This window comes from Muntiacus reevesi, chromosome 12 (assembly GCF_963930625.1).
Source record: "Muntiacus reevesi chromosome 12, mMunRee1.1, whole genome shotgun sequence".
Lineage (NCBI taxonomy): Eukaryota > Metazoa > Chordata > Mammalia > Artiodactyla > Cervidae > Muntiacus > Muntiacus reevesi.
The window spans coordinates 58,553,971-58,626,059 of NC_089260.1; the positions used below are offsets into that span (position 1 = coordinate 58,553,971).

At 49.3% G+C, this 72,089-nt stretch overlaps 1 protein-coding gene across 1 annotated transcript; it reads left to right on the forward strand.

The window, feature by feature from the left end:
- The first annotated feature begins 24,364 nt into the window (after window positions 1-24,364).
- CLXN (calaxin) lies at window positions 24,365-32,447 on the forward strand. Its single transcript, XM_065903436.1, has 6 exons — window positions 24,365-24,547; window positions 28,465-28,623; window positions 29,332-29,436; window positions 30,073-30,224; window positions 30,939-31,043; window positions 32,346-32,447. The coding sequence occupies exons 1-6, from the start codon at window positions 24,490-24,492 to the stop codon at window positions 32,403-32,405; spliced, it is 639 nt and encodes a 212-aa protein (XP_065759508.1). The 5' UTR covers window positions 24,365-24,489; the 3' UTR covers window positions 32,406-32,447.
- The last annotated feature ends 39,642 nt before the right edge of the window (window positions 32,448-72,089 follow it).

The window sequence follows — 72,089 nt, forward strand, 5'->3', positions numbered from 1 at the left end:
AGCTTCACTGAGGTACAATTGACACAACTGTAAGATATGGAAAGTGTACACTGCGGTGACCTGATACATGTGTGCACCGTGAAAGGATTTCCCGCACATGATTAACCAACATCCGTCTCCTTACATTTATGTTCATGTGTGAGGACATTTAAGTTCTTCTCTCTTAGCGAATTTCAGCAATACAAACAGTGATCGACAGTTGTCACCACATTTTACACTCAATCCTCAGAAATTATCCCGCCTGTAAGCTGGAAATTTATACCCTCTACCAGCCTCTCCCTGTTCCCCTGGTCCCTGGAAACCCCCACTCTAGCTCTGTTTCTAGGATAAACTCAAATCTAAGATGGAAAGAAAATAACCCACAAAATGTAAACAACTTAAATGCTCGTCTTAAGACAAAGTATCTACAAGAAGCAGTTATATTCAGAGACTTTGTTATTAATAAAATAGAAAATTCTGTCTACTAATAATAAACCACTCCAACTTTATGTGTTTTTTACATAACCAGCCTTTATTTGATACTCCAACCCCTGTAAATTTGGGATGGGCTGGTAAATGCAATCCATCAACTAAAGCTGAATTTTAACAGTGTAAACATCTCATTGTGTTTAAAAGTGGTAGAAGCAGAATTTGAACCTGGATCTCAACCCCCAGTCTTTCCTGATTCCGATAGAACCAGTTGTCTTTCTTAGATGACATGTTGAAACAAAGTGATATACTTGAGTTACAGCATTTAAACTGTGCATTTCAAAAATAATAATAATAATAAACTGTGCGTTTCCTTGGTGCACTGCCCTGAGATCCTGGTGGGTTGCCCTGGGAACCCTGGTAGGTTACCAGGGGACCCTGTTGGCCCCGGGTCCCTGCCCAGCTCAGCCCCACCGAGCACCTGCCCACCAGGCCCGGAGAGTCCATGTCCTCACCCTACTGCTCTCAGAGTGAAATTTTCTCCAGGCATGTTCCTACCTCCCAGTGGTCTGTGTAAAGACCTACTGGCACACAACCTTCTAAAGTAAAATCAAGATCAACTGAAAGGCACTTTTAATGCTTATTGTCAGCTTTATATTTTGCCAATATTGTATATGAAATATATTGTAAAAAATTAAAAATAGAACTACCATATGATCCAGCAATCCCACTCCTGGGCATATATCTGGAGAAAACCATTATTCAAGAATATACAGGCACCACAGTGCTCACTGCAGTGCTATTTACAATAGCCAAGACATGGAAACAACCTAAATTTCCACTGACAGATGAATGGATAAAGAAGATGTGGTACATATATACAAGAGAATATTACACAAGCATAAAAAGAAGGAAATAATTTCATTTGTAGCAACAGGGACGGCCCTAGAGATGATCATACTAAGTGAAGTAAGTCAGAGAGAAAGTCAAATATCATATGACATCACTTATATGTGGAATCTAAAGAAAGAAAAGAAAGTGAAGTTACTCAGTCATGTCCGACTCTGTGCAACCCCATGGACTGTAGCCTACCACGCTCCTCCATCCATGGAATTTTCCAGGCAAGAGTACTGGAGTGGGTTGCCATTTCCTTCTCCAGGGGATCTTCCTAACCCAGGGGTCAAACCCAGGTCTTCCACATTGCAGGCAGATGCTTTACCATCTGAGCCACCAGGGAAGTCAAAAAAGGTACAAATGACCTTATTTATAAAACAGAAATCTAATCATATTTATAGCAAACAAACTTATGGTTTCCAAAGGGGAAAGGCGGGAAGGGATAAGCCGGGAGACTGAGATTGACATGAACACACGACCATATAAAAAATAGATGACTAATAAGGGCCTACTGTATAGCACAGAGAACACTATTCAACACTCTGTGATAACTAATATGGGGAAGGAATCTAAAAGAGTGAACTCTGTACATGTATAACTGATTCACTTTGCCTTACAGTAGAAACTAACACAGCATTGAATATCAACTATACGCCAATAAATAAATAATACAAACATTCATAAATACTCATTTACCAGCAAGAAACAAAAGGAATATGTTGTAAATTTGGGGTGCAAATTAGTAATAAACCACTGTACAAATGGACATGAGGCTACTGATTGGCTTAATATGAAATTAGCTGTATTAAATTAACTAAATTAAAATGTTCACTGCTGTGGACACAGACAATATGTGAAATGACAGGATGGATGCTGACTTTCCAGCCAAGTCAATGGCAAGAAAATAGCCATGGCAAATACCCAATGGCAAAACATACCCAAAGGTGGGAGGAAAAACACTTCGTCCTCAAGGCAATTTGTACAAGTTTACAAAAACAGTTCCAGGGTATCTGCCTGGGCTGTACCTGAAATAGAAAATACCAGAAACTGTACAGTTTTCAAAACATTTTTATGTGCAAAGAATTCATGGCTTAACCTTATTGAAACCTCATCAAAATGAGTTTGTAGGATTGTTCAAATTGCTGCATAGCCCTAAAGAAAGAAATGAATCAGGTTATAAAGAGCTCCCTAAAGCTTCTACCAAGGTACTGCAATAAGCAGGATGATGGATCAGACCGCTGACACACACAGTCAGAGTTGCAAATAACCCAAAAGTCCTAACACCTGTAGTAAGTTTGAGGTTCACGGCCATGCAACATCTTTACAATTCAAAAGGGCACACAGACACACACACACACACACACACACACACACACACACACACACACGTCTCCTTCCTGGCATTTTTATACAAATTCACACACGATCCTGAGTATGCATTATTTTTCTAACCTTCTGACAGGTATAGAAGAGAAGAAACAATTTTAAGAATTTATGAAACGTTTTAAAAGATCATCTATAAGCTGATTAAAATGTTATAGCTGAAGAAGACACATCAGGAAAGAAACCATAGTTATGGGGCCTATTAAAACCTCTACTAAAATTGGCCTCTCTATGTAGAAAGATATTTTTAAACACTGACTGCTAAAGTGATGGCAGAATTATTGAATCATGACGCACAAATTGTCACTTTTATTAGCGATGGCCTTTCAGTTTCATACTTTCCACATTGTTTTTGTTTGGCAATAAAGAGAATCCTGACACCGATAAGTCTGAAAACGTTTAGAACTTGAATTGCATTATCTCTGGAATGGAATGTCACCTCCTGAGGGCATTTCTCTGCCAGGTGAGCAGACAGCCTCTGGGTGTGATGGGCTAAATGTGTCAGTCACGTGCTGGGCCCCGGGCCGGCGCTGGTCACTGCACCACCCCAGGCCCGCAGCCAGCCGAGGAAGCTTCCGCCGCGGCCCGCCTCCCCGAGACAGGAGATGCGTCACAGCCCCGAGCGCCTCTGCAGAGGAGCGGACCAAACACAAACGGCGGGAACCGCTGGCCGCGCAGGCCCTCGCGCGCTGGATGGACGAGGCCGCCGCGGGCCGAGGCCGGAACCCAGGCTGAGGGGGAGTCTGCAGTCCAGACTACTCTCTGAGTGAATGTGGGTCTTTTCAATACACGCCCCAAGGGTAGAGCTGACAACTATTAGAGCAAAATCAAGGAGTCAGCATTCTACACAGCAGGTAGCGACCTGAGGGAGTCAGGATCGGGCAGGTGAGGTGTGCACAGTCCAGGAGGCCGCCCAGCAGGCTTCACCATAGCACGCCCCTCACACCGCTGTTTGTAAAATGGATACACTGCCATTTTCTAGAGTTATTAAAAATTATTTTTAAATCTTAAACTATCCATATGTCTTTGAAAACATATATACATATTTTTCTATCCTTTGAGTAGAAACGTTTGTGTAAAATTAGTTTTAGGCCTTGATTCTGATGTATTTGTCTTTCCTTGGTTTGCCTCAAGAATTAGCCCTTTCTAATAACACTGCTGGTTCTCATCTAAATAACTAGTTTAAATAAAAATAATGATAAATAACTAGTTCTCATTTAAATAACTAAGAAGTGACCAAGCCAAAGGCCAGCACACATGATGGAGAGAGACGAGGGACTCCTCCATCACATCTCCTGACCCATGGCCTCAAAATGAGAAACAAGTTTTGAAGTAAGAATCTTCCCAGAAGGGTGCAAATACTATTCAACACCCATCAACAGCATACACACTTCACAGAATCCCCCATTTATTGAGAACTTTCTCCCACCCTGAACTAAACCTCAGAGAAACACACTGGGCCTTCTCAGGAATAAGCCCAAAGCCTGAGGTCCCAGGAGCTATGAAATTAAAAGCAAATAAATAAAATTGAATAAATACATAATATGTTGAACAACCTGGCTGAGCCTTAAACAACTTTTCCTTGTATGAAAACTTTCAGGAAGAAACTGAAGTTGATGTGAGCATATGCCCTACAGGTTGTGCTGTGATATTTTAACCAAGATACAGGGAATGGTGACTGAAGCCACTGACAAGGTCTCCAGGCTGTCCCTTCTACTCGGGCACACACGCACACACACACACACACGAACGCACACACATACATGCTTACTCGGGCACACACACACACGAACGCACACACATACATGCATGCTCATGCAACCACCCACACATAAATGCATACACATAATGCAGGCACACACATGCACACTCATTATATTTATTTTAAAAAACAGAAATGTATTTAGACATTGATGAGAATTTAGAAGCATCTCTCCTGTTCCTCTTGTTTTTGAAACTCTGATGCATGTTTTAAATCTACAATAGGCACTATTTAGCCTCAGCAGGCAGAGACCCACAGGGACTGGGGGCCCTGCCTGCAGACCTAAGACAGGGAGGAATGACAGATAAAATATAACTTCATCCAAACCCTTCCCCAGAACAGATGCTGAAAGCCAAACCAGAACTGCTTTGAAGAGCATAGGAAGAAAAAACTGGATTAACTCTGGGTTTTGCTGCTTTTAAATGAGGGTTAGTCTGCAGAGTCTGCACTTCTGAGCCCCTATAATAACTAGATGCTGCAAGAGAAATGCCAAACCCACCCCCAAGCTGCCCAGCACACATTAATTGAGTGCCTACTGCATACCAGGGACAAGTCAACCAACCAGCACTTCCTCGGGGATCACTAAGATGGGCAATGCTCACAATACAGGTGGGATAAAATGCAGCATTCTGCTTAGAATGCCGAGTCAGGAAATCGTCTTCTCCACGTTTCCCACGCTTTCCAGTTTTCTCTCTGCCAGAAAGGCATCCTACAGTTTGGCATTCTTCTCAGAGAAATCTGTGACCACATTTATAAACAAGTAGCTATTTGTCATGAAGGAGCTTCTGTGTGGGGATCCATGGACAGTCAGTGCACTGTCCACAAACCTTGAAGACCATGAGGAAAATGGAGATCCTGCCAGATCCTACACCCATGTCCACGCTACCTGGCTGTTAGCGGGCCAGAGGACAAGCCTATATTTGGAATAGCTGAGTGTCCCAGGACCTGGCCAGGCATCTGAAGGCCATTCCAATATAGGGAGCAAGTTGTCCCACTGGCAAAAAGCCTTCCCTTCTGTCAAATAATAATTAACCAACAAATTAAATAGTGTAACAAAAAAAAAACCTACCTGGACAGTGCCGATCCACAAAAGCCCATGTCTACAGTGGGACTTCTGAAAGTAAAGATAGTTCTGTTTTTAAAAGCTCTTCAGACTCCAGGCCTGCACTCACTGGCCCCATGAGGCTGTTGAATTAATGACTGTGACACACTATCTTGCCTAAACTGAGTTGTCAACCTGTTCACCCAAGATGCTGCTACAGGACCAAACATAAGGCATGACCTTGACTGGAAACAGTCCCTTTGACATCAAACCCCTCCTGGTCCTCCTCGTCTCAGGTGATATTCCAGACCACCATCCTTCACATGGCCACCACTTAGTCCAGCAACAGCTCACCCCTGCCCCCACACTGGCCACTGAGTGCAGGTCACGGTAGCTCCTAGAAACAGGAGTTTGGTTCCTAGGAGAAAGACACATCACCCCTCGACTCCCTCTGGATCTGCCAACTCAGCACAAATGTTGTCACATGGATGCTGAGAAAGATCAGAGAGAAAGAGGCAGCCTGATGTTGATACACCTGCAGTATTGGAGGAACTGACCTCTGAAATTCTCATTGTATGACAGTCAAATCAAGGGTTCTCTTGCAGGCAAGAGCTCCCTAGTGACAGAAAACATAGTGTTGCTTCTGCCATAGTCCCTACAGATGAGTCTGAGAGTCCTCCAAAAAGCAGGGATTGAAAGATTGGCAACAGTCAGAGTACCATATTTTAGCTAAATGCAAATACTTGTATTGAAATAAGTGTCGATTCACATGACTCAGAAAGTAAAGAATCTGCCTGAAATGCAGGAGGCCTGGGTTCAATCCCTGGGTCAGGAAGATCCCCTGGAGAAGGAAATGGCAACCCACTCCAGTGTTCTTGCCTGGGAAACCCCATGGACAGAGGAGCCAGGTGGGGTGACAAAAAGCCATGGGGTGACAAAAAGTTGGACATGACTGAGTGATTAACACTTTCACTTTTTCATAGGTCATTTAAACTTAACTTTAGAATTCCAATGGGAATATACTCCTTGGTATACCCCTTCAGAGGTGGGTACATAGAGACCCCCGCAGTCTCCAGAGCTGATGTGACGTGTAGAAAACCTGTTATCACTTTATACCCCCTTTTCTTCCATCACTCAAAAAAAAAGTATTGGCTTAAACATTTCTTCTCACATTTAATGCTATATCCAGAAGTTTCATAAGTTTTGCTTAGACTGTCAGACACCGTTTGGAGAGCTCAACAAGAAAAGGAAAACACACTGTATTCTCACATTTTCTCTCTTTCCGCTCATCCTGCCCTACTCCCCAGTCTCCTGGGACTTGGATGACTCAACACTGGCCCCTCCAGCTGGGGTCCCTCTGGGTCATTTGCTGGTGTGAGTGGGTTTGGACAAGATCAGGTTATCATCTAAAAGCTCTCTGTCCTGCAAGGTTCCCTTCCCTGGTCCTCAACCACGTCTTAGCTTCTGAATTATTCCAGCCCAGGTCTGGGGCATGAGGCAGAGAGAAACCAGGGACCCCTGTCCCAGTCTGTGTTCTTCTCAGGGGCCTCTCCTGTCCACCTGCCTGCCTCCACTGTCAGACTCTCACTTCATGTATTAGACTTTTGATGCCCACTGATTTCAGTTGTGCTTCATGGAGGAACAGGAAAAGTGCATCTAATTCATCCTCCTGAAAGAGGAAACGCCTCCGTCTCTGTCCACCCTTCCCCTCCGGTCACTGCGGGGGGGAAGGGGGGTTGCTTTTGCTTTTTGATTGTTTGGTTTAGTTGTTTTGCAAGCAAGAATCATGGCATTTTTGAGACATAAAGACAATGTTTTCTCAGTTTCAGAATGAATTTCCAGTTTTCTGATTGAAGCAGAGAGGCATCATAATAACAAGCTCTCAGAATTCAACCCAACGATCAGAACCAGGCCGAGGTCCCGGGAGCCCCGTGCAGAACCCGGGTGAACCAGGCCACACAGGCCTCCAGGCCCCCCGGGGAGGAAGAGGACTGTGGACAGTCCTCCCCGCCACCACACTCGTTCTGGGTTCTGCTTCCACAGGCCTCTGGCTCAGGAGAACGGCCAGTAGCCAGGCCGGCTGCTCTGTGCCTGCTGCCCGGAGAGCCGTCGGGGACGCACAGGTCCAGAGGCCAGGCTGTGAGTCCACTCAGGGAAGGAGCGACAGCGCCTGTCTTCCCTGCCCTGGGCTCATCCCGCTCTGGGCTCCCAAGCCAGCAGCTGAGCTTCCAGCCGAGCAGGAGGAGCCTGGCGGCCGGCCGCGGCAGCAGGAACTCCCCTTGCAGACAGCCAGTCTGCGGCCGGTGGCCCACAGAAGGCCATTCTGTTCCCGGCCACCGGCAGCATCCCCACTGCACAGGCCACGAAGGGGGAGGCTCTGAAAGAAGTGTTTTTTTTCCCTAGAATACACAGCACTCTTATTTCCTTGGGGGTGCAGCAAAAAAAATGAGCCAGGACCAGATCAGCAAATGCTGGGGAGTCAGCAAGGACATTTATCTCCAGTGCTGGGGCGCGGGACGAGTCGCCGGGAGGCACTTGGAATGCTTCAATAAATCATCATGAAACATGAAAATAAGAAAGCATTTGCTAAACACGTCTGGGAGGAGGCTTCCATGCCTCTGATTTTTTCTACCAACTGCTGCTCCTCGGAGAGTCGACGGAGCTGCTGGAATCCAACAGAAATTGGTTATTTGTTTGAGGTGGGAGGGGGAAGAAAGCAGTCCATGCCTAGAGTCTTGATTTACATGGGTTTCTGAGGTCAAAGAAAATTCAACTGGAAAATCCATGTGCATATGTTCTAGGAAGTGTAAAAAAAAAAATAACAATAAAAAAACCAAGTAGGAATATATCTCCCGGATGTGTGCATTCTTAACAAAAGGTCCATTGAAAGGTACCATATCATTTGCTTTCCCTTTTATTAAAATATAAGAATTGGTTTCCTTAAAAATCTGTGAAAAGAAGCCACATTCTTTTATGAAGCAGGTTCATGAGCAATGTTGCACCAGCGTGGACCCCGGAAGCCCAAGGCCATCAGGAGACACACACTGGGGCTCAGCTCCCTTCTTGGCAAGCAAGGTGTCCTGGTTTGTTCTGAGCAGGAGGTGGAACCACATGAAAACAGGGACTCCTTCCAGCCTAGAAGCCATCCCTTCATGATGCTGGCCCACCCTTCCTCAAGCCCCTGATCCAGCCTGACGGCCACTTTCTCCAGGAGCCTGTCTGCAGCGCAGGCCATGGGCTGCCCCGTGATGTCTGTGCCCCCGGTTTCCATCAGAGGCTGAATCGAGTCCCCCGCACACTTGGGGCTGAAGTCCTGACCCCAGGACCTCAGTGGGGGATACACTTGGAGAGAGGCCTTTAAATAAGTGGTTGAGGTACAAGAAGGTCCCATCTGAATGGTGTCCTAGTAAGAAGAAGAGATTCAGACCCAGACACATAGAGGGAGATGGTGTGATGACAGGGGATGGCCACAGGAGAAACCTGCCCTCCAACCCTTTATCTCCAACTCCCAACTTCAGGACCCTGAGAAGATGTACATCTGTGACACTTGTTACAGTCATCCTGGCAAAGAAACAGCCTCTCACACTCCATGACACCCAGCTCCCAGACTCTGCAAAGGAAGACACAAAGCTGGCTTGTTGGTGATCCAGTTTGCTGTTAAATAATACATAATAACGTAAATATATGTAATGACATATGTAGTATATACAATACATATCGATTAGATAAATTAATACAGTGATGTCTCATATAACATAATTGATGTATAATTTTATGTAATGTATATAATACGTTATATTTATGTAATACAGAATAATACATTATGTAATATAACACTATGCATCACATAGCATAATATACACAAAGGAAATAGAGTGGGTGAAAAAGAGAGTTGCAATTTTATGAAAACTAAAAAAAGTACTGAATTCTGAAAACATTCTGTAAGTAAGATGCTTATAAAATATTTAAAATAAAAACTAAAAGTCTAGCAGCCTTCCATTGGACTTTTGCTCCCAGGAAGATGTCATAGACAAGTTTTTCCCTTTCCTCCTGCTAAGTACAAATAAAAGCAATAAACAGTAGGCCTAACACAAGCACAGAGGCAAGAAGTAGAAGACAGGTAGCTAGAGAACAAAGTCACAGGGCCTGTAGGTGGATTTAAAAAAGAAAAGTCCCTGAAAGAAAGGAGGAAGAAAGTGTATGGAAAACTATTCAATGAAATAATGACTCAAAAATCTTCAAATTTGGCAAAGGACATAATCCTACAGATTTAAGAAGCTGAGAAAATCCCAAACAGGATAAACCTTAAAGCAGCCTTTCTAAGAAGCATCCTAGTCACATTACTAACATGTGAGGGCAAAGAAAAAAATCTGGAAAATAGGAGGAGAAAAGAACATGCTTTCTCTAGGGGAAAAACAATTTGAATGATAGTGAAGTTCTCTCCAGAAATTAGAGTCCACAATGTTTTTTTAAGATGTAATAGAAAAGAACTATCAATCCAGAATCCTATACTGATAAAACACCCTTCAAGAATGAAGGGAATTCAAGACTTTCTCAGATGAAGAAAAAAAGAAAACATCGTTGCTTGCAGAACTAACTCAACAGAGGGCTAAGTGAAGTTCTCTAGACAGAAAGGCATGTCTGACAGGAGACTTGGAGCAGCAGGAAATGAGAACAATGGAAAGAGCAAAAATATGTATCTAGACAATGCATGCCCTTCTCCTACGGAGTTTTCCAAGTTACTCTTGATGATTAAAACAAAAATTATAACACTTTCTGGTGTGACTCTAAAAATACATTTAAAAAAATACATAAGACAATTGTATTTTAAACAAGGTTATAAATGGGATGTAAAACAAGGTAGTCTCCAAACTTTATTCAAACTGGAAAATACTGACATCAGTAGTCTGTGACTAAACCAACAATAATAACAACTAGAAAGAGAGAAAGAGTTACATTTAAAGACACTAAAATAAATCAAAATGAAACTCAAAAGATGTGTTCAACTAACCCAGAAAAAGCCAGGGAGAATAAAAACACAAAGAAAAGAAAATAATAAATAAATAAATAGAAAAGAAAAATGAAGGGTAGGTTTAAGCCATAGCAATTAATAATTATATTAAGTGAAAGGTCATCACTTAAAAAACAAAGTTTAGCCCAGGGGATTGAAAATTATGACACAATTATAAATTATGACATACTATATAGTAAAGATGCATCATGCAAACATCAATCCAAAGAAAGGAGCTATCAACATCCACATTCCTATCAGCTAATGGAGACTTCAGAGCAAAGAGTAGCACAGTGGCAGAGAGAAACTGTGCATCATGGTGAAAGACCAGGCCGCCAAGAAGACGTAGCCGTCACAGATGTGCATGCGCCCAGCCATAGTGTTGCGTAAGCTGTAAAACAAACCATGATAGAGCCGGAAGGGGAAACGGCAAGCCCACACCTCTATTTGGAGATGTCACGACCCCTCTCTCTGCACTTGATGGACAGTTATTCAGAAAACCACCAACGACGTGGAAGGACTCAGTGGCACCATCAGCCAACAGGGTCTAGTCAACACGTCAAGAGACAGCATACCTGGTCAGAAAACAAAACCAACAAGTTTAGCAGAATTATAATCATACAGAATGCTTCCTGCCCACAACGGAGTCAAAATGGAAACCAAAAATGGGAAGATACTTCCAACTAATAAAAAAAAAATAAAAATAAAAAGCAGACATATTAAAAAAAAAAAAAGAAAGAAAGAAAGAAAGAAACTAACGGGTATCCTTTTAAATAGTCCATGGGTCAAAGAGGAAGTCTTGGGAGAAAGAAAGTGTCCATTGAACTGAATGAAAATGAAAATGGTCCATATTGAAATGTGTGGTATGTGGCTAAAGCAGTGCTGGGAGGGTCATTCATAGCACTAGATGTTTATATCAGAAAAGAGGGAAATCCCCACATCAGGGATCTAGGCTTCCCACTCAAACACCTAGAAAAGTAAACACGAAACAAACAGAAGCAGGGAAAAGTCCAGAAACCATTGAAATTGGAAGCACAAAAACAGTACAGAAAATCCATGAAAGAAGAAGCTTTTTCTTTGAAAAGATCAACAACACTGACAAACCTCTAAAAAGACTTACAGGAAAAAAAGAAAGAGAGTATGAGTTTCCACTATCAGGCATGAAGTGGAGATGTTACTACAGATCCTGCAGTCATTAAAATGGTAATAAGAAAGTGACATGGGCAAGTCTACACACATGAATGTGACAGCTTAGATGAGTGGACCAATTCCTTGAAAAGTACAGACTACCACAACTTACCCATTATGACACATGGAATTTGAATAGTCTTTTAACTATTTGGGAAATCCAATTTGTTACTAAAAACATCCCCCAAAGGTAATCTCTAGGCACAGAGAGTTTCCTTGAAGAATGCTATCAAATCTTGTAGAAAAATTAACATTAACTGTTTAAACTCTATTCTGGAAAATAGAAGAACCAAGTTACACCCCAGGCAGAATGAATAGCCGTGTCTGAGCTCCTGCCAGGAGCCAAGAAGACATAGGCTTTCTGAGCCACAGCTTCTGGCAGGGCTATGCTAGGCTTTTCAAGTAGCTGACAGAATCACAGGGTTTATGAGAAAGCAGATGCAGAAGAAAATAGTTAATATAAAATCTGCTAAGCATTCCAAAGTGAGTATATGAAGGATGCCAATGGGAACAGGGGCCGGGGTGGGGGGGGGGGTAAGATGTAAAATAGAAACATTTTGGATTATAATAAACTTTAAAGTGCTTTGTTGTCAGATCTTTTGAGGCATTGCACATGTATTTAATAATAATCTAAACCATTAGAAGGTTGGAGGATATTAATGAAAGACCAAGTCTGTGTTGTAATTAGCACACTGATTTGCATGTAAAGCGTAGCTGAGCACAGAAACGTATCTATGTAGCCACAAGCCCTGGGTGTGTTAGCAATTTATCAATTTTAAGCAAATAATTCACCATGTGTTTAGAAATTTAAATTGTAGCTGCATAGGATGTGTGACATGGGACAGCCTGAGTCCATGAGGTTTTGCTATAAACACTAGTGAGTTTTTGATCTGTTTGAAAAAAGAAGATTCCTTCCAACAAAGTGAGGTCAAGTGTAAAACATCAGATACAATGTGATAAAGAGCACAGAGTAATCAAGTTGCTCATGTACCCTCACAAATAGATGTTTACTTTTCAGATTCTGGTCTTCGCCTTGAACTTCTCTGGCAGGAAGAAGTCTGCTTGACAAGGTGTACAATAACATAAACTGAATCTGCACTCAGCTAAGGCATCGAGGCCTGTGCAGAGCAGCCTTGCCATTCCCAGGCTCCCCTCGCAGCATCCATGTCCGCTGGGAACTCTCGACCGAGGGGCCTGCGGGGGCCGCATTCTCTGCCCAGAGAGAACTGTCCACATCCATCTTCCAGGGGAAATAGCTGTCCAGGGGCCGCGGGCCGATAAGAAGTGGCAAGTGACAGATGAGGCACCAGCACCGGCGGACAAACGGCCCCTGGGGACGGGAGAGAGTACGAAATGGCGACTGCAGTTCAGCTGGCCACTGCAGGCCTGCCAGAAACATCACACACGTGTGCACTGCACACACACACAAGCACAGGCGCAGAGACAGCCGCCGGGGCACTAGGAAAGCACACTGTGAAGTGGCGCTCAGCCTTTGCTCCAGCGTGCAAATGGCCACTGACCCTCTCGGAGCCTCGGCTCCCTCCAGCGCAGCTCTGAGCCGAGAGGGAGGCCTGCCTCCCTGGGCCCACCTGGGCTCAGACGCTCCAGGACAGGCAGGATGCCAAGAGTGGCGTCCGGCACGCGGTCAGTCCTCAGTGACGGCAGCTGATCCTTAGAAGCAAGATGAGATGTTCCGTTGCCACCTTTCAGGTGCCTACCCTCCACCTCCAGCTTTCTACCTGTCAAAACACGCTTCCCCGATTATAAATGCTGCCAAACTCCAATCAGTCAAGCTCACAATTTGTTCTCAGGACAAATCTTTATCCTTAACTGGCTTGTTGGGCCCTTGGCTGTGTTTGCAGTTGCTCGACACCCGGGGATTCTACCCCCGGGAGAGGGAGGGGGGCTCCCTTCCCGCCAGTCTCTGTCCTGGCGCCGGGCACCCACATCTGGGCCACACAGCACAGGACCCAGCAGCCGGCCCAGGAGCAAGGCTCACGGGCCACAGGGCCCACTCACCGCCTCGGCTCCTCCTGGAAAAGCACCAGCTATTTTTGAAACAAAGTACTTCCTTGAGCGCGAGAAAGTCCATATTAGTAAAAGCATGGGGACTGCCTCCCGGCCCTTCCTCTGGCTCTCTCTCCCGGTTATTTTTAGCAGTTCCTTTCTCCACACCGGCCATGGAGAGAGAGGAAGCAAGCCTGTCCCTAGGGCGACGCTGTGACCTCATGGCTCCCCGGCCACGGGGTCCCCGTGAGGCTCAGGTTCCAAGCCGTATGTGCCATCCCGGGAGTTGCTGGACAGCTCGGGCCTCAGTCCTCTGCCCACAGAGTGGTTCTGCATCATGGCTGCAGAGAAAGGTCCTCAGCCTAGTGCCTGGGAGCCCTGGACACAGCCCTGGAGTGAGAGGCAGCCTCAGCTCGGCATGCCCCGTACATAGAGTCTCCCAGAGATCCATTGCCAGCCACCCTCGGAGGTTTCCTGATACTCTTAGCCAAGACCCCCAGACGCACATCCCGCAGAGCCGCTAGAGGCCACAGGTTGCCTCCTACCTGCCCCCATCCCACAGAGCCATGCCCCCAGAAAGAGATGCCACTTCTCTTTCCCTGAGTCCACGCTGTTGCGGACCTGCTGTGATGGGGGGATGGGTTGGAGGCGGGGTGGCCTTGGAGCGGCAGTGTTCACCCCAGTCTCTTCCCACAAGATGAGGCTGAGCCTCCTTTCCGGGGGAGAAAAGGTCACCTCCCCCTGGAGGCAATGCCGGCCAAGAGCAGGGCCACCTCGCACCCTCAGGACCACCGTCATCACTTCCCAGGAGAACCACAGAGGGTGCTCAGCCGAGCTGAGCCCAGAACACCAAGCACAGACCTGGGAACAGACAGCTGGCCGTGCTTCTCAGCCACAGAGACTGGTCTAGGTGTCCATGGACATAGCTGACTCAGCCCAGCTGCAGCCCAGGCCTCCAGGCAGCTTCCCCCATGTACCCAGGCGTCTGCTCCCCTCCCTGCAGTGCCCCCACGTGTCTTCACCTGGCCCTGTGATGCCCTTCAGGCTCTACACGTGGCCCTCTGACTCGTAGCTGGTGTCCAGCAGGTCCTAGAATACCACCCACCCACCCACCACATGGGCAAAGACCAGTAACACCTGCCAGGTTCAGACTGACATGGGTGCTTCCCTCGGAGTCGGGATGGGCTCCCAGCCATGGGTAGCTCCGCTCCACAGGACCCCTCCGACTTGTGCCCCCATCAAGTGAATTTGCCTCCACCCACAGAACTGGGCCTGGGGCAGGAAGCCTGTCCACACCAGTTCCTAGAAAAGGACATGTGACCCCCCAGGGCGTCTTATGTCACAGTCCTTGAGGTGGCACAAACCCACTCACAGGGGAGACCAAGGCCAGGGTCTGGCCAGCAGCCCCGTACCTGGCTGCAAGCCTGTAGCCATGGGGAGGTGGTGAAGAGAACTGACCCCAGGAGGGAGCTCCCTCAGAGATGGGCAGATTTCCCAGGAACAGTTCTTGAGGAACTTGAATCAAAAAAAAATTAACTGTTGTCATAGAGAACTGACTTAGGGACATGGGTTGCAGGAGAGGAAGGAGATGGTGAGATGACTGGAGGGAGTAGCATGGAAGCATTCACACTACAGTATGTAAAATAGATAAACAATGGAAATTTGCCGTATGACCCAGGGAACGCAAACTGGGGCTCTGTAACCACCTAGAGGGGTGGGAAAGGGTAGGAGGTGGTTCAAAAGGGAGGGGAAATAGGTACACCTAACAGCTAATTCATGTCGATGTGTGACAAATGAAAACAACATTGTAAAGCAATTATCTTTCAATTAAAAATAAACTTATAAAAAACATAAACTGATGTCCAAACGAACAGTACAAAGGAGAGAAGAGTGTGTGCATGCAGAGCTTTCTGGGATGTCCCCTGGGCTCAGCTGAGCCATGGAGGACTCAGTCCACACTACACGGGGCCAGTTGAGGTCAGCAGAGGGGTCCAAGCCTTCAAACTTGCGTCCAGCAGGAGAGAGCTGGGAAGAATGTAATGGATGTGAGCAGTCCTGGTTCAGGTCCAGCCTGGCCTCTGATTGGCTGGTTGGTTCATCCTCCTGGTCATGGGCTTCTTCCCTGAGAAGATCAGGAAAGGCCCCGAGGCCTCTCCCAAGGATGAAATGAAGTAATGACTGAGAGGTCAAGTAAGCCCAGCTCAGGCACTCAGGAACCTGTACTTCTCTGAGTGAGCCAAGGAGAAAACTACATGTAGGCATTTTGCGACCATCACAGAGACATTTGGACTGTTTCACAGCTCCCTTCTTTCCAACGCTGCTGCAAATGTAAACACTTCTATCTGACACCCTCACCCAGACCAGCAAGCTCTGAAGGCTGCAGCCTCGGGGAGAAAGGATCAGGGCCCCATCCAAGTAGCTCTAAAGGTGTCCCAGCAATCAGGGCGGTGGGGGTGTGGGACCAGCTGGGCTCAGCACACCGCCCATGTGGGAAGGAAGCCAGGTCCCCCATAAGAGTGAGACAGTGGGGGAGCCACGGCCAGCAGAGAGGATGCCCCTTCATGAGATGCCCCCTGACATCCTCATCAAAGATCTTTTCAGAAAGCGTTGAATCACTTGAAAATGCTTCAAAGTATATCTGTCTATATGGAACTCACAGTCCTCCTACTAGAGCTGGACTCAGCTCATACCAGACCTTCTGCAGAGTCGGGCCCTGGACCACACTCCGAGCGTCATCAAGGGCATATCCATGTAGCCTCCCAGCATGGCGTTTCTCCACCTCCCAGAGCTTTGCTCACGACCTAGAATCAGGGAAATGAACCATTTTTAAATACAAATTAGGACTGACTTGATCATCAATTCCCAGGTTATATGGACACACACACACAATGAGAAACATCTATGGTTAAAACAAGACTTTGAAGCAGAGACATTTAAGAACTTAGTTTCCAGAATAAGAAGAAACACTTCAGAACTGAACCAAGGCTCTGCAACGGGGCTCAATTTTTGTTTAAATGCAAAAGCACTGAGGAGAGGCCATACCTAAGTTTTCATATTTAATGAGAAATGGCAGGATCCCCAGTGAATGCGGGGGTTCTCAGCCAACCCCTGAGAACCCCATACTGATCATTCTTCCATCAACCCCAAAGAGACTTAACCTGCCTCCCTCTCTTTTGACTGAGATTTCTGAATCCTCTCATCTCCCGAGTTCCTGCTAGTCCCACCCCATCCCTAACCCAGCAGAAGCCACAGTCCCAGCCACAAAGCCAGCTTCTCAAATGAGGCGTTGCCTTCTGCAGAAAACCAACCCATCAGCCCACGGAGATTATAAAACAAGGCTGCTTAGCCGATGTCTGGACTGTCTCTCCCAAGTCATCAAGAGCAGTCATCTTGTCAACCACATCCTCTAAGATCAGGGTTAGTCACACTTTGCTTCATAGGTTCCTAGGTCTGAACTGAATGGACATGCTTCAGGGAACTCCAAAGAAGCACTAGAGTCATGAAGTTTCATTGACAGGAATTCCCCTGTCAATGAAACTCGGGGGAAAAATAAGTAGAAGCAACAGTGGGCTGGGTCCCTGAACCCCTTGCCTACAATGAGTCCTGAACAATCACTTTAGCTTTAGCTTCAGTTAAGAGATGCTTAGATCTGCCAGGGTTAGAACCTGACCTCCATCAGGAAATGATTTCACCAGGGATGAACCAAAAGAAGGAGAGATCTGATTCTAAGCTCTCCCTGATGGAAGTACCTTCAAATGTGTAAATCGATAAACTATTAAAGGAAAGAATCCGTTGACTCTATTGACTCTGACCTTCCGAATGTAAGCAAACTGTGCTATTTCTACTCGGTATAAAGCCCAGGGTAGGATGTAAAAGAGAAAGTGAAGGTTCTGCCGATCTTGAGGCTGAAATCCACCGAGCCCTAAAAAGTGATGATGAGCAGCAGGAAAATTAGCAGGAAGCTAATTATCTACAAACTCGAACCCAACACTGACATGTTGAATGATGTCATCACAACTGAAGCATTGGCGGGACTCTTCATTGTTTAACTTGGTCTCTCCTCAGCACAGGACATGACATCACCTCACGGAACACAATATGGTTCAAGGTAGGCAGATGCTCAGAAACAATAGAGGAGGAAAAAAAAAAACAGAAAGCCTGCTTTCAAAGCTCCAAGGATGTCACTGCAAGGGACACGTGGATTTAAGCTAAAAAAAAAAAGTGAAGGGAATGTGATGTGCTTTTCGGAAACGTTATGAAGAGTATCCTTCTTGCCTGGGGAGAAAACACTTCCTCCAGCTAACACAGGAAGGAAGGGTAGGCGGACGCCCTGGCAGCCTCAGGGAAGAGGTGACAATTTAGAAGGTTCCCTCAGGACCATCTCTGTTTTCTGTTTGAAGGAGGTGGTGAGGCTGCATGCTCAGGTGTCACACCCGCAGAGTGCCCAGAGAAACAAAGGAAAACAGCAACGCTCTCCCACATCACCTGGAGGATCAACTTCCCCACCCCGAGTTGTTATATTAGAATGAGCTTTTGTTGTTGTTTAGGTGATGACGTGTGTTCCAAGGCAGGCTCTCAAAACCACATGCTCTCCTTTTTGTGGAACAGTCACATGTGTGTCCCAAGACCAGTGTTCAGCGAAGCGGGGGAAGACACAGGACCCCTTCATTCATTTATCTGTTGTATGCGTTTGTCTGCTTTCAGAACATCACGGGCACTGCACCTAACATGTGCCTGGATTAAATTATCTGGTTTTGACTGTACTAACCCTGAGAAAAAGGACAAGTAGGCTAAAGTCATTTCTTCACAGAAACACTGATTTGAGGGTAATGGTAACAGGAAAGACATAAGCCCACGAGAAGAGCACAGTGCCGCTCCAGCCCCCGCCCATGGGGCTCTGCCATTGAGAGAAGGATGGCAGGATGATCTCGTCAGATCTGCAGAAAGATGGCCACAAACAAATGTATTCTCTGATCTATGAGATTACAAAAGAATCACTGGAGAGGAAGCTGCAACTAAGCGTGCACTGCGGTTGAAAATACGAACTAATGACAGCACGAGCAGTAAGACAATTTAAAATAAGCACGTAGAACAAGGAGATTAAATTGTGAAAATCTTTACAATTTTTAAGGTATTTAAGGTTGGGTATACTCAACGTAGTACTTTATAAACTTTTTTTTAACTTGAGAAATATTTGTAAATCTCACTTGGGCTCTCTTGCTTCATAGGAAGAGGGGGGAAAAAAGCCAAACAGTTGGGGAAACTCTTGCTCTTCCTGGAGACAACATGTCAAGATTATAAACCATTCATTCTTTAGCATGCACAACTGGAAAATGCACATAATCAACTATGTATGTTCCATTAAACAATGGAGCATATCCCCTTCCTATCCAGGATCGGCTGCACCGTTTTGCTGGATAGGATGTATTGTTCAGGGTAGGTGATCTGTAACACGAGATCCCAAGTTTCAGGGTGGAAGAGCATTGAAGATCTTCTTACTCAGTGTCCACAGAAGGCGTGTCTGTCCTCCAAAGATCAGCCTCGGACGCCCAGGCTCCCGGCACATTCTCCCCCCCACCCACCCAGTGCAGTACACACCCTCTGCCTCCAGGGTCAGGAGAGACACGCTGTGGCCAGGCTGGGCAGTCCCTCCCACTTCTGCCCACATCCCTCTGACCAAGGTCTGGCAATGTGGCCCCATCTTGATGTAAAGCGCGGAGAAGGGTGGTCCTCCCACAGAAGCAGGTAGGATACTAAGGATGTGCTTCAAACCATCACAATGCATCTCAACACATCTAAGCTTACACTGTTTGATAAACTGTATTTCAAGAACAAAATGCTGTGAATCCCTCAGTAACAAAAATGCCAGAGAAGTATGCTTTCACAGAAAAGGAAGTAGTAAATAAAAAGAACATTGCATTGAAGATAAAATGTGAAGCTGTGAAACTTTGACCACAGTGAAAAAACAAAAAAATCCCCCTGAGTAATGCTCTAGAGACAACACCAGGCCATTAAGTGGTCATTTGTGGGCAAAGTACTTCAGTGGTGAAGTTAATTCAAGGTGAACAAAGTCTGTAATGTAGTCAATTTTATAAAACGGTGACTTACAATGCTACTTGACAATAAGTCACAAGGAGGAGGGTGGGGGATGAAGGTGGACCTTCTGTGCATCAGTCATGCTCACTGTTCAGAGTACTTTAAAGAAGACAAATGCTGTGAGCATACAGAATGAGCACGATCACTTATTTTCCTCAAAGACAGGCATTCTGGATTTGACGGAATTTTCTGTGATGTGCGGCTCATCCAACACGTGCTTTTGACTCTGCCGGCGAGGGAGGGGTAGATGATCAGTACAAGCTCAACAACCCACAGATGACAAACACGCTCAGGAAATTTGGAATAGATAACTTCCTACCCTGACATAGGCCATCTGTGAGAAACCTGCAGCAAAGAGCACGTGTGATGTGAGACAATGGCACCTTTCCTCCGACATGGGAGGCAGAGTAGGGGTCACTCTCACCACTGCTCTTCACAGCACACTGGAAGGGTGGAAGCAGGCATGCCTGCTGCCCCCTAGGCTGGAGGGCTGTGCCCAGTGTTTATTTTAAAAGGCATTCAGACTGAAAAACAAGAAGTAAAAATGCCCTTATTTGTAGAGAGCATGATCATCGATGCAGAAAAACTTAAATAATCTACAAAAAATCTAGTAGAAGCATGTATGAGTTTAGCATGGTTACAGCATGCAAGGTCAGTATACAATTATCAGGTATATTTTATGTACTATCAAAGAACAACTGCAATGTCAAACATTGCATTTATATTAGCATCAAAAATACTTACAAATACATGTAACAATAGGTGCTCAGATGTGTACACATAACACCTCAGAACAATGCTGAGAGAAACTAATGAAGACCTAAATAGAAAGACTTACCATGTCCATGGACCCAAAAAACCGATACTGTTAAGACATCAATTCTACCCAAATTGCTATATAGATGTGATACAATCCCAATCCCAGCAGGATTTTGGGGGGGTGGGTGGTTAACAAGCTGATTTTAAGGTATGCCACCCTCGTGACACAAGGTGAATGTGTATGGCACAATTTTAAGGCATGAGTATGGATGTGAGAGTTGGACTGTAAAGAAAGCTGAGTGCTGAAGAATTGATGCTTTTGAACTGTGGTGTTGAAGAAGACTCTTGAGAGTCCCTTGGACTGCAAGGAAATCAAACTAGTCAATCCTAAAGGAAATTAGTCCTGAATATTTATTGGAAGGACTGATGCTGAAGCTGAAACTCCAATACTTTGGTCACCTGATGCGAAGAACTGACTCATTGGAAAAGACCCTGATGCTGGGAAAGATTGAAGGCAGGAGAAGGGGATGACAGAGGATTAGATGGTTGGATGCTATCACCGACTCGATGGACATGAGTTTGAACAAGCTCTGGGAGTTGATGATGGACAGGAGGCCTGGAGTGCTCCAGTCCATGGGGTCACAAAGAATCGGACATGACTGAGAAACTGAACTGAACTGATGCCACCCTCAGTAAACCTCAGGCATTTGGCTTCCCCACCACTCACTTGCTTAAGGTTCCCAAAAATTACCAGAAATGTGTTAATAGCAGTGAGTGTTGAGTATGTATTTCAGGAAAATGTCTTCCTCACTCTCCAGTCCTTTAATGTCCCTTCTTTGCATTCACAGGGGTCTCCAGGATAGGCGCTGCAGAGGAAGGGCTCCAGGCTCCACCTGCTCAGGACACTCCCGGCTCCCTCTCCCTAACTGCAGACCACAGAGCATGGGCTGTGCTGCGAACTGCAGAAGGGTGACAGCAGACAGACACATGGATTCAGAGATAAAACAGACATAAATATGGGGGGAAAGCAGGATCATGTGATTCACAGTCCAGTGGGGAGACATATCAGAGAGCCAACACACACTGTGGGAAGTGCTGGAACAGAATGGTCTCCAAGCAGATAGCAATTTACTCACCTCTCTGAAGAGGTGGGACAGTGGGAAGGACAGGTGGAGTTCTGGAGTGGGGAGACAGCTCTGTGCTGTCAGAGGGGCTGTAGGGAGCAGAAGAGGGGAGAGAAAGTGGTGAGAGATGGTCACCTGTCTGAAAGGTTGGCTACAGTCCCCCCAGAACTTCTCAGCACTCTCCCTACAATCTAAAACTGGTACAACTGGATATAAATTATGTAGAAAAATAACCTTTGTATCTTCCTTTCATTAAAGTAATTTCATAGTAGATTTGTAATAATACTTGGAAATCAATTCTGTGATGTCATCTCCCACAGTTTCCAAATGCCTCCATTATAAAAGGTCCACATTAAGTGAAATACTGTTATCACTTTGACATCCAAGCTCTTTAACATGGCAAAACTTCAGTTAATTGTGAGTCTAAGAGGAGACTGTTTTGCACACAAAATTAAAGGAAACACTCATAATCCCTTTAATACACCATTGTATCCACAAAAGTACCCATCCCAAAGCTGCTCAAACTTTGGACAATTCTATGGCTATTTCTTAAACAGCACAGAGTGAGCCCAGTTTTTGATTATTCTATTACTGATTGATTTGATATGAGGTAACTATTCAGGCTTAATTGTTTCACTTGGAAAAAGCCCTTGGGATGCAGTCCTGCATCTCTTCCACACAAGCAACTAAACCTAAGAACAGAAATTACAACCAGTCTCAAGACATACTCAGCAGACTCCATCAGGCCCACAGCTTGTTCTAAGGTATAAAAATATTAAGTTCAAAAAGGCACAAGAATGTAGAGAATGCTCAGAAGCTGGCCAACATTGGACAAAACACACCCCTGATAAATACCTGCTTTCTCTGAGAAAAGTTTGCAAGACTGTACAGTAAGGCCAGTTCCACAACCCATCCTCTGAGATACTAGGGAGGTGCTCTGATGCATTTGTAAAGTTCTGGCTAAAGAAATAACATAGATGAAAGACCTGGGAGTGAGGGTGGGAGCAGGTCACCTCACCACGGTTTCTTGGCAGGTTCGGGATTTCTGCTGGTAGGATAGCTCTGACTCCTAATCAGGCTTCTGTCACACTGCCTTCCAGTGGCTTTTCAACTTTGAGGGAACATGGATGGTGGGACCCAGGCCTGAAGCCTGGGAAGGAAGAACTGATCTGCTCCCCAAAGGTGCTCAAGAAGCTTCTGGCGCATGAAGTTTGCAGAGATGCATGGACACACCAGACGTGCCAGCAGGGTGTCTCTTCAGCTCAACCTGGTAGACACGAGAGGGGCCAGTGGCTTCTCCTATTAATCACAGACAACCACTCTTTCAGCTGCTTGTCTCTATGATGAGCACCCCAACAATCTCTATGGACTAAATATTTGCCATAACTTTGACATCTGACAAATCCCTAAGGTCCCATAATGAATGTATCTGAATACATTCATCCCCATTTGTTCCCTACAATCCTATTAGAAATGCCACACCTGCCCGACAAGACCATGCATAGAAATACCAGTTAGCCATTAACTGGCAAACTCACAATCACTGTCATTTCATATTAGTTACTGTTTTCAAGGAATCTACTTCAGGATAACAAAGTGCCTGCCTTCCTCCAGCATCCTTGACTATGGATTCAAACAGCATCCCAGTCTTCCATTCCATAAAACAAATGAAACAAGGAAACAGAATCAGAGACCTGATTTGGAATTGTTACTCATGGTCGGTAGAATTTTTCTGCTTTCCATTTTACAATGATATTACACACACTATAAAATAATTTGTATTAAAAGAATTATGCTTCTGAAGTGAAACAAGCACATGTTGGAGAATATTATAGGACTTTTTCCTCCTGGCTGAGCTAACCCATGTTACTGTCTTAATTCAAACAGGGTGTCTCATCTGTGTTTAAAGCATAAATTTCTCTCATAGTAAAGATGTAAGAACTAGCCTTTGTTTGCAGTCAAAGAACTTGTCTTTCAAATAAGTAAAAGATTCATTTTGCTGGGATATTCTTCCAGAAAAGCAAGGTCAGGTTGTACCCTAGAGCCACTGTCCTTTGTCAGTGTGTCTTTATTTGGAAGGTTGACTCTTTATCCAGCTTAAAAAATTGCTAGGGGATTTTCCCATATTCGACTGACAGCCTCCACCCCCACCTCAAGAATGAACGGGGAGGGGAAAAAAATAAATAACTATTACAAGTTCCTCTTGCTCTCAGTAACATCATCAAAACCTTGAAGATATCTTGCTGCAGACTCCCTCCTGGCATCAGAGCAAAAGGACTGGCAACCTGAGAGCAAGCCCCTCACCCTCCCTTCCTGCACAGCTGTCGTCCGGATCCACACCTGCTCATTCCTGCATCCCCCAGGTTCCCAGACCTCCCTGAGGACCTGGCGTCGCGCTCACCACCCACGACATTCCCGCACGGCGCGCACAGCAAAATTCAGACCTTGACTCACGGTGCAGCACAGCAAAGGGGTGTGAACCCGAGCCAGACAAACCTGGATGGTCACTCGCCGATGTCACAGTCGGAAAGCGGTCGGAGGACTCCTGGCCTGCAGCCCAGGGAGAGCGTGCAGACCCAGCAACCAATCAGCGGCCGCCCAAAGGTTGCCATGACCACGCCGCCAGTTAGGACCGCGCCCTCTCCTGCCCAGCAGCCAATCGGCGACCGCTCAGCCGTTGCAACGGCCACGCCGAGAGTTAGGACCGCGTACACACACAGGGGAGACCTGCCTTCTGCCCCAAACCCAGGGCTCACAACCGACCCGGCAGCCGCCGCCGGACACCGGCCGCTTCCCGGTTTCCTGAGCTCCCAGCATGAACCGCAAGAAGCTGCAGAAGCTGACGGACTCCTTAAATAAAAATTGCAAGCATTGTAAGTAAGAAAGTCTCTGGGCGGGCAGAGACTCCCGGGCCAGGCCCTATCCTGCGGGTGCTCGAGTCCGGTCTGCAGAGCCTCTCCACGCCTGACCCTAAAGAGGAGTCTGGAAGGGAACACTAGCATCAGTTACTTGGGGTGGACACCCACAGAGCCCAGGATCTTAAGGAGCATTTCCAGGTGTCCAGGCACCAAATTCTACACCCATGGATGCACTACTTGCTTCTCAAACCTTCTGTTAACTTCCCATTGTGTTATAAGAAATGTGATTTAATTACCCTGAAGACATATGTGGCCCTAGCCTCAGATTTAGGTGGAAAACAAGCACTAAAAACCACTGGAATCAAGAGAAGTAGCACAACAAAAAGCTCTTAGAGCAAATCAACTGTCAAGGTCCAAGTTCTGGAATTTTCTAAGCAATCCTTAAGGGAAAGTGGTTATCAATGGTTGAACATCCTTAGGAAAGGTGGGTTAAAGTGGTACAGAAACCTGTATCTCAGGGCAAGAAAATGGGCCTGGAAACCAAGGAGCTCAAAAAAGCTAATCACACAGTAGAGTATCTGTTCCCATCTCTGGAGCCCCACTTTCCTATAAAGTGAAGGAGACTTGGCAGGTGGCAAGATGAACACCTATTAAAGATGTTAACATTAATAACCTCCCTACTCCCATCTCACACATATTCTGAAAAGTGGTCCTAGAATTTCACAGGTAACTTTATAATTATATTAAGACTCAAAAACAGAACTGTGCTTGGGCAAGGAAACTATGGATGTGGTGTAAATGTCTGATAATCCAGCTTATAAATTATGTGCTTATTACAAAGCTACTGGTGTCTTAAAAAAAAAAGAAACCATAATCCCAGGACTATTCCCATTGTGCAAAGAAAGAAGAGCAAACATGTTCTGATGTAGTTCTAAAGATTATGGAATCTAGTGCCTTCTAATCAGAGTTAGTATCTTATATAATGAAAGATAGGAAAGTCTGTCAGGATGGTGCTGCAAATAAAAGTTATGGTGTATATAAGCATCTTAAACTCCTAAAATAAAAGTTATCCTTTAATCTATTATTATGGTTACTATAATCTGAGAGGTTTGTCCTGCTGTTCTTCTTAAAATACGTTGATTTGTTGGAAAAGACCAGATTTTCTTAAAACATCTAGGAACATATTGAATAAACAATGCAATAACTACTATACACAACAAACACTGAATTTGATTTAGTTCCTTTTCCAGTGTGTTTGCAAATGTATTGCAGACATTCTGTGAATATATTAAAAGATAAGTGAAAACAGGACAAGAAAACCAGTCAACAGTTTTGATTTTTGTCCTCACATAACATTTTTAAAGTAAGTCTTAGGAACCTTGATGATTAAATTTTGTGGAAACAGTGACTTAATCATGGACGTTGTAATAATTTTGAATCTTTACACAGAAGACCTTTCTTCTAAAGTCAGATTTCCTTTTTGTTGCCAGGTGATGTTCCCAGCAGGATGAAGTGAGTAGATTTTGCAGAATCAGAGAAGAAAGTATCTTAATTGGTGGTCTAGTTAATCCACCGCCTGGCAGATCTGGTCTGCAGAGCAGACTTACACCAATCCAAAAAGATGAAAAATCCCTTCTCCGGTGTCCCTAATTTCATTTTGTATTGTATTCTTGAATTTAAGAAACATTTCAGCAAGAGAATTTTCCCTGTGTAAAAATTACTCAGATTTGATACTTTGGGTAATAAGCTAATATTCTTTCATTTTTATGTCAGTTGAGATGGGAAAATAACTAATCAACACCCCCTCAGCTAGCATTTCATATATGTGAACAGATAGCATCATCTTTCAGGCAAGTCTCCCTTCCACAACTATTAACATCTCTTTTTATTTTTAGAGTTTTTATTGTGGTTAAATACACACAATGTAAAATGTATCACTTTAATTATTGGAAGTACACAGCTCAGTGGCATTAAGTACATTCACACTGTTGAGCAGCTATGCCCCCTATCATCTCCAGAACTTTCTCATCTTCCCAAACTGAACCTCTATCCCCATGAGGCTATTGGTCCCTTCCTCCTCCCCTAGCCCCTGGCACCCACCATCTACTTTTTTGTCTCTGTGAATTTGACTACTCTGGGTACATCATATAAGTGCAATCATAAAATATTTGTCATCTTTGTCTGACTTACTTCATTCTAGCATGTTGTATTCAAGAGTCATTATATGGTAGCATGATTCACAATTTACTTCCTTTTTGAAGCTGAATCATAATCCATTGTATGGATGGACATCCATCTACTCATCCTTCCGTGGACACCTGGGTTGCGTCCGCCTTTTGACTGTTGTGAATACTCATGCTATGAACACTGGTGCACAAATATCAGAGTCCATGCTTTCAATCCTCTGGGGAAGGTACCCAGAAGCGAAATCACTGGATTGTGTAGTATTTCAATGTTTAAGTTTTTTGAGGAAGTGACATACCATTCATACCATTTTCTGTGGCAACTAACAGCTCTTTTAAAAATTATAACCACTATATCATGTCTACTATTTATCAGTCTATTTACTAAATCATTTATTTTCTGAAGATTTCAATGTTCCTCTTAAATTGTGGTGCTCCAAACCAGAAATCACCCTCAAACCTGTCCTGGCCTGCAAGACAAGATGGGATTTACCCGCTTCTCTGTGCTATTTCCTTGTACATGGACACATCTTCTTTGTTTTCAGAAATGCTCAACCACAATTTTGTCTTGTTTTGAAATAAAATCTTCCCCATCTTCCACCTGTAGTTCATATTTAAATTCTTTTTTATGTTCTTAATGCCAGACACTAATCCTTCCACCCAGGCACCTCAGACGGTGACTGGGACACAATCAGCTCTGTGTTTACTGCACCACCCTCTCCACAGTCATGTATACTACAAGCAGGCACGTGTGTGCACACGCTTTAGACAAAAGTGTTCTTCTTCCAAGGTGCTGCTTCATGGTTGCCTGTTCATTTTCACATCATCCACAACCCACACTACATGCGTGCTAGAATATGCTTAAATCCTTCTTTATTGGAAAATAAATGATTCTGATTTCCAAAATCTGACTCATGGCTTCACAAAAGCTAATGTGAGATGCAAGTAGGTGCCTAGTTTGGGGGAGATTGGTATCTATCTCCAGGGGAATGCTAAACTGTAAATCTCACAAATGCCTGTAATCAAAATGCTGCAGAGGGCTTCCCTAGTGTCCAGTAGTTAAGAATCTGCCTGCCAGTGCCAGGGACACAGGTTTGATCCCTGGTCTGGGAGGATCCCACAGCCATAGAGCAACTTAACCTGTGCGCCACAACTATTGAGCCTGTGCTCTAGAGCCGGGGAGCCACAACTACTCAAGCTTTTGTGCCCTACAGCCTATTCTCTGCAAGAAGAGAAGCCACCGCAATGAGAAGCCCATGCATTGCAACTAGAGAGCAGTCCCTGCTTGCCCCAACTAGAGAAAGCCTACATGTGGCAATGAAGACCCAGCACAGCCAAAAACGAACAAATAAATAAAGCTATTTATTTTTTAATTTAAGTTTTTAAAATGCTGGGGGATATTAGCATTCTTCACATCACCATGCTTACCTCTGCTGCCTTGTTCAGGTTATAATCAGACCCCACAGTTGCCTTTCAAGTGACCTGGCTGATATTATCTTTTTTTCCTAAATATGACAGCTCAGTCTGTGGGAGGGATGACTGTTGTTCCCACTATGGCGAGATTCTGGGGTGGTGGGGTCCTCTATTAACCTGGGGGTCATGAGTCTCAAAGCAGGATCGTCTCCTGTCAACAGCTGGCTGTGGACAGCTCCGGTGTTGTTTGTTTGCAGACTCATTCATGCAGAGTTGAAGCTGGACTTTAAAGGTTAAAATGCCTTTTTGTTATGTCTTAATTTTATGCTTTCCCAGTTAGTAAATTTGAAGTGAAATGCCTTATCAACTTCTTCTATAACCTGGTGGGAGAAGTGACGGAGCGGCAGGGTGTGATCATCGGGCTGGACCGCAACGCCTTTCGGAACATCCTGCATATGACGTTTGGGATGACGGACGACATGATCATGGACAGGGGTGAGCAGATGCCAGCATCCTGATGGGCCAGATCCAGCTGTAACTGAGGAAAACAGTTTGGAGTTCAGGCAAACTCTGAGAGGGACGCTTCGTGTTCTGTGATCCCAATTCCACTTGAACATAAAAATGTAATTTTCATATTCGTAGGGAAGAAGATAGTGAACACTCTTCTTGTGTATTTAAGAAGAGGACAAAGTCAGCCTGAATAACTAGGTTTCCTTTACTTTATATCAGAAAACCCCAAACATTTCTATTTCTACTTAGTAAATAGAATAATATAAAAAGATAGTTTTAAAAGGACACTTAAATTTCTTTATACCATTGAGAGTACTTCAGTAAAAATTAAGATATAGCCTGTCTTGTAGTAGCATTACTTTCATTGAGTAACAAAAATACAAAATTATATATTTCATGTTAACATACCGACATCTAGTATACCAACTTGTTTATATGTTAATTGTTGATTCATGTCTTTAGATATTCAGTTTGCTTGTTCTCACAAAGTATGAAGGGAGAATTTAAAAGTTTAGGCGAAGGAGTTTTCCAGTGTTATGACGTCTCAGTTTCCTGTTTTGTCAAATGAGAACATGGGACCACATGGTCCTGAAGTTTCACTTAAACGTTAAGAGTGAGCAGTGTGGTGCGGGGCCTCACTGAGAATACAAGCTCAGCACAAGTGTCATGTTGTATGTCTCTCTCTTTTTTTAGTTTTCCGAGGGTTTGATAAAGACAACGATGGTTGCATAAGTGTAACAGAGTGGGTTTATGGATTATCAGTGTTTCTTCGAGGAACTCTGGAAGAAAAAATGAAATGTAAGATTTCATGTCATCCTACTGGTTTGTACTTTATGATAAGCAGGTACAAAGAATGAGTCAGTGTGGTGGGTTTGTCTGTTGTTTGCTTGATTGATCTCCCATTGACTTCATGTAGGGAGCAAATTCAAGTCGATAATAAGAGTGGAAAACAGTAATAAACAGACAAATCAGGACACTCTAAGCAAGACCACATAAGCATGTAGCACACATGCTAACCATATATGCATGCCTTTAGTTGTGAAAATATTGAGTATTTTACATATTTTGTTACTTGAATTATAATCATAAAAGTCAAAAACATTGATTCAAGTTTCTGATTCTTAGTTAATTCCTAATTCACCCCCAGTGAACTCCGTTTAAGAGGCACATTTCAATCAGTTTTCCAAGGTTTTCAAGATGAAATTGTCAACTTGTTGTTCCTTGGCCTGCTCTTTGTAGCTAAGTGTAAGAAACCTTTCTAGAACTGTTGAGTATATTCAGTAAGTGGACGTTAAGCATCTATTATGGAAATTGGTTGCTTTAAGTCCTGGGGTTTGATAAAGGGTATCACCCTAGAGCTCTGGGCCTTGAAAACCATCAGAGCAAATGCTGTCTTGCTAATGACAGCACTTTCGTATCGGTTGTTTTTTTAAGATTGCTTTGAAGTGTTTGACTTGAACGGGGACGGCTTCATCTCCAAGGAGGAGATGTTCCACATGCTGAAGAACAGCCTCCTGAAGCAGCCGTCTGAGGAAGACCCTGACGAAGGCATCAAGGACTTGGTGGAGATCACACTGAAGAAAATGGTGAGATGGATCATTCAGGCTTTTCTACTGAAATTCACTTCCCAGGTGGCATTCGTGGTAAAGAACCTGCCTGCCAGTGCAGAACACATCAGAGACATGGGTTCAATCCCTGGGTGGGGAAGATCCACTGGAGAAGAGAATGGCAACCCACTCCAGTATTCTTGCCTGCAGAATCCCATGGACAGAAGAGCATGGAGGGATTTAGTCCATAGGGTTGCAAAGAGTCAAACACAACTGAGCGATTTAGCATGCACTGAAATTCACAGGCCAGAGATGGGATAGAAATAAGAATTCAAATTACGGAAACTCTTTTCCTGGGCTTCTCTGATGGCTCAGTGGTAAAGAATCTGCCTGCCAATGCAGGAGATCCAGGTTCAATCCCTGAATCAAGAAGATCCCCTGGAGAAGGAAATGGCAACCCACTCCAGTATTCTTGCCTGGGAAATGCCATGGACAGAGGAGCCTGATGAGTTATAGTCCATGGGGACACAAAGAGTCTGACACAACTTAGCAACTAACAAGAATCAGTTTCCTGCCTGGTGAAAGAAAGCTCCAGCTTGTTCTCTTTCACCAAAGTATTAAAGGATCTTTTCCATTTCATCACTTAGTCTTTTACTTTTCTAACATCTTTCTTTGAACCATGGACCACAAGAAGATAGTGTGTTTCTCTGATCAGTGTTTCCATGTTAACTGCCACGTGGCGGTTGCCCCCAGGACCATGATCATGATGGGAAGCTGTCTTTCGCGGACTATGAACAGGCCGTGAGGGAGGAGATCCTTCTACTGGAAGCGTTTGGTCCATGTCTCCCTGACCCAAAGGTAACGGCATGTGTTCATAGAACAGAGACCAAAACATCCTATAGGAGCAGCAGCCCAGGACTCCCTGGTTTGGCAAGTGATCAGATGAGTCACATTCACCCACAGAGGACGGCCTTCTAAAAGAGAAAGGTAGCCAAGAAGTAGGGCTGGTCCATGTCTTTGAACTCGTGTAGTCCACTGTGACTTTTTCATCCACTAACTTGTTCGTTCCTGTAAGAAATTATTATTGAAGCATAATGTGGGCCAGAAGCCCAGATGAAAAACTCTAGGGCTGCACTCCAGAGTAGGGGAAAAAACATGAAAATGATTAAATGATAATAATTATTATTATACCAGCGTTGCAGTAATGCCAATCAGTACCATGAGCAGTGCTGGCAGCCCCGTGTGGCCTCACTTGTCCCCTGACAACCCCATGAAGTTGGCAGTATCATTGTCCTCATTTTACAGGTGAGGAAACCTAGGCTCAGAGAGTGGAGGCCACTTGCCAGGGTTCACCGGTCATGGGTTACAGAGTCCCCGGGCCCCAGGTGCTGGGGCTCAGAGGGGCATGTGTGGTCAAGAGGGGACATGGAAACTGCTGCAGGGAGTTGGGTGGACAGCCAGAGGGAAAAGGCGGGCTCGCGGGTCTTGTGGACCCAGTGGTCAGCCAGATGCACAGGGGCAGCAGGGCCCACACAGAGGGAGTGTCATGTTTGAGAGGTAAAGGGGGACAGTATCAGAAGAGCATCTGGAGTCGTGAGGCTGAGAATGAGCCTGGAGGACACAGAAGGGCCCAGTGCGTGGAGCTTGGAGTTTGGGCTTTGTCTTGAAGGTCATGAGGATCTGTTGAAAGGTGTTAGGCAGGTGGAGTGATGCAATACATGAATATTGCCATATTTCCACCCCAGTCTCTCATCTGTATCTGACACCAGCTGGGCTCGTGTCTTACCCGACCTTGCCCCTTCCCCACCCCCAGGTCTCTCCAGCGTCTCTGCTGCCACCATAGCCTGGCTGTCCCATGATGAGCCCTCTGGGATCCCCAGGGTGCCTGCCCTCCTGCAGTCCCTGGTTCTGGCCTGTGAACCAGCGCCTGGTTCTGGTTCTAAGCCTGTGGACAGGGGCCCCTGGGAGCCAGGTCTCGCCCTCCTGGTGGTCCCTGAACCGGCGCTGGGCTGGAGCAGAGTCATCCCTGAGAATGAGCACACAGCCCATCCCAGGGCCCCACCTCACGCTCCTCATCACTGCCAGGCTCTTCGGACGTTAGGCAGACACACAGAACACTTTCTGTTAGTCTGTACTAATTTGAGCACTTTCATTTTACAGAGCCAGAAAGAATTTGAAGCCCAAGTATTCAAAGATCCAAATGAATTCAGTGAGGTGTGAATTCCTAAATGTCATCTCAAGTGAATAAAAAGGGAGGCTCACTCATACTGTGTATTCTTCCTGCTTAGCCTGGAAGGTGCAGGCGAATTTGGTGAATTATGTGTTTGGGGGGGAATGGGTCAGGGTTGACTAACATACATCGTCACCTTTGGTGTAAGATCAAGTAAGACAGACGTAGACACAGATTTCCTTATTAGCTGTGGTTGGGTTTGGCCCAATAGTCTATCGCTGCAGAGAGGAGTTACCACCTGGACCATCTGTTGACACAAACTGTCATAAAATATCTCTATGAATGAGATAGAGTGTGTAATCATGAGTTGTTTTCTTCATGACGGAAAGATGGTGGGCACACATCTGAACATCACTGAAACTACTGAATTCCCATTGGAGCAATCAGTAATCAAGATGGCTTCCAAAAACGATGATTCCAGTGTTCAGCATTGAGACACCTTCCTGCTGTGCCCTGGGAGACAGTCAGAGACACAGGGCCTGTTTTCATCTGCTCGGTGTCGCTGTCAGAAGTGCCTGAGGGCTCAGCCTACTGCCCAGAGGGGCCGCAAGCAAACACCAGGGACAGACAGCACCACGAGGCTGACCCATCTGTGGGTGGGCAGGGGTGGGGCATGCTCCTCCTTGGGTCTGAGGTGAGGTCTTGGTGTGAGTCAGCCCGGATGCCCCCCTTCTGGTCAGATTCAAAGCCCCCACTCTGTTCTGCCCCCCTGGGTCTCCCCATGGACCCCACTCTTAGTCCACATCACCGCACCTGGGACGCCCCTTGCGCAGCCCCTCATCCGGGGCCACGTCATCACATGTGCCCACCAGCCGGGTATCCCCAGAGCCAGCCTTACCTTCCCTTGCCCCCGTTTCCAGTGGGTGCTGAGGGCATCGGATGCAGCTCGAGAAAGATGGGCCTCATTCTGCTGCTGAGCCATGTCTGCCTCCTGCGAACTCCAGGGCAGCCGTGGGGATGTCAAGTGGGAACCCCCGGTCCACGTGCAGACACGTAAAGGCCACATGGCCTATCAAATTCCCCTTGTTACTGCATATGCTTTATTACATTTTAGGAAAAGAATACCTAGTGTTAAAAATGAAGTGCTGTAAATAAGTGGAATATCCAATTACATGAAATAGAAGACATTTTACTGTCCAAATGTTTTCTTAAAATTTTGGATTCTCACACAGATGGACTTTGATACAACTTTTCTGTCTTGAGTTGGTATATAAAAAATGCAACACAATATGCTTGTAATTTTTATTGTATTTTTCCAGTTACAAGTAATAATCACTGAAAAATATTTCAGAAGTTTAAGAAATTTTAAAATGAAACTAAAATATTAATATTCTGGTATAGACTCTCTCAGACTTCCTTAAGGCCTCTGTGAGAACACCTACATTTTTGCACAGAGTCACCCATGTTTTTAGGGGATGGCACTGAACCTCCTCTTTTAAGCTGCTTTTTTATGAACCACTGTGTCAGGAACGTTCCCTCGGGTCAGGAAATCCTTGTCCAGAGCCATCCTGGGAGGCTCTTTCCCTGCCCATCACAATTTGAATGTCGCCACGTTTGCTGTTACGAATAATTCTCCAAATGAACTGTCCTCGGAGATAAATCTCCTCACAAGCTTCATCGCTTCCTCACTTGGGGTGACTTCGTGAGTAGGAGTGCTGGCTTCCAGGCCTGCATCTCTGGAGATTTCTGGCACGTGTGACTACACGGTCCCGAGAAGGCCGGCAGGGCGGGCGCGTGAGGACCAACCCTGCCCTGTGCGGCACTATTTACTTCTTTGCCAGCATGTGGGCCATAATCGACTATGATTTTAATGGATCATGCAAAGCCCTGATTTTATACATCTGTCCCTGAACCTTTCCCTGTAGGTGAACCTCCATGTGAATAACCCTGTTTTATTACTTGACTTCATTTAAAACTAAAAAGCCTTTAAAACCCTTGGGGTGGAACTTGAGGGTGAGGCACCCGAGGAAAGTGGCTGGAGCCTCCCCACAGCCCAGGACATGCTGGGTCCCTGTCCTTTCCTCCGGTGACTTTCTGTAGATGTCTAGATTCTCTGTGGCAGCTCGTGAATGACTTTAGCCCCGAGGGTTCACTCAACTTCATGGCAGGTCCTCCGAGCACACGAGTTCCCCTGAGGACCAGTCTCTCCTCCTGCTCCACGTGGGCCCCGCCGCCTCCCCACCTCCTCCTTCCAGGCTCAGCGGGACTCAGCACTGCGTCTGCCCCAGGGTGGCCGGGTTGGGGCTGCGGGGAACAGTTGTAACCCGGAGCCTTCCTCCCACTGGCTCCTCAACACGCTCCCCCCTCCACGCCCTGGGAGGCCCCTCTGGGAGGGCTGCATAGCCCCTGAGCAGCACAGAGAAACTCTGTTTGGGAAACAAGTAACTTTTTTTTTTTCAGCCACAGGATTTAAAAGCTACCACTGAAAACTGGTAGTCCTGCATTCTTAACCTGCAAATATCTTTGGGAACAAGATTGCACTTGTGAGAAGCCAAGCCTGCAATTGCCTGCATCATAAAATCATCCAAAACATTCATGAGTCCCACCTCGGGCTAAGCTGGCAGGGGCGGAGGGGGTGGGTAACCCAGCCTAACTCAGTCCCCTGCCCGGTCCGCAGTGTAGACAAAGGCTCTGCACCCTGCGATAGCCCCGTGACGCCCCTGCTGTCCCCCTCTGCTGGAGTCCCTCCTCCCAACCCCAGCAAGAGTGCTGTCGTGGAGATGGTTCAAGAGAATTCCCATCACACAGGCTCAGAAACTGTACCGATAGCCCCTCTAGAGAAGGTTCTTCCGAGCAGCCCTTCTCAGCATCCCTGACCTCCCAGTCGTCAGGGTTCACATGCAGCTACCAGGGAAAGGAGCAGACATGCACCCCAGATCATGTGTTGGTCATGATACACTAACTGTGCAACTGCCTGGTAATACCCAGAAAGTGCGGACGTCACATGTGTCCCCCTCCTGGGGAACCACCCCTCCCTCTGGGTGGAGCACATGACCTCCTGGAGTGGCTCCTGTCTGGCCACCAGTGAAGGAGAAGCCAACCCTGAACACATCCCGGAACCAGAATCGGCCCCTAGACGCCAGCTTTCTGGCAGAGGAAAGGGCAGCCATGGTGGGCCCAGCCCAGGAGACTCTGTCCCCATCCCAGCCCCATGGGGATACACCGTTCCAGGTCCCGTCATCCTAAGTGTGGCTTCCTGTGGCCCAAGCCTCCCACCATAACTGCCAGGAAAACATTCCTCCCCAAGACCCACATCTTCTTGTCGGCCTGTACCTCCTGCTGCGCTGCCTGCCCATCTGGCCTGGGACGGACCCGCTGGCCTTGGCATCTCCACGGGAGAGACAGTCCACCTGGGAGGTGTCCGAGGAAACCAGGTGAGGCCCCAGCCGTCCTGCCCTTGGCCTGTGCACACCAGCTCCTGTCCCCACCCCAGGTCTCCGTGTGGACAATGCTCGGGGTCTCAGAGCCGGGACAGAAAGCCAGGTTTGGAGCAAGGCCCAGGCAGGCCGGGGGTGGGCACGTCCTCCCTGCAGTGGTGTTTTGAGTGGAGCCACTGCCTCCTGGTGGGGCGGTTAGCCTGGAGCTCAGGACACAGCTGGGCCCCACCCTGCCACAAGGAGACTGTGAGGAGAGGTCATGGGCGAATGTTGGAAGTCCTTCCCGGGAAGGGGGAGCTGGACCCTCAGACAGAGGACAGAGCAGTGCCAGACACAGACTTCCATGTGGAGAAGGAGAAGCAGAGGCCACGTGACCCTGCAGCACACACAGAAGTGGCCATGTGGCCCTTACAGAGGCAGGGACCCAGCCCAAGGACCCAGCATGGGGCGGGGGCATGGGTTTGCACCAGGCCCCCCACCTCGGGCCAGCTCTGACTGCCTCACACAGGCCACGTGGACTTGAAAGTCCGACGTAAGTGAAAGGTGATTTGTGAGCTGGTGGGGACTAGAATACGCACCATCCATCAGGGCTGCGCAGAGAAGTTGTGGTCACAGTGGGACAGTCACGTATTCTCAGCCCATAACATTGTTATTGAATTGCTAAGTCCAGTCTGAATCTTTGCAACCCCAGGGGCTTTAGCCCGCCAGGCTCCTCTCTCCATGGAATTCTCCAGGCAAGAATACTGGAGTGGGTATCCATTCCCTTCTCCAGGGGATCTTCCTGACTCAGGGGATCAAACCCACATCTCCTGCATTGGCAGGCAGATTCTTTACCAAAGAGGCCCCAAGGAAGCCCCATAGGCTATAAACACTCTACAAAATGTGTTTCATATAAAATGGGAAAACACCTCACTCGCTGCCTCCTCTCATAGGGACTTTGAGAATGAGTGAGAATAAAGTTTATGATGCCATTTTGTAAATTGTGAAGTGTGACAGAAATCCGAGATAAATAGGGGTACACCGTAGACGTGAGTGTCTAGGGCAGGCAGTGTCCTCACTAGGATCTCGTAGCTGATGAATGAATAAGAAAAACCGTGGACTCGACTTGAGGATCCAGCTCTGGGTCCTCCCCTTGACAAGTGTGGAGCGTCGTCTGAGTGGCGGAGCTGAAGCCTCGTGAGGGGTTCCCTAGAACTCCTTCAGTCATCTAGTGTATTTAGAGAAATGGCACTCATGAAGCAGGATAAAGCTCCAAAGAAAGTATCACTAGGATTTTCACAAATGTGACACTCTTGGGGTCTGTTTTTGTGAAGTTTCCCCCTGTTAACCCACAAATGCATCCTCCCCACAGACTCACAGAAACACACAGTAGTTTATTCTGCTTATGAGACTCACTCGAGTCCCCTGAAACCCCATGAACAATATGAGAAGGCAAAAAAATATGACAGTGAAGGATGAGCCCCCCCCCCCCAGGTCATAGGCGTCCAATATGCTACTGGAGAAGAACAGAGAAATAGCTCCAAAAGGAATGAAGAGGCTGAGCCAAAGCAGAAACAATGCCCAGTTATGGATGTGTCTGGTGATAAAAGTACATACAGTCCAATGCTGTAAAGAACAATATTGCCTAGGAACCTGGAACCTCAGATCCATGAATCAAGATAAATTGGATATGGTCAAACAGGAGATGGCAAGAGTGAACATCAACATTTTAGGAATCAGTGAACTAAAATGGACCGTAATGGGCAAATTTAATTCAGACAACCATTACATCTCACTCTTCATGACCCTGCTAATCCTGAAGCCACTGGTGCTGTCCCACTGGGTCCTGTCAACCCCACTCGAGGCTCCAGTGCTTCTGGCACTGGCTCTTGAGTGCTGAAATAGAAATCAGTAGGATACAGGGTTTGCCTGGAAGCACAGGCGTCTGAGGGCTACTGAACAAACAGCTGCATCCAGGTTATGTGAGCTCCAACCAGTCCAGTCCACACTTGGGTGTGCCTGCCATGTTCCTGAATGGGACACTGTGAATTTGACTAAGTGGAGAACAAGCGTCTTGCCTCTTTGAATTTCTAAATATGACCTGCTGCTGATTTTGTAAATGTGTAAATGTAGAAGAGCTCAGCGACCTCAGGAAACCAGGGTCAGTTGACGGCCAGGAAGGGTGGACACCTCCTTCTTGCCGAGGGCACCATCCTGTCTGGGTCTGTGCACAGAGGCCCCGGTGTGCAGAGTCTGCAGAACCCCAGGGAGTGCCCACCTGCAGAAGTACACGGTGGGGAGAGGGGGAGGGGAGGACCAAGAGCAAGCGGGAAGGGGAAGGGATGACAGGGTAGCAAGAAAGAGATGTTCTGACTGCCCGCATGGTTTTTAAACCGTGAATTCTTTTTACGATAACAGGTAAGATGGAGAGTTAAGAGCGGCACTCGCTCCTGTCCGCCGTCAGGTAGGAAATCCTGGCCGTGCAGTCTGGCCTCCGCGGGCACGGCAGGATGTGAGCAGGCCGGGGCCTGCAGCCCAGCGCCAGGTATGCGGCCCGAGGAGGGCGCGCCCACGGCAGGTGCAGCTCGGCCAGCGCCCGCGGCCCCGGGACGGGAGCCCTGCAGGTGCGGTCGGGGCACGCCCGAGTCTGCAGAGCCACGCGGCGCCCTCCGCCTGCAGGTCCCGGGGTGCAGTGGGGCGGGGGTGCAGTGGGGCGGGGCCCCAGGGGATGGGCCGGGGAGGGTCATGGAGCTGGCGGCTCGGGTGACGCCCACGGGCAGCTCCGGGAGGGGGTGCGGGCAGAGGGGGTTCCTGGGGAATCCTCTCTGCAGAGGCCTCGCCGGACACTCAGCGCAGCCCCACCCCTGCCTGCATTCTTGGCACCCACAGCCCCCCTTCCCCCGGGGGCAGCCGCTCCGACCGCGCGCCCTGCCTGGACCTGCTGCTGCGGGGGAGGAAGGCCGGCGGTCACGTCCCTCAGGTGCTGCCGGGGCGAACAGTCACAGAAAGTCAGAGTCAGGATGTTCTCGGACTCAGGCCCCCGAGGTTGTGATCCGAGGCTGGGGGCCTGCAGCCCGCGGGGCCTCAGGCGGTGCAGGCCCCGGTCTGGGGGCGGGGGAGGGGACCGGTGCCGCTCAGCCCCGCCTCTGAGCGGCACCGCCCCCTCCAGCCCCACCCTGCCTGCCCAGGGTCAGCAGGCTTGCTTCTGGTACCGCCCCTCTGCAAGCCCCGCCGTCAGGGACCCGCAGGAGGGTGGGCTCTGCCAGGCGCCCAGGCCCCTCTGGGCCTCACACCGCGTTCCCGTTGTGGGTGACCCAGATGCCCACACGCAGGGTGTGGAGACACAGGAAGGGACAGACGGGGAGAGGGGCACCTGGAGGGCACCCGGCTCAGAAGAGACACTCCATCCAGGTCAGCCCCAGACTCAGTCATCCAGACGGCCTTCAGTGAAGACACGGTGCTCTGGCCATGTGTCAAGGACTCAGACCCGTAGGTGCTCGGATGGCAGTGAGGAAGGTCTCCCTGGCGCCCCTCAGCAGGCAGACTCGCTCACAGGGCCCTCAAGGGACAGAGTGTCCAGGGGGTCCCTGAAGCGCTGAAGTGTCATGTCCTTGGACTCAAGGGAAAACAGCACAGCTTGTAGTGATACAGGGACACTATGGTGACGTGGGACACAGTGACACAGGGATGCTGTGGTCACACGGGGATGCTATGGTGACGTGGGACACAGTGGCACAGGGATGCTGTGGTCACACGGGGATGCTATGGTGACGTGGGACACAGTGACACAGGGATGCTGTAGTCGCATGGGGACGCTATGGTGACGTGGGACACAGTGGCACAGGGATGCTGTAGTCACATGGGGACGCTATGGTGACGTGGGACAGTGACACAGGGATGCTGTGGTCACATGGGGATGCTATGGTGACGTGGGACACAGTGACACAGGGATGCTGTAGTCACATGGGGACGCTATGGTGACGTGGGACAGTGACACAGGGATGCTGTGGTCACATGGGGATGCTATGGTGACGTGGGACACAGTGACACAGGGATGCTGTAGTCACATAGGGATGCTATGGTGACATGGGACACAGTGACACAGGGATGCTGTGGTCACACAGGGACACTACGGTGACACGGGACACAGTGACACAGGGATGCTATGGTCACAGGACACTATGGTGATGTGGGACACAGGGACACAAGGACGCTATGGTCACACGGGGATGCCGTGGTGACGTGGGACACAGGGACACAGGGATGCTGTGGTCACACGGGGATGCTGTGGTGACGTGGGACACAGTGACACAGGGATGCTGTGGTCACAGGACACTATGGTGACGTGGGACACAGTGACACAGGGATGCTGTGGTCACAGGACACTATGGTGATGTGGGACACAGGGACGCTGTGGTCACAGGACACTATGGTGATGTGGGATACAGGAACAGAGGGATGCTGCAGTGACACGGGGATGCTGTGGTGATGTGGGACACAGTGACACAGGATGTGGTCACACGGGGATGCCGTGGTGACATGGGACACAGGGACACAGGGACGCTGTGGTCACATGGGGACGCCGTGGTCACATGGGACACAGGGACACAGGGATGTTGTGGTCACACAGGGACGCCGTGGTGACGTGGGACACAGGGACACAGGGATGCTATGGTCACAGGGGACACTATGGTGATGTGGGACACAGTGACACAGGGATGCTACGGTCACACGGGGACACTATGGTGAATCAAGACACGGGGAGCATGCTCTCTTGCCCAGGCTCCCTCCTCAGCACCACCAAGTCCCAGGAGCTCACAGGTGACAGGTGAGGCCCAGGGACAGCATCCTGCACCTGCCTCTGACCTTGGACACTGTCCCTGCTGTGTGGTCAGAACGCTTGTCTCTGGTGCCGCTTGTGCTCTGGTTGTGTCTGCTCACACACACACACTCTCACACAGTCACACACTCGCACACACTCACACAACTCACACACATACACAACTCAAACACAGGCTCACACTCACACATACACACTCACACACAGTCATATTCACATAGTCACTCTCACCACACACATACACATGCTGTCACACACTCACACACTCACACAACTCACACTCTCACACAACACATATACTCACACTCTCATATACACACTCTCAGACACACACAGTCACACACACTCATACACACTCACACAACTCACACTCAGCCTCACACACTCTCACCTTCACACCCACATATACACTCACACGCACACACTCTCACACACCTTCACACATACACATACACACGAACTGCCTCCCTCTGCCTCAGGCGCCCTTGCCATCAGCTCCCCCTGCACTGCCCTCCCCTGCCATTCTTTGGTGGCACAGGTGTCCCCTCTCAAGAGAGGGTGAGGGCAAGGGGCACACAGCCTTGGGGCCCGGGGGCACCCCACAGCCATGGCTCGCTTCCCTGGGATGGAGGCGGCCAAGCCTGAGAGCACCTGTGGCTGCAGGCAGAGAGCATGGAAGAGCCAACCCGGCTCAGGAAACACAGGGTCACCCCAGGAGGTCCTGTAATCCCCTCTACTTGGAAGAATCTGCAGCCCAGAAAGGTGTGAAGGGGTCGGGGCACAGCCCCCTGTGGGTTTCTCAGCACCCTCTCCCGGTCACTCTGAACAAGCCTGTTCCTGCAGCTGCCTCTCAGAGCTGGAAAAATTACTACAGTGTTCAAAGTCCAGGAGCAAACCGCACTCGATTTTACAGAAAGCTTGGCATTGGCTCTGATAGAAACACATGACTAGCGACCTCCTCCAAGGAGTCTTCCAGCCTCAGCAAAGCCCAGTTTCCCTGATGACCATTGTCCCCTCCTCCAAGGTCACCCCTGGGGTCTGCACAGTTACAACCCATGGGCGTCGTGGTCAGTTTGCTCCTGAGAAACCCTGATAAGCAGAGGAGGGCAGCAGAGGGACGGGGGTGAGGTCACCTGGGCCATGTAGGAGGGGGAGGTGGGGAGCCTGCCTCGTTCCATCAGGTAGGAAATCCTGGCCGTGCAGTCTGGCCTCCGCAGGCACAGCAGGATGTGAGCAGGCCGGGGCCTGCAGCCCAGCGCCAGGTATGCAGCCCAAGGAGGGCGCGCCCACGGCAGGTGCAGCTCGGCCAGCACCCGCGGCCCCGGGACGGGAGCCCTGCAGGTGCAGTTGGGGCACGCCCGAGTCTGCAGAGCCACGCGGCGCCCCAGTCTCTGAGCGCCCTCGGTCTGCAGGTCCCAGGGTGTAGCAGGGGCGGGGTCCACGAGGCCCAGGATCGGGCAGCTAGGGTGACACCCATGGGCACCCCTGGGACCGGGTGTGAGTCAAGGGGGTTCCCAGGGAACCCTCTCTGCAGAGGTCTTGCTGGACACGCAGTGCTGCCCCTCTGCCCCCACACCAGCACCCTGCCTGTCCACCCTTGGCCATCCCTGGGCACATGGCTCTCTGAGCCTCCAGCTGCCACCTGAGTCTCCTTGGCGGGTTCACACCCATCATGGGGAGGGGACTCCCGGTTCTTTGCTGAAGGACTGCCTGGCCCCCTGGGAGGGCTCCCCCTCCCTAATGTGACCTCAGAAACCAGATAGGGTCCCCACGTCCTGACACACATTCTTCCTCTGCTTCCTCCAAAGGCCTGGATCCTCAGACTGGATTCGCTGTTTCTATCAGTTGCATTGTGAGATAGGAGACGTGGTGCTAAGCTAAGGGTTGGAGTCCTGGAGGACAGCGTTTCATCAGCCGTCCCATTAGTGCAGCCACGCTAAGACCAACCCTTCTCACCCCAAGGGAAGCGGGCTCAGCACAGCCTCCATCACCCTGCTGCCAGCCTCTGCTTTGTTAGCAGTTTCTATTTACTTGTCTTGTGGTTTTTTTCATTCTACACAAACATAGGTCCATAAAGACATAGGTCTGGCCACTTTTACTCACTCTAGTTCCCCTGCCTTTGCACACACTTGGCACTTAATAAATGTTTCCTGGGTGAGTTGATGACTGAATCCCAAGGCTGGGTCGTGGGAAAACCCCTTTCTGTCTTAGTCTGTGCACCCAGGGCAATGATGACTTCTGAGAAAGCTGTCGGGCCACAGCACCTGCCCAATAGCACAAAGTAGGAGGATCAGCTCCCCAAGGCCCTGTCTGCCTGCAACTCACCATGAGACCAGGAGCCTGACCAGCAGTTCACCCACCCATCATTTCAGGGGCATCAGTGTTGACCTTTTTATGTTGGTCACCGAAAAAATTAAAAATGTCCCTTTGAGACAAAGAACAGTGAACCAGGGCTACTTGGGTATCTGGAAAGTCACTGACATGAGTAGGTCTCTGCCCAATTCAGCATCTTTACTTGAAGTTCAGACAGTAAATTCATCGCATCAAATATGTCTTCAAAAAGGGAGCAGAAGTAAACAGACTCCTTTTGAAGCATGGAGTAAGTATGGTTGGAGTTCAATACACAGTGTCCTGCTGAGGAGGCTAGATCAAGCCAAGACAATCTTCTAAGAAACTGACATCCTTATGAAACTTAAACATCAGATATTTTCTGATTCCCGAGTTGAGTCCCTGAAGGTGGGCATTGCAGGATTCCACCCAGACTGGGATGAAATTATAAAACTGAGGGTTTCAAAACTCACATGTTTTCATGGCTAGCCACCAAGATCTTAACTTTTAAAGGCTGAGAATGTGCAGGTCAACAAGGTAAAAAACTACCTGGGGAAGTCACGCATCCCAAGAAGTCTCTCTTCCCCCACAGCTATGTGTTACAGGCTCAGAAACGGGCAGCGTCTGGGCCTGTTCAAAAGTGTTCTGGCAACCTGATGCTTCCAAGAGGCTGCCCGGCTTCCTGGCTCGACGTTACCAGAATGAGGAGCCCCGGAGATGGCACCCCTGCTGTCTGCACAGCCTCATACCTCCTCCCCCTCCCTTCCCGATGGCCCACCACCTGCAGGCCTCCCTGGTCTCTGCTGAGAGTTCAGCCCCGACCCCTGCCCTGCCCCCTCCTCAGCTGATTCCCCTGGGCCCTGGACCCATAATTCACTGCAATGCCCCTGTCTGGAGGGTGACCAGCCCCAGTTACGTGATGGATGCGTGACGACTGTTAGACCAGACTCGCCGACTCCAAGGGGGACTCTGCTGATTCCCCAAAGATCCCAGAATTCAGATCTCCTGCCCTGAGAATGACAGATGTCCATCTCTGTCAGCCCTCCGGGAGCAGCCACACCACAGCCTGGCCGCCGCGGCACCCCCTCTCCCAGAACCTTCCATTCAACTGCTCTACCCTCCAGACACGGCCTTCTGAGCGGCTGCCTCTCAAACCCGTCCCACTGCACTTGGCCTTCCGTGACATGCACACCTCTGCAGCTCACCCCAGCGCCCCCACAGGTCCCGGCAACCTCGCATTTCAGTGCCAACAGGCACCCGCCCTCCAGGAACCAGGTATCCCGTGGATGCTGGTAACGAGAGAGCACCGACCACTGGTCTGAGGATGCTGAAGACCCCAGAGCACAGCCCCATCACTCCTCACACAGGTCCCCCGGCCACCAGGACTCAGATCCCGTTCCCTGAAGTGTTCAGTGAGGAGCTGCGCGCTGAGTCACAGTTGGCGGGCTGTCTCCCTGGTGTCCGTGCCCTGACCCTGTGCCTGCAGGGTTTTTATTATTTGAGTGGCACTTTTATACTTTGCAAATCACTTTTATACCCATGACTTCATGAAATCTTACAGCCATCCCGGAAGTGGACGGGCAGACAGGGTGATTAATGGTGAGCAAACTGAGGCGGGGAGAGGTCAGACCTCAGCCACAAGGTGCTCACTGGGCGGCGCCGTGGACAGGGTCCCAGCGCCAGCCCGAAGTCACCCCAGCTTCGCAGGATCAACAGAATCCACAGGCGGCATGTATTGGAGTGCAGACAGCACCAAGAGAGGCCTGGCTCAAGAGCAGAAGACACAGAGCCTCCCCAGCAAGGCAGCTTTGGGGGTGAAATTGGCTCTGAAACATGCGCTGGGTCATTGTGCTTGTTCTCACAGCATGCTGCGTGCTCTGGTGCAAAGGCCTAATTACCCTAACGTGGCCTTTAGCTCCCACCTTGCAGAGGCGATGCCCGATGTTACAGAGTCGCATCTCTGGCCACGGGCCACTAGGCCCGGTCACAGGTCTAACACAGGTCAAACGCAGCAGCGGCTCCTGCCAGGGGCATCCCCTCCATGTCCAAGAACATCAGAGTCGAGGTGACATGAGATGTCTCGAGAGCAGGGCAGTGGGGCAGAGAGCCCCTCTCCCAGGGCGGGGGGTCAGCTCCCAGGGAACCAGGCAGAGCAGAGGGGTGGACTGCCAGCCTCACACAGACGTCAGCTCCCCTGCGGACTCGGAGCCCGTGGCGGGAACTCGCTGCAAACCTACCCGGCTTGAAAGGAAATCATTCATTTGCCTGGAGAACAAGATGTACCCAGAAACTCGTCCAACTTCTCGCCGCCACCACCAGGAAAAACACACAGTGAGGAGCTGGACGACGCGGCTAACCATTGCTCAAACCTGCGGCCGGAGCAGGCACCAGCCTGCCCAAATTCCTCCCACCCGCCCGCCCGCCAGGAGCGGCCAGGAAAACACAAAGAGATGTAGAGAGTTCAAAGGCTGAAGAGCTGGTTGCGTCGTTATCACCAGCACGGATGCTAACGGCAGTGAGCATCCACCAGAGAGCTGACCTGAGGCTCCTTTCCATCTGCATCAGCCACGGCGGGTGAGGAGATTTCCTGGAAGTGGGGCCCCAAGGCTCAGTGTGTGTCCTACACACGTGCACACTCATACAGCGCACACACGCACACCTGTGCAGGTGCACACACGCGCCCGCACACACACCTGTCTCTCTAATAAGCAACCTGCTGGGAGGAGAGGCCATGAAGATAAACCTCTGCGGAAACCATCCTGACGAACACTCTGCTCCCTGTTCTGTCAGCTTCCGCGGCTCCTCTTCTCACGTCGACCTCCTCAGAAACAGCACAGCACCCTCACAAAACTTCATTAAGACATGGTGCCCAGAGTCTTTTAAGTGAAAAACAACCCTGCCATGACTGAGGGGGAGTGGACACAGACCCTGACTGAATGGAGTTGAGACCCACCCCCCGGCCACGTGGGGCTCCTGGGAGTGGATGGAGGGTGTCCCCCACCACACAGGGCTCCCAGGAGTGGACAGAGGGGTCCCCCCAGCAGCATGTCATGGAGACCCCCACTTGCTGAGGGGCTCCAAGCTTCTGTGCTTCACTCTTTCTTTCTGTGTGGAGATGTAAGCGAAATTCCAGCAGCTGTGGAGTTCAAGGACCTGGTTCTTAGCTCAGGAACTTGAGAAAATCTGCAGAACTCAAAAAGGCTCTGAAAGTACAGCAATTTAAAAAAAAGCACACACAGCAAAAATTTAAATAACAGTCCAAATATTAACAACAAGCACGTTGGCAGGGCTAGCTTTGCACCAGCTGAGGTAGAAGACAGCTGTCACGGTCCTTTCCTGCAGACAGCAGGGCGACACACCCGGAAAGGATCTCGAGCAGTGCTTCCACACGTGTCACGGTCCTAAGACGTCGCCAGCTGTTGTCTGGGGTTAGGAGAGCAGGGCCCAGCTTCAAGCTGCTGCTACCCACGGGCCTGACGGGAAAGAGACAGGTCCCGTCATCACCTGTTTCTGCAGGTAAGGAGCCTGCGGTCAGATCCAGCAGATAAACATCACAGCAGGACAACTCCCCCTCAGCCCCCCGAAACAGCTTGTGGTTTGACTCAGCCCAGCATCTGCACCAAGCAGCCCCAGGATAGTGGCCTCGGTCTGGACACAGTTGGAAGACAGGCTGCTGGCTGAGTCTTGGGCCTTCACCTGTCACACCTCCCACATGGTGGCCCCATCAGTCACCCCAGCCTCGGCCCCTGCCCAGCAGCACACTGCACCCAGGGGCAGGGTGTGGGTGAGGGATCCTGCTGTCCTGGGGGAGGGGAGGGTGGGGGGATGCTCCCTTGCAGAGAACAGCCCCCCCTCAGTCACACCTGCAGGGTCAGCCCTGGGCTCCCCCAGCATCTTCTGAACAAACCCAGAGCAGATGTGACAGCTTCTGCAGCAGGACAGCCATGGTGGGACCTGGAGGAGGACAGACTGAAAGTCCCCCCAACTCCCAGCCCACTCTGGGGCCCTGGCCATGGTCCTGCTGTGGACCCGACGTCAGCTCTCCTGTGTGGACAACCACAGGGGCAGCCGGGTGATGAGGTGACAGGTACTGATTGTGGAAGCAGCCTCTCACCCATCAGCAGAGAGAAGCATGGCTCACTCGTACAGTGGATGTGATCCAGCCTTCAAGAGGGCCGCATGCACAAGCCGGTCTGCAGCCTAGGAAGACTGGCCTGAGCTGCCCGGATTCTTCTGAAGGAAGAGTCAGTGATGCCCTGGTTTGTGTGTCCTTAGCACAGTGCCTACTTTAGCTCTTATCTGCATCACCACTGATTTTATCAGCATATCGTGTCCTGATGCATTTTCTCTGCTGTTTCAGTTCCTTGCATGCTGTTCCTATACCTTTATGTTGTTTCCATGGTGGTTGTTGTTTAGTCACAAAGCTGTGTCTGACTCTTTGTGACCCTGTGGACTATAACCCGCCAGCCTCCTCTGTCCATGAGATTCTCCAGGCAAGAATACTGGAATGGGTTGCCATTTCCTTCTCCAGGGGATCATCCTGACCAAGGGATCAAACTCGCGTCTCGTGCATTAGCAGCTGGGTTCCTTACCACTAGTACCACCTTTATGTTGTTTTCATGGGGAGGCTGCTAATTCTATGTTTGACCCAAGTTTAAGTCATCAAACTTTCTCTTTATTAGTCCCACTGAAAAACAACCGTCATCAGATGAAGTATGTTGAAACGTGGCAACACCCAACTAGATGACTCTGCAGGGCTGCAGGGACCTGCATGTGCTGGGGCCCAAGCTTGGGTGCCAGTATTTTATTGTGTAGGCTTTGTCTCAATCTGGAGGGGAGGTTGGCATCTGGGAGTTGCAGACTCCGGGTCGGGACCCCAGTCCTGCAGAGGCACCGCATTTCCCTCCCGTAACCATCACTGGACTATGTGCTGTGTGCATGTGCAGGCCTGGCTGGGAAGGGGAGCTGGTACTCCTAGTAGAGGGATGGGGACTCCCGGCAGCTTGGGATCAGGTGGGCTTCTCAGTGATGGAGCTGCCGGTGGATGGTACCAGGGCTTCATCAACTGTCCCCTGTGTGACCTTGGTGACAGAGCCTTGTTCCTCGGGTTCAAAGGGGCAGTTCCCAGTCCCAGGTCTTCCAAGAGGCCCCCCAGCCCAGAGAAAGCCTGCCCAGTGCTTCCCACGCTGCAGATAGAGATGAGATCCAATTTTATAAATATAAGTAGATTGTGTGGGAAAAAAACAAGTTTGAGTTAGGGAGAAAGTTCTTTATCTTTGCTTAAACAGTCAGATGGGTATTAAGTCCCACAGGGCAGGATGCAGGTGGCTAGGTGACACTCCAGCCAGCTGCTGAGGGCACAGACCCCACCGAGCCCTGGAAGGGGTCTGTGAAGGGCCTGGCAAGGACTGCTGGGAGTCTCTGCCCCACACGCGGGGTTCCCCTTTGTCTCTTCTCCAGCCACGCCTCCTGGGGTTCACCTGCTCTGTATGCTTTATTTATGACTTCCTGTCTTCTGGAAAGTCACACAGACGTGTGCTAACTGGCAGGGCTATGCACGGGGCGTTCGCACCAGGGCACACGTCGTCCTGATTCAGGATCAGGCAGCAAAGATCTGTGTGGCGGCAGAACAAAGGCAGAGGTTGAAAGAATTATTTTGTGTTGGTTTCACTTGAATAGAAAATCCTCTAGAAAGTTTGAACAGTGACCTGGAGATCCAGAGATTTCACACTGATGACATATCTAGATTCTGCCTTCATATCTAGATTAACCCAGGCATTGGTATTTATGCAGTAATTGCTGTGTGGGTCCAAGTTCTACCTTATATATTAACCTCAGGATTGGTTTTTCCTTTGTTACATGGTATAAATCTGGGCAACACATTATTCTAGTGATAGAGTCTAATAATTTCAGACACAAATGATTGGAATAATACTTGCTACTATATAAGAATTTAAAGGGGCCCAGTCCACACTCGTGGATTTAGAGTCCATATTTTGAGAAATGCCATTCTTACTGTCAATATGTAATTCTCAATATCTAATATTAATAAACAGGTCAATTTACTGGCTCACTATTGTAGTATGTATCCTGTTTTGATCTCTTTCAATAAAGTCAGCACATACATCATGAGTTTCAAAGGTGATTCCATGAAAGGAGTGTAAGGGACTGATCTGATCAGGAGCCACTGCAAAAAAAAAAAAAATTTTCTATTCTAAAAGGTTTTTCTAAATTTATACATGTGTGCATGCTAAGTAGGTTCTGTAGTGTCTGACTCTTTGCCACCAAAGACTGTAGCCTGACAGGCTCCTCTGTCCTTGAGATTCTCCAGGCAAGAATACTGGAGTGGGCTGCCATTTCCTCCTTCAGGGGATCTTCCTGATCCAAGGATCGAACCCTCATCTCTTACATCTCCTGCATTGGCAGGCAGGCTCTTTACCACTAGTGCCATCTGGAAAGCCTTTTAAACTTATATTTAATTGTTGAGCCAGTCACCAGACTCAGCTGGGTGATTAGCCATATCTGTGGAGATCACACGTTTTCCCAAGAGCTCAGGTAGCCTTGAAAAAAACTCCCATGTTAGATCTTCAGGAATGTTTTAGTTGTTTGTTAAATTTCAAATGATTGAATATTAAATTATATAAACTTGCACCTGAATAAATTATATTCAGTGTAAAAAGGCTAAGAACTCAAAACTCATCACTTCCCTAAATATTCACTCTCTTTCACGGTGTCTGGCATCCCTAAGGCCACGTGTGAATCATGAGGCGAGTCAGAGGCTCCTGGACATGGAGTCCTGCCTGAGCTCACTCACATCTCATAGGTGAATGAGCTGGTCTGAGCTGGGGTGCTGACACTGTAGATGACAGCAAACATCACAGATCAGGGCTTGAGTCCCAAGTGAGGAAAAGAAGAAGAAACATTTATGTTGCAAATGAGACCTGAAGGTGTGCGTTTCTGTGACCATCACACCATGATGCAGCAAGACATGTGGGGACCCACTGCCCCCAGCCCCCCTGCCACTCCATCTGGAGAGAAGCCATGTCCCATCCAAGGACAAGTAAGGTCTGCCTCCACCCCGTGTCTCCCCTCTGCCTCTGTGCCACATCACTAAGAAAACACCAGCCCACCATCACATCTGTCCCCAGCTGCGAGGTTCCAGCAGAGCCAGCAAAGGCATCCTTTGAGAGTCAGTGGGTTTGTATCAGGAGTGTTGCCTGTCACTGTCGGGCAAAGTGCTCCCAGCCTGAAAGGCAGGCAAGAGGGGCCCCTGTGATGCCACCACGGTTCCAAGGGCAGCATAGTGAGACCAGGGCCATCCATCACGGGGGAACTGTCCCACCCTGCCCCTGCTCATGAGAGAAGTTCTGAGCAGAGTGTTTCCATTCTCTTCTCCTGTCTTTAGCATCTTCTGAGTGTATTTTTCTAAATTAATAAAACTCTCAATAAGGAACAGAGATCAGGACGGGATAGCTCTGTGATGTTTGCCTCATACATATGTGGGGTCACCACAGGGTGACCCCCCCAGCAGGAATCCAGCAGTAAAATGGTGCCCAGGGCACTCCATCCAGTTTAATGATGCATTTGATGAGAATGACTTCACGTGTCTCATAAACCGATTAGTTATGTTGTTCTACTTCTAAACCATGGTGGGGCTGGGGCTTCAACAGCAGAGGCCAGAGGATCAACTGGACAAAAAACAAAACATGCATTTTTCTTTAAGGATGAAAGATACAGTGTCAGGATGAATTCAACTGAACACACCACTAAACATCTATCAATACAATAAAATATAAAGAATGTCATGAACAAGCATCAGGGAAAAACATTTGCCTGTTCCAGAGATGTAGGAGGAGTTGATGAGATTTGTCCACATAAAATATGACCCTCTGAGTCTGCCAAGGTCAGCGAGACCCAGGGCGGCCAACTTGGTCTGAACTGGGTTTGTTCGTCCTGCTCATCTGTGCTGGTTCCTCCCTTCTAATATCTCTGCCGCTCTCTTTTACTTCCCCATTGTCCCTCCCTCTTCACTCCCGAGGGGCGCACACCACCCACGGCGAGGGCAGCGTGGTCAGGGTTGAGCACCGAGTTCCCGTCTCCTAATTGGACCCACTATCTCCATCTCCTTGTGGCCCAACTCTCAGGGTGGTGGGAGGACAGAGGCAAGTTTCTCAGATCATCAGAATCGCTTTGTTACAAATCAGTCAGAGGGTTGTTAACTGTTACTCATCTTTCCAAATTTCTATTTCCTTCCCAGGTTTTTACAAGCTGGCATTTCTTCACAGGTGAGATGCTGACCAAGTGCATTGGCAGGTTATGGAGGATAAGATTTTGACTACAGTGTAAAATTATATGTAGGATGGAGAAAATAAAATCTAAGGCTTTTAGTGACTTAATACATTTAAAAGTCTAACAGCAAATATTAAGGTAGGTTAAGTTTCAAATCATCTCCCAAAATAATAATTTCTTCCTGAAGTGAAAGTGTTAGTCGCTCAGTTGTGTCTGATTCTTTGTGACCCCATGAACTGTAGCCTGCCAGGCTCCTCTGTCCATGGGATTTCCCAGGCAAGAATACTGGAGTGGGTTGCCATTCCCTTCTCCAGGGGATCTTCATGACCCAGGGATTGAACCTGGGTCTCCTGCACTAAAGGCAGATTCTTTACCATCTGAGCCACCAGGGAAGCCCAGTTTTTTCCTAGGTGTGTTATTGAAAACACTGTACAACTTCTAGAAATACTGTGTGTGTGTGTGTTTTTTAAGAAATCTTATGTAGTCATGGAAACAGGAATATGGCTAAAAGGAAGAGATCTTTTAAGTCTTTTAGTACAAAGTAAAGCAGAGTGACAAGCCAAAAACAAATGAACACAGAGTAGCTTCTGATGACAAAAATCACAAAAGGAAAAGTTGCAAAAGGATAAATCCTTACTATGACCTTGCTGCTGGGAAGAAACAGTTAAAGTCGCATAAGTATTTTCTCCCTAAATCCCATTTATCTCATTTTTCTTTATGTACAATTTTCTGAAAAACAAAGCATTTTCCCTGAAAACTTCCCATGCTAGGATTTTCTCTTTCTCCAGGGGTCACTTATTCACATATTGGGAAAATCTGAGCAACATCTGTTCGAGGGTTCTGGCTTTCCGGTAGGATGAAGTGGAGGAAGCACAAGATAATACGCCTGCCCCTGAAAACTATTGGCTCATTTAATTTCAGATCCCTAATCAGCAAAGAAAAATAGCCATTTCTTCACATGACTCAACAAGAAAGGCAGTTGTGTAGAGCATTACTAATTGAGCCTCAGTGGAGATGTGCGAGTTTTCTCCATGCATGTTACACTCTTTGTAAGTCACTTCTCAGACCCATGTGCCAGTGGCTCGATCTTGTCCCCATTCCTTTAGTCGGAGGTGGTCTGTGCATCCTCAGCGACAGATGCTGAGGGCTGGCTGTGTGGCCTCAGTCAGCCTTAGTCCACCTTGGGTCTGGGTGGTTCTCCATCCCCTGAGGACTCCATGTTCATTCCTGCTCCATCACGGCCCTGACGCCTGGGGAAGTCTAGCAACACCTGAGCTTGGAGGACGGCCGCCTGGCCAGCCCAGGACACCGGGGAGGAGCAGGACATAACAGGGCCCAGGCTAGCGGCTCCCCTATCCTGGGCCTTCCACATCCATGACCATAGGACGTCTATGCAATTTTTCTCCAACATCGAGCTATTTCATTACCTTCTTGTCTTCAAAACTTCATATCTGACATTAAAGTTTCTTTAAAAAAAAAAAAAGGAAAATGTTAAGGGATGTTGAAATTGTGGATGATTTCTGTATATTTTTTAAAGGTTTATTGTTGTAGTGGTGGACCATTTTTTAAATCTTCAATGAATTTGTTACAGTTTGCTTCTGTAGTTTATGTTCTGGTTTTTTGGCCACAAGTCATGTGAGATCTTAACTCCCAAATCAGGGATCGAACCCTCAACCTCCTCATGGAAAGGCAAAATCTTAACCACTGGATCGCCAGGGAAGTCCCTGACTTCTGTATATTTTAAGGTAGGTGTTCCGTTTTAAATTTTGTTATCAATTTTTTAAAGGTGACGGAAACAAGAACTTACTTTTGTGACACCCCTGGGGCAGACTCGGAGCGTCTCAGACTGCCCAGCTTGTTCATCAGAGCCTCTCTGACATACCCTAGTCAGGGCTGACATCTGAGCAGGGCCAGGCAGGAGGTGTTTACACAGACCGTGTCCTGTGTTGCTGTGCGTCGCCAGGGCCGCCTTCTGGCCACTGGCCATCGCTGATGAAGAGAAATCAACAAACAGAGCCTCATCCCAGTTCCTGCGCCGGTCTTGATGACGAGCTCGGCTGCCCAGCAGCCCAGGGGCCGCGCAGTGGGAAGCGTCTCTCTTTCTGCAGGAAATGCACGAGGGCAGGAAGTGAGCCCCGAGGTTAGCTTTCCTCCCCAGCTAACAGGTACCTGGCAGTTTTCCAGCTTTTATGACTTCTGTAAGAAAAGTGTACTTTTCCATTGTTACTACTGCAACAATGGTTTTGTCTTCCAATGACAGAATTCTTATCATCTCCTGTGACCCTCGAGTAAGAAAACTGTTCTTTTGTGACACCCACAAGTCCCCTCCGTCAGCAGCGGCATGTCCCACCCACCCCCTCCTCACCCTCCCAACTCTTATGTGAAAAGTGTGGAATCTTACCCAACCCCAAAGTCAACGGGTTCTCCCCACCCACTCCCATCACCTTACTTGGAGAGAAGGGGTTACTCCTGACTGTGCACAGATGTACAACTGCTAAAAATTTACACCCTGATAAAACTAGCCCTCCGTGCCCAACTTGGTGACTTACCAAGAAAAAAAAGTACTAAAAACCGTCCTGAGTGGATCCTCCCCCTGTGGACAGCCTGAGGCCCTGGCACTCCAGGATCAAAGTTGAACAGAGAAAGAAACCAAGAGAAGTGAAGGAGCTTAATCAGCAACGTCAGCAAGAGGGGAAGTCAGTGCAGGCTTGTTTGAAAGCTGTGTCGACCTCCGCTCACAGGAGGACTCTGTGTATTCTTGGGTGCTGTGCTGGGTAACTTGCATGTCCTGTTTAATTTGGGAGAAAAGAATTAACAGCTATAAGGAGCCAACATAAGTCTGTGAGGCTTCAAAATGAAGTAAAAGATTTCAAGAGTGCCTCCTGAAGAGAATTCATTCAGAACAAGCAACAAGCTTCTCCACCGAGTGTTAATTATAAAGGAAGTACAGTGATGCTGTGTTTCCATCCATGGCTCCAAGTCAGTGAAGGGTCTTCAAACTCTTGGGGCTCTTCCAGTCCCAGGCCCCCGACACCATGGGAGGAAGCAGTGCAGACTGTAAAGTGCCCGGCCCGCATGCAGCCCGGGAGGGCAGGCATCTCCTTGTTTATTGGCTTGTTGTTTCACTTGAAAGTAATAGTTAATGTGTATTTACAGGTCTCGCTGGCTTCCCAGGTAGCTCAGCTAATTAAAAAAATCTGCTTGCAATGCAGGAGACCTGGATTTGATCCCTCGGTTGGGAAGATCTCCTAGAGGAGGGCATTTTAGTATTCTTGCCTGGAGAATCCCTGTGGACAAAGGAGCCTACAGTCCATGGGGTTACAGAGTCAGACACGACTGAGCAACTATGCACAGACCCATATATATGGGTCTTACTGCCCATGGTCCCTATGGGATGATGAGGGGCCACAAAACACAGACAGGGCAAGGAGGAAGCCCCCTTGCAGGAGGTGCCATCGAAGGGAGGGTTCGGCCAGCCCCCAGGCTCCCCTTATGTGTCTACTTATCTTCTAAACAAAACTAAGCCGACACTCCACTGCTCAAGTGCCCAGCCTCTTGTCACTCACTGTGAGTGACACGTCTCACTTCTCCAGAAAGCCTTGGGCCAGATGAGATAAGGAGGGTGTTTCAGAGCACTTGATTTTCTTTTAAAGTATTCTGATCCACCTGAACATCATGCCCTGGCTGGGAAGGGAACTGTGAATTTCACTGCTGACATTTCCAACCTCCCTTGGTTTACGGGCCCCCATCCATGGCTCCAGGAGAAAGGTAACTGTGCATTAAAACAGACTCCAGTCCTTGATCCCCAGGATCCACACTTGGGCCGGGGCCATGGAGAGAACACTGGCCTCAGCTGAGACTATAGGGCCAGTTTTCCCAGTGATCTCCTTCCTTAGGGAGCTCAGTCAGCCTCCTAAACATCAGTCAAGCCCTGATCCTGACAACATTGAAACAATGGTGACTGCCAGCCATCTTTCCTTTGATAAGATTGACCAGTGTAGAAGTGACAGTGACTCTGAGGTGACACTAGCTGCAGACCAACACAACCCATGTCTGAGGACTGAAGGCGATTCGTTAATCTTGGGACTCGCCCTTGACCACGCACAGCGGCAGCTGGATGAGTAAACCGAGTCCAGAGCATCCGTCCCGGGGCACAGCCTTCAGTTCATTGTGATCTTTCTTTCTCACTTTAAACGTCCGTAGCCCTGAGGCCTCTTATGCACTTCTCAGGCTCAGTTAAGCTTCCTGGTCTATTGTCTGAAGCATCTTTCTTCTCCCTTAACTACTTGGATATCTCTGGCGACAGGCTGTTACTCCAGGGACAGGCATCACAGGTAGCCGGTCAGGAACGTGACAGAATTGGGGAGGATTTAGTGACAAAAGAGCAGAAGTCATTGGGACCAGAGGAGCTGACATCACAGGGGAAGGTGGGTCACACCTCACAGCCCTGGGAGTCCTGGCGGGCCAACTGCAGGCCCACCCCGAGAGAGAGCTGGCCCTGGCAACGGGGGGAAGCTTTGCTAACCATCAACTTTGTCCTTGGTTTAGGCTGAGACCCATCAAAGACAGCCCATCCATGAAACTGTCCACTTGCTGCTGTTATTAAATGAGAGGAAAGCATTTCCATCCAAAGTGGCTTTGTTAGCCTAAGATTGTTTGCAGATTAATTCTGAAAACTCTCTGCCTGTATTTGGATTATCTTCCTGTAACCCTGGGCTGAATTTGCGGATCACTTTTGTTTTGGCTGTTCACTTTCTGGATCAAGGCAAAACCACTGAGCTTTCCTCGGTGAACATAGTCTGTTGGGATGGCAGCCTTGCTGGTGACAGGTATGAAGTCGCTGGGCTGATGGCACGTCCACTATCAGACACCCAGCCTTAATGCCACGTGCACTTTCCTACCTGCTTCCCTGTCCGGTGGTGTCTGGGCTTACTCTCTGGACCCCAGGCTTTACTTACACCAGCTGAGAAAGCGTTATATGCAGACCATGCTGCACACCCAGTACAGGACTGCTGACTGGACTCCCCTTCCCTGGGGACCAGAGCCACGGCCCTGCCCTGGGCTTCTGCTGGGTCCCCTGGCCTCCCAGCTCCCCGAGGATACAGACAGTATCGGACAGAGCAGACGTGCAGTTGTAAGGACCCAGTGGAGAAAACTTTGCTCCCAGTACACCCCGATGGCGAGCTCTACCCTGGAGTCTTCACAGCAGGTTTTAAACCCCCGACAATGAGTTTATAATGGAAAAACTGCCAGACCACAGAGACGCTGCTGTGACCTTTATAAGCACCTTTCTCTCTCCTAACGCCCATGCTCATCGCATGGGCCTCCCTTCTCTGTGTAAACACAGAAGACGGCCTGCTTCTCTCCCAGATGGTGGTTGCCCTCCTCCATCTGCAGAAGAAAGCAGGCCCCAGGAGGCTGAGGGGCGCCCCCACCACCTCCCTACAACTCCGGCCTGGACGGCACTGCCTCCCTCCCTCCTGGCTGTGAGGTCAGCCAACCTGCACATCCCTGAGTGTTTCCTTAATTATTTCCCTTCAAGGAGGCACCTGAGGGGGTGGGGGTGACTAGGGGCTGCAGACAACCTGTGAACCATGGGGTCTGACAGAATCTGACCATCAGGCCAGGCTTAAATAAACAGGGGAGAGGCCATGCACATCAGTGAAAGGCCCCTCGGAGGCTGACAGCTTATCTGGTCCAACACAAGTGTGTTTCCAAGGAGATGGACCACATAATAGAGATGAGGAGTGACAAGGATTTCCTGAGTCTTCCTGCCTGGCCACCAAATCCCCCGGAGCTGGGACCTGGGAGGTGGCAGGGCAGCCTGCAGGTTACAAGGAGACAGAGGAAAGGAAATGCCTCCTCCTCCGGGCATGTGTCCAAGGAACCAGTGCCTCCTCCTGACTCAAGTCACAGGGGGTCACATCTGGAGGGCTGAGGCAGGAGCAGCCATGGCCTGGCAGCCCCCCTAACATGGGGTCAGCTTATGCCCAGTCTCTTGACCTGAGATTTTCATCCATAAATGGGCCAGGGGTCAGAAGCCAAGACTTGGATGGTCAAGGAAGGAGGGGGGACATCTCCGTCCAGGTGAGAGAGTAAGCTACCACCTCAGAGCCAGAGATGCAGCCCTGGGCAGGTGACAGTGGGACCCACAGTCCGGCAACTGTGTTCATGCAGGAACTGGGCCACCCGACCAGACCAGTCCTGTCCCTGGGCCCTGAATCAGCTAATGCAAGCCCAAGTTTTGCAGCTGGTCTATATCCGAGGAGTTGATTTCAGATAACCCTGCAAAACAGGAAGCAAAGGCTATAATTTTATAGAACTATTTGGCCATCAACCCACGAAGAATAACAATCCTAAGATTCTTAAGTGGAAGGAAAAAGACTCAGAATTTAATGTTAGAAGTGTTCCGTATCTTTTCCCTGTAGTTTGTCAGTCTTCACTGGGGCAGACATGGGGGAAGAGGAAAGATCGAAAGTTGCCCAAGCAAATAAGTAACTAAAAAACCCTTCAGACTCCCTCACCCGCAAGACAAAGGTGACATGGTGAGAAGTCAGTTTACTTCACTCTGTAACACATCTTTCTTGAAGGAAAACACAAAGGCTCTTTGGGCAATGTCAAAGTGAAAGCTAATATAATCGTTGAACATGAAAGAAAAAATTAGAATAATGGAGAGAAGTTTGGTCCTTTCCCACAGCATCACGGGGCAAAGGGCAGAAGTGCCACATGATGGGCTGCACTGTCCACACTTGGTGAGGTGGGCTCCAAGGTAGGACCACCCATCTGGCCTGCAGGCCGAGCTCCTCTTCCCTGACACTGCCCAGCCCCTCAAGATAGCCAAGAACACTGCACATAAAATCCCCCTCATTTCTACACAAACTGAATCCGAACACGTCTCAGCAGCTCTGTCTGTCCTGGAGCAAAACCAGCCATCCAGGGAGCGCCCAACCCCACCCGAGCTCGCGGACGCCGGCTGAGGCCCCCAGAGCCGCCGGCCATCCTGTCCAGCCACTAAACACATGCTGTTGGGCCTGGCATGAAGGTGTTGCATGAGAGAAAGAGCCAGAAAACAGCCCTCATAGACAGATGGCTCAGCCTGCCGACTGTACTCTGCACCTCTCTAATTTCTGCCATCATTAATCATGTTCAAAGTTTGCCTCTGAGAGCAGAGTAGGGGCAGGCATAACCCCTGGCCCTGACAGTCCTGACACTCAGAAAACTCCCTCGTCTGTCAAAAGGTTAGAGGTCAAAGGTCAGAGATAGTTGAGATGGACGCTGACTGTGAGCCCAGCCCGGGCAGTCACTTCCACATCCTGAGATGGAGCCTGGTCTGGGTCTCAGCGGAAACCCAGGGAGGGCGTCTGGAAGTGCATCTTCTGTGTATCCACAACCTTCATTTAAGGAGAAGAAACACACCAGGACCACGTGTGGCCCTGCACGCCGTGTTATAGACATGACCATGGACTCAGGGGCACAGCGATGAGGCCCCAGCAGCGCTCAGCCCCCCACCTGCCTGGTCTGCACCCCAGGGGCCCGGGGACTGGACAGGCAAGACGTCCCCACAGCACGACCCCCAACCTCCCGCCTGCTGTATGTCACTGCCTCCTTTTCTCAGAACTTCACATTCCCCTCGATCCCAAATAACTCCATCATCATTTTCACATTTTCAGCTGAAACATTTCACTCTGGAGAAATCTAAGTAAGTGTGAGGCCGGGGGGTCACTAGGAGCTGAGCAGTCGCCCCATGTGCTCCATGTGTCCATTTGTGACACAGGAACGTCCCTCATTCACGGCACAGGCGGACTCTCTCCTGTCTTCTTGTTCTTAGAAAAACCATCCTTCTGTCAGCAGGGGACAGGGTCTGGTGAAGAAGCCAGGGGCTCCTCTCGTCTGATGGGCAGCCAGCCCAGAACAGTAGGTCGGTCCCCTCTTCCCAGAACCTGATCCACGGTCAGGCAAGGAGCAAGAAAGTCATTTAAATGTGCCCCACACTAAGGCTTCCTCCCTCCCCCAGCACAAAACAGCCTCCGAACCAGGTGGGTCTCTACGATTGGAACCCTGTGCCCCCAGACAAAAGAGCAATGGGAAGTCACTATGCTGATAATGTCCACATCTAAGTTTTTTCCTTCAACACACTGTGTATCTCCCAGGACAGTCTGTAGGGGACACTGTGACAGAGAAGCCGACACAAGTGACCTAGACACCGCGTGCAAAGGGGAAAGTCATGGTCACTGTTAAGCGGTGATAGTTCATGGAAGCAGCAAGCCCCCCACCAACTCCTGGGCTCAGGGCCTCCCAAAGCATCTGTTAGCTTTTTACAATCTTCTAATGCAACTTGAAATCACTTTGTATAATGTTCTAATATGGTTTTCCTCACATAGAACAGCACTGAAACCCCACGCGACCCTTGTAACAACCAAGGACACGCCCCACAAGCCCATTATCAAAGAACAGCCATGCTCCCAGAGAACCCATTTGGGTTTGGCGGTGCCTTTGATGTGAACGAAATGCAAACCCAAGGGCCCAGCTGTTGGGTGTTGCACAGACACCCCGGGGTCACTGGCTCCATGTAATCTCCTGCTGGAGTCTCGAGGATGTGAGTCAGCCCTTCTCTCTGATGTCACTTCCACGGCCGTCAGCAGCAGCTAGAATGCAGATAAAGTTCTGTAAGCACAAACCTGGCAACGAGACACACTTTCAATTTTGCACGAAAAGACTCAGCTGTCAGACACAGCTGAAACCTCAAGATCAAAATTAAACAACAACCTGTAGAATGCAAAGGAGCTTCTACGGTGGTGCAAGTGGTTAAGAATCTGCCTGTCAGGCAGGAGACCCAGGTTCCATCGCTGGGTTGGGAAGATCCCATGGAAAAGCGAATGGCTACCCACTCCAGTATTCTTGCCTGGAGAATCCCAAGGACAGAGGAGCCTGGCAGGCTACAGTCCATGGGGTTGCAAAGAGTCGGACACAACTCAAGCAACTCAGCCAGTAGGATGCAAAAGAGAAAGGAACAATTGAACAAGATGTGGGGAAAGAGGAGGAACAGGGTGCATGTAGATGGAGTGAGTCCAACTTGCTTAGGGAGTCACAGGGCACTCTGTTTCTAAGTGTGTGTTGAAAAGTACCCTACAAATGTACTTGAGACAAGATCACTTTGTAGCTTTAAAATGTCTTTCTGAAACAGAACTACTCAAACATTCTGGACTAGCATTTGAAATTTAACTTCAGCCTTAACTACAGTAAATCTTATTGCAAAAAGTAATAATAATAATGACACTAGATCAATGGGTTTTTTGGTTACTTAAATAGACTCCAAGTTTTAAACCGTTCACCAAATGTGATAAGAATTACCTTATCACCAAAAGTGATAAGATAAGGAAAGTGTAACAGGTTTATGAAATGCTTTCTAATCATGCAACAAATGATTCGGTTCCAAATATTCTTTCTTTTTCAGTAGTTTGTCTACATGTCAGCCTGATTAGGTAGGAAAGCTCCCCACACGCTGATTCTTGTTTAATAGAAGTGGTTGGTGGGTCCATGCTGGAGATGGATCACAGGAGTCCTGCCCATTCTGTGGGTGTGGAGGGAGCTTTGTGTCTATGTGAAAACATGAGAAGTTTCTGTGGGGAAGGACATGTGCAGGTCTTCAGAGGTACCTTGACCTGAAGGAAGCCTGAGAGCCCCTCGACCCTTGCAATGCTAGCACCTCAGTGCATCCTGGCTTATTCTGTCTCTGTGCATATTTATCCTTCAGCTAATGTTTGTTGAGTGCCTGTGCGGGGTCGTCATGCACCCCCAGCCTCAGAACTCTTAGGCTAATTTGGAGACAGGGGTGGCAAGAAAGGCCAGAGAAGAAGTTCAGCCACCAAGCCAGCAGGTAGGACTTTCTGTCACAGCCCAGGTGTCGGGAGGAGGTGGGGGCCATATCCGATCTGCTCCGATCCATCAGTTACTTTCCCGAGCTGCCCACAAGTCACCATCTTCAGGCTGGGCCTGGGCCCCAGACACAGTTCTGAGGTGTTTTCTGTCCTTGACTTTCTTGGTGATGAGATGGGCCATTCCTGCCCCACACCTGGAATCAGCCAAACCCCCAAGAAGTTTTGGTCTCCTATCAGGAAACAGTGTTTACAGATCACAGACAGGATGCTAGGGATTCAAAATTCAGTATTTTTAAAGTGATAAAAGAGACTCCAGTTTTACATGAGATGTTTAGTTCCCACAAGCACACAGTTCAATAAAGGGGGTGTTCTTCAGGGCAGCCAAGGTGATGGGCAAAAGATGCTCAGATCTGCACTGCGCCCGGGCCCAGCAGTCTCACCCAGCCGCCAGTGGCTTCTCTCCAGTCCAGGCAGAGCGAGCACGTGCTCCTCCAGATGAAGCAGGGAGACGCTCCTGATTCTCCCTGCGCACTGCGCCAAGACTCACTGAACTGAACGGGGTTGCAAGGTGCCCCGGTCATCAGGTAGAGCGAGAAGACAGTCCTCACAAATGGAGAAGCTTCCTAGAAAATCATCAGTTCATAAATACACAGAGCTGTGGGCTTTCCTGGTGGCTCCATGGTAAAGAATCTGCCTGACAGTGAAGGAGACACAGGTTCTACTCCACAGGTTCTACTCCTGCTCCAGGAAGATCCCACACGCTGCTGGGCAACTAGGCCCATGAACCACAACTACTGAGCCTGTGCTCTAGAGCCCAGGAACCACACCTACTGAAGCCCACATGCCCTAGAGCCCATGCTCCACAACAAGAGAAGCCGCCACAATGAGAAGCCCACAACTAGACGGTAGCCCCCACTTGCTGCAACTAGAGAAAAGCCCCCACAGCATCAAAGACCCAGCCAAATAAATGAATAAAGATTATATATATAAAAAAACCACAGAACCGTTTCAAGCACCATATATTTTGATGCAACAGCTTCACATCCAAGAATCCATTCTGGGTAAGTAAAAAAAAAAAAAATAGAGCTTTGAGCGTGTTTGTTTCAGCAAAAAAACATCAGAAACAGAGAGGGGTTTGGAGAAGGAAGAACAAACGATGCCCATGCAATGCAGTAGACTGAGTGTGGCCCCCTGACTCTGTCACTGTGGCCAGCAGCATCCAGGGCTTGATCTGAGCCTCTCGTGCCATCCACACTGCATCTTCACAAGCACCCGCCGAGGACAAGGCCCACGTCACAAGGACAGTGGGACATGGAGCAGCTGGGGGAGGGGTGGGGCCACAAAGCAGAGTCCTGACCTGCTGGCTTCTTATCCCCCACCGTGGGTGGGATCCAGTGACCCGGGCGACTCTGTGCCAGGATGTGGTGGAGAAAGCACGTCTCCTATTCTGTGACTAGACACACACATACTTGTTCACACTTTGGCACAGCACTCATGAAATACTCTTATATGCATGACCACAATCAAAACTCCCCAGTGTAAATAATGTGAATTTTTCTCAAAATCATAAATGAAATTTGCACTTATTTTTGATGCATCTTTCCTTAACCTTTCAGTAGTATATGCTATTTTCATAGTCAAAAAATTTCCATCACCAAAACCTGCTACACAAAGGAAGAGAAGTTGATCTGTGATTTAATTTTGGTTTCTGGATCCAAGTCTGTCTGCATATTAAAGATTTTTAACTCTTAAGCAGAATGCAAATGTTAGCAATCTTATTACTCACTTTATGCTTTGATTTTAAGGGGTCTACTTGGCCATGGATGCTGTGAAAAGCTTCCTCACCCTCTCTTCTCTCTGGAGAACCTTGTTTCCTGCCTTTGGATATGTTTTAGAAGTAGGTACGAAAACCATGTATTATTTCAAAACAATGAATTTATTGTTAGGATCCGTGCATACTTATTTCTTTCTGAGCAAAGTTGGTTTATAAAACCAGTTGTTACAGGACTGCTTTATGGCAGCTCTTTTAAAATTCCCAATCATTTTTCCCTTTTAGTAATTTGGCACCAAACCTCGGCTGTTTGGAAGTTGTCTTGTTCCCTCAAACACATTTTGGAATGTGCAAACAGTCCAGATAATAAAATTGTGCTGATAACTTGAGTCACTAAAAAATAGAGCCCTTCATGACTATCCCAGGTGTCAGCTCCATCATACACCTTTCTGCGAAGCCTGCACGCCTGAGCTTGGCTGAGCCATCAGCACGCTCCAAAGCTGGTCTGGACTCAACCTTCTCCCCAGCAGCGAGTGCATCTGCAGGGTCTCCATGACACTCAGCTCTCCTGTGTCCGTGGCCGAATCCAGTGTTCAGGGCACTAGATGGGCCACAGTTGTGTCCCTATCAGGGTCTGACCTGCCTAGAGGTCAGCAGGTGATGGCAGGACTTGGAGAGCTGACGGCAGGAGGAAAGGACCCCAGAGAGCGTGGACCCGCTCCCCTCAACGCCTCAGTTCCCCTGCTCCAGGCAGCCTGCTACAGCCAGTGTAGACACCTGGTCCTTCATTACCCTGTCCCCCATCCCCCTCAAGATGATCAGAGTAAACATTTTTGGATCCAGTTTCCAGAGCTGTTTGAAAGGTGGGGAGTGAGCAGGCACGTATGCACACATGCATACACATGCATGCACACACATGCACACAGACCCCCCATCTCCTCCCACTGCAAACCCCGAATCGCAGGGCTTGGACTCCATCCGGCTCCTTTCCTTTGACAAAACTCAGACTGTTGAGAGAGGGGAAATTTGAGTCAAAACAAATCAAACAATTGTGCTGCAGGTCGTGAGGCTGTGTGATTAAGTTGGCCGCAAATAGCATTCGGGGACTGGCTGTCAGAGGGCACGGAGTAAACCCACTTGTCTTTGAAAGTTTCCCTTTAAAAGAAATATTTGGGTTCCAGTATCGACCGGGAAGCGGCCACCTGCTGCCCTTGACTCAGGAAGCAGATAACGCCCCACCACCTGCAGCCCTGGGCCTCCCACTCCAGCCAGCCCGCCCCCCAGTCTCCCGGCTCCATCCGTCCACACAAATTGCAGACTCCCCCACACCCTCTACCCTGAGGACACAGAGCAGCTCTCCTCCCTGCCTTAGCAGTCTACACAGCATCCTCGACTCTGCATAGGAGCACAACAGCACAGCGCCCCCTGCGTCCCCAGGTCTGTTCTTGGACTCCCCGCCCCCACCACTGCCCGCACTACCACGCCGCTGGAGCAAACGTGAGGAGTAACTCAAACGCAGAGGAACAGCTCTAGGCTCCTCTTGGCTCCAAGGCTGTGCCATTGTTTCTGGGAAGCGCCTCCCAGCTTGAACAATTGTCAGCATAAGATAGGATTACACCGTAAGCATCCTTCTTGTGTGACTTTAAACTTTTCCTGAATCCTGAAGGCTGAAAGAGCCCTGGAACGGCACTCCTTGCCCAGTCTTACCATGACCAGCCTGCCATGAAGCGGGCAGTGGGCCCCACAGCTTCTCGTCCTGGCATTTCTGAAGAATTTGGGGTCTGCTTTGACCCCCTGAAACCATCAAGAAAGAGAGGAAACTGAACACAGAGGGACATGAGCTTAGAGTCAATGTGATATCAGCATCCTGCCAGGACAGGAGGGGACCTGCTGTGCTGCTTCCTCAGGACCAAGGCTCATGGGCCCCTCTGTCCCCACCACCTCCCCCGAGAACACGCCTCCTGACAGTCGCGCTGTGGCAGAGGGTCCTGCAAACATGACATCACCTTCTAAATATAACAGTAGATTCGAGAGCCACATGCCTACAACATCAGAAAAGCAATTCAAATGCAAAACCAAAGACTTGCCTTCCAAGTCTTTGTGCGGATTCTCTGTAAATGTGCACCACATGTCGGCTGTTTACAGAGGAGAAGTCCCTGCTCTCGGGATCACACATGTGGCGGACACGCCAGCCTCACGAGGGAAAGTTTGGGGAGCACTCACCCAGCGGGGCCCGGGTTCCTGCACAAGCAGCCCAGCGGATCAGAGCAGGAGAGGCGGGGAAGCAACTGAGCCCGAGGCTCGGGGGCCCATGGTCCCACCTGGGCAGAGGGCACCTGCAACCAGTGATCACCTTCCCAGACCCGGAGGACAGTGCAAGAATCAGAACAGATGTGCAGACTCGCCGGCTTTGCGACGTTCCCTTGGTCCTACGTCATCGCCTCCTGTATACACACCTTCATGTACACACATGTCTACACATACACACACATGCCTGTGCGCACACACACACACCACAGCCCAGGTGTGGTCCTGAGGATGACGGCTGTCATCAAAGCTGTTGGGGTTTGTGTGGGAATTCATGGTGGGTCAGGGGGCTGGGGATTGGGGAAAGGACACCTAGGATGACTGGCGCCTGCCCACCTTGCTCTTCCCACCTCCCCGAGAAAGAGGTGCCCGCTTGTCCCTCCCCCACCCCTTCCTACCTGCCCCAAGATCCCCCACACTCCACCCCGGCTGCCTCATACCCCAACCATGCAGTGCAGCCTCTCACCCGCTTTCCTCCTCCCTGTCTTGGGTCCGTTGGTCACTTGGCCTGGGCTCACTTCTTCTAGGACTGCTGATCACCTTCCCCTCCTATTCACCCCTGTCAGGATAAGCAGTGGGCCAGTCACTGTTTTAAGAGCTGGAGGCTCAGAGCTGCCCTCCCCAAGCTTGGGACCCGGACAGAGGGCACCAGCCTGATGGGCAGAGGCTCTCATCACTGCCTGTGGGTCTGGGCGTGGGTGGGGGCTGGAAGAACTGCTGAATCACCAGCCCAGAAGGTGTCTGCGGCTCTGTGTCCTGGGCTCCTAACCCATGTTTCTCTTTGAATCCTGCTTTTCATCTGTAAAATAAGATTAAAACTACCTACATTATAGAGCCCCCATAAGAATTAGGCGAACAACATGTGGAAGTGTTCTATAAGGTGAAAATTATATTTTGCAAACATTATGATCATGACCAGGAGTGAAGTGAGGACGCAGAAGCAATCTGTTGGAAAAGACTAAGAAAAGAAAACCCAGGAGGAATCCAGTATTAAAGTGTAGCAGCAGCCTACTCTCTGTGGGGCTCCTCTGGGCAACCCTCAGCCCCCAGCCACATCCACCCTCCGATCACTCACTAAAATCAAGGCTTGTTCCTTTAATTTCTCACACTGAAGGTTGCTCACCTGAATCAGGTAGAAGAGCTCTCGTCCATTCTCCCTCAAGCTGCTTTCTGTCTCAGAAACCAGGGGCCCAGATGTCAGGAGCATGCCCTTACTCTCTATTGACCCATCTGAAGAGTCTCAAAACTCTGTAATTTTATTCTCACTTTAGTTCTAGACTTTTATTATGAAGTTTGAATGAATTCAGAGCTTGAGCAAATATATTTTCTGTCCCAACAGTTGCATTTTTTTACAAAAAAGCTGAAAACAGAATCTGATAAGGTGAATTAACTCTAGCATGAAGTGTATGGTAAGGCAGGGGCTTCTCAGGTGGTGCTATAAGAACCCACCTGCCAGTTCAGGAGACACAAGAGACACAGGTCAGTCCCTGGGTCGGGAAGATCCCCTGGAGGGGGCATGGCAACCCACTCCAGTATTCTTGCCTGGAGAATGCCATGGACAGAGGAACCTGGTGGCTAGTAAGGTAACTGTGTCCTACACAGAAATACACACGACTGCGCCACCCCAGGAGGCTCCTGTCTGGCTTCCTGGCTTCCCTGGGCTCTCTGCATACATTCCCAAAGGGGAGGAAGATGCACTCCCGTCTGGAAAGTGAGAGATGCTTTAGACAATGCAACACTGCAGACCTGGGGGAAGTGACTGATGTTGCCTTCTGCTCATTCTGAGAGCAGCATCTATCCTTCCCCTCCCCCGCCCCCACCTTCTTTCTGCCTATCAGGAAATGTTCCTAAAGCCTCATGTGGGTAGCAGGCTGGCCCTGTAGCCGGGAGCTGCATCCAGTGTGCCTGCCAGGGGCCCACTCGGGGCCGGGGGATGAGGAGGTCACTGGACGATGCTGCCACCTTACTCAGGTCCAGACCCAGGGACGGCCCAGGGCCGCATGGTGCTGCCACGGCCCCTCTGGGCTGGCACTCCGGGCCTCTGGGATTAAGAACAGAGCCTGCAGGGCTGAACGTTTTGCCCCACGCCTAGTGGATGGTGAGGGATCCCAGAGCCCAGAGAAACCGAGCTGACGTTTCCCAGGGAGATAAGCAGAGGACAGGCTCCGCAGAGCCTTCAGGGAGCAACGCCAGGCACACACTCCAGAAGGTCCCCAGCCACTCCAAAGATAAAGATATGAAACCCTTGAAGATCTGAATTCCTGCCTAACTTTATCAAGACGGCGGACTTAAGACAAAGAGGCCGTTCAGCAACTCTGGGAAGGAGGCTGCTGTTTCTCAAACTGAGCGGCTCCTGGGGTTTCAGGAAGGGGTCGGGGCATCCCCACTCCATCACTCTGCAGCCAGCATGGCTGTGCTCTTCCATCCACGGGCCTGAGGAACCCCCCCCCATGGAAGCCCTGCAAGGCAGTGCTGGGTTACCCCCCATTTACAGATGGGGAAACTGAGTTTCAGAGGTGAGGAGACGGCCCGAGTTTGCAAGCCTGATGCTTGACTGCCCTGCTGTCTGCCTGCTGCCCTGTCTCTGTGTTTGAAGGAGACAGAAACCCACTCAAACCAGCAGAAACAGCCAGGACCACGCTGCGGAGGCCCCAGGCTGACCCTCAGAGTCTGCGGCGCCACCTCGGGCCACACTCGGGCCCTGAACTGAACATCATGAAGGGAGAGGGAGTGGCCTGTGGTGCTGGGAAGGTCTGAGGTCGGGGTCCCTCCAAGAAGAGGAGGCGGGGGAAGGCAGCCTCCCCACCTGAAAGCTCAGCGCATCTGGAGGTCGGGCAGGGAGGTCGGGTTTGGGAGAAGCACAGACTCACTCCCAAGACCAGAGGACAGGAGGCCAACCTTGAGCAGACCTCGCAGGCCGGGGCTTTCAGCTGGAAGACACCAGCTTGTACTTTTAAATATTTTTCATACCTTTGTACATTTACTTTATCAAGAATTCCAAATTTTATTACATGACTACTACCTAATGGCAACCAAGCTTTACATAAAAATGAAATTAACATTATCTGCAGGAATAATCCGCCCTCACAATCAACTAGAGCTCTAAGTAGAAGGGTGTCAAAGTCGGGAAGTGCCCATGTACCGTGTGGACTCTGGACAAACGCGAGCGCCTGGCTTACTTGTTGAATAAACAACATCTGCACCTTAGTCTCTTCACTGGCTCATCAGTTCATACCGATTTCTCATGAGTCAGTGCAAACTTACTTACACGTTAGAGATAATATGATTGCAGACGTCTGTTACATCAGTGTTTAACTTTTACGACCCTTCAAGTGATATTGGTCTGCCTGCTTCCCACTTAAGACGGGCTTTGCTCTGCGGCTCAGTTCAGCATCACGTATCGCCTGCCTGTCAGGGACACACAGCAGGCATTAGGGATAAACCTAAGTAAAATAGCACCCATTCTTGTTCTCACAGGAGGAAAGACACATTGTGTGCTGTGATGAAGGGGAGCTCACAGTCTCTGGAAACTCAAACAGGGGTTCTTAACTCAATCTTGAAAGGGGAGCAATTTAGATCCAAAAAAGCAAACAATAAAGGATGGGAGTTTGTTTCAAGTAGAGGGGACGTAGAATGGGAGTGTGGGCAGAGGAGGCAGCTGACATTTCTGGCCTGATGGAGGCAGCTCTTTCTAGCAGATTCTCATATGAGTCACAATATAAGCCATGGTGTGACCTAGGCTTTCCAGTAGCCACACTAAGAGACTAAGAAAAAATAGGTGAAATCAGTTTAAAATGTTTTTACTCCATTTATCTAAAATATTACCAACTCTACACATAACTGATACAAAATTTACTTTGTTGTTCAGTAGCTCAGTTGTGTCCGACTCTTTGTGACCCCATGGACTGCAGCTCACCAGGCTTCCCTGTCCTTCACCATCTCGCATAGTTTGCTCAAATTCATGTCCATTGACTCAGTAATGACATCCAACCATCTCTCATCTTTCATTACCTGCTTCTCCTCCTGCCTTCAGTCTTTCTCTGCATCAGGGTATTTTCCAATGCTCTTTGCATCAGGTGGCCAAAGTATTGGAGCTTCAGCTTCAGCATCAGTCCTTTCAATGAATATTCAGGGTTAATTTCCTTTAGGATTGACTGGTTTGATCTCCTTGCTGTCCAAGGGACAGGGACAAAAATGACTAATGAGGCCTTTTACCATCTTTACACCCAAGGAGCAACTCTGCTTGGATAGGCCAGGGTCTGCCGTGAATGTACAGCCCATGGTCACAGACTCAGGGCCAGGGAAGGGGAGAATCAGATAGGCTGGAGAAGTGAACAGTCCCATGAACGAATCACTGGAAGCGAGGGGGTGGGGGGGTGGACACAGGTGGAGAGGGGGGCTTGCAGGGTTAGCGCTATCTGAAGGAGGCTGACACTGGGGCCCAGGAGAAGGAGGTGGAGCTGGAAAGACAAGACCCTGAGGCTGAAGGGTGGGCTGAGTCTGGTAGATCTGCATGGGGAGCTCAGCCAAGGAGCCCAGTGGCAGATAGACAACAGGAACCCGGTCCTCGGTGCAGAGCCGGAGGCTGCAGGAGGCTGGCGAGAGCTCTTGCTGTGCTCACTGCCGTGCAACTGGTCACACACAAGACACCCATGTGTCACACACAGACGAGGGCACGTCCCTGTGTCACCGCACAGCCCTCTGCTATGAGGGTGGAAGCGGCAGAAGCAGAGCCGCCAGTTTCAAGCTCCGGGCCACACTGTCAGCACTTGGCTGCCTTGGGGAAAAAGCTCCAGGGGCAAATCCCAGCTCATAAAGAAGAGGGCCCGGGGGGATTCTCCTGGGCTCCCTGGACCCCACCCTCTTCTTAGGGGATGGAGCAGGCAGACACCACCTGCTCCCCACCTAGACCCACTGCTGGCAGTTTGGACCCTGCAGCTCACGCCAGCCACCGTGGGAAGGAACCAGCACCCACGGCTATGGGTGCTCCCTGAGAAGTGGGGTCTGGTCCTAGGAGCCCGGAGCTGGTTCCACAGAAGCCTCGGGCTCTGGCTGGCCATCCCTGGGAAAATGCCCACTGCAGCTGCCCCTTCTGCTGGTCATTTGGTGAGTAGGTGGGCATGGGCCTCCAGCAGGTGTTCACCGTTCCTTCTAGAGAGGCCAGGTTCTGTCCGGGGCTGGGTTTGTCATGGACACCACCTGTCTGCTTGTGTGCGAAAATGTTCTTGAAGGGAATAGAGAGTAACAGAGGGATGGGCGAGAACCTGCCTGACCTGCCGGGCAGAGTGTGGACAGGCGCCCCGAGGCTCCGCGTGGTGACCCTGGGAGGCAGTTCCCAGGCCGTGCAGGGCCGTGCAGAGCTGTGCAGGTGTGTCCTGGGCAGCGCAGGGCACTGGGGCCAAGGAGGGGACAGCTGATGTTTGGGGAGAGGAAGCGGTCTTGTGCTCAGGAGGGAGGTCGGGGCTGCCCACAGCTTGGAAAGCCCAGACAGAGGGGACCAGGATGCCGAGAGTTGTCAGGAAACGTGGGCCAGCTGTGGGTCTGTGATTCAGGGAGGCTTTTGGAGGGGCTCTCTACAGGGTGTGGACACGAGGCTGTGGCCAACCAGAGGGAAGCAGGGACACCTGGCGGAGGTCGGGGGGAGCGGTGGGGCCAGCATAGGCCATGTGGGGTGAACGCAAGGACAGCAGTGGGAAGGGAGGTGAGGACCCCCGGGGGGGGCCACAGAGAGAGGAAACAGGCAGGAAGAGCAGCTGGGCATGCGGGCAGGGGGTGGACGGAAGTGCTCACGGGAGCCCCATTGTCTTACTCAGTGGACGGAGTGGACAGTGGTCTCATTTCCTGAAATGGGATTTCTGCGAGGGAGAGGGGGCACCACCACTGATGTTGTAGCCATGCTGCCTCTGAAATTCCCGGCAGGTGTCCTGGAGGGCAGGTGGCTGTGAGGGTAGGGCTCTGGGGACAGGCCCACAACAAACCGGGGCTTCTGAGTGACATGGACCAGGTCCAGACAGGCGCCTCCACATGGGGGCAGGTGAGCCAGGCTGGGGAAGCAGGGTGAGCAGGCAGTGGGGTGAACTGAGGCTGAGATGCTGACTCCAGGCTCTGGAGAGCTGGCCCCGCACCTGGATGGGGGAGATCAAGGGCGGGCGGATGGACCCCTGAGAACCAGGTCGGCCCATCAGACTCTGGCATCTTCCCATACCTAGACAAGCATTAAAGTCGCTAACTGGTGGTATCTGTTTTCAGTGATCAGCAGATATCTCTTGCTGTTAACTGGATTTTTTTCTCAGCCAGGAGCTCCTTTAGGTCCTGGTTCCTCTCTGACCTTTTCAGGACGGCCCCTTGAGCTACTGAGAGGCCACCTTTGGACTACAGTCCTCTGTACCGTTCCCAGATGAAACACAAATCATACATGTAGGTTGTGCCTTCTCGTCTGTTCACACCCAGGAAGTTAACACTTGTCCACAGTGGTCCGGACCCCTCTCCTCCACTGAAGCGGGCAGGTGATAACTGGATGTTTCTGTGAAAGTCCCTGAAGATGGGGGGTGTGACAGGCAGAAGACCTACCAGGTCTACCAGTTGGCCAGACACCCCAACAGCTGAGCACAGGTGGGTGGGTGGGCTCTAGCCTCTCACCCCCACAAGTGGGGCTACAGACAGGGAGTCCCCAGGCCAGAAGAGGAGACTGGTGTCATTTCAGTCTCCCAGGGGAACGGTGACAACTATGTGAGGAAGGATTGGGTTGGGGCAGCAAGAGCAGCAAAGTCTCACATTGCTCGTTCCCTCACTGTGAAAATCTCATCTTCTGTTTTCTTCTAAAGAGCATTATCTCAAAGGTTAGACTGATTCAGCTAAACTGTCTCCTAAAAAGTTTGATTATGGAAAAGTTTGATGACCACTGT

What these genes read in the sequence shown, in the direction of transcription:
- CLXN (XM_065903436.1), top strand. Translation starts at nt 24,490, where the DNA reads ATGAACCGCAAGAAGCTGCAGAAGCTGACGGACTCCTTAAATAAAAAT. An exon ending in AAATAAAAATTGCAAGCATT is followed by an intron (nt 24,548 to 28,464) that starts GTAAGTAAGAAA and finishes ATGCTTTCCCAG; the next exon opens with TTAGTAAATTTGAAGTGAAA. An exon ending in CGACATGATCATGGACAGGG is followed by an intron (nt 28,624 to 29,331) that starts GTGAGCAGATGC and finishes CTCTTTTTTTAG; the next exon opens with TTTTCCGAGGGTTTGATAAA.